Source organism: Lampris incognitus, chromosome 18, assembly GCF_029633865.1.
Source record: "Lampris incognitus isolate fLamInc1 chromosome 18, fLamInc1.hap2, whole genome shotgun sequence".
Classification (NCBI taxonomy): domain Eukaryota; kingdom Metazoa; phylum Chordata; class Actinopteri; order Lampriformes; family Lampridae; genus Lampris; species Lampris incognitus.
In genome coordinates, this window is record NC_079228.1 from 20,845,148 (window position 1) to 20,915,779 (window position 70,632).

The 70,632-nt window shown below is 43.7% G+C and overlaps 3 protein-coding genes across 4 annotated transcripts in view; 1 reads left to right on the forward strand and 2 right to left on the reverse strand.

Annotated features, from left to right (window-relative positions):
* Window positions 1–27,013, reverse strand: part of ppp1r9a (protein phosphatase 1, regulatory subunit 9A) — a 69,907-nt gene extending 42,894 nt beyond the window's left edge. The window contains exons 1-2 of the mRNA XM_056297988.1: window positions 25,616–27,013; window positions 55–187 (exon numbers count right to left, since the gene is read on the reverse strand). Of these exons, the coding sequence (XP_056153963.1) occupies window positions 55–187; window positions 25,616–27,013 (1,531 nt within the window). The remainder of the gene's footprint in view (window positions 1–54; window positions 188–25,615) is intronic.
* Window positions 27,014–31,980: 4,967 nt separating this feature from the next.
* sgce (sarcoglycan, epsilon) lies at window positions 31,981–47,912 on the forward strand. Its single transcript, XM_056297861.1, has 11 exons — window positions 31,981–32,139; window positions 36,938–37,060; window positions 37,288–37,445; window positions 38,328–38,400; window positions 40,210–40,408; window positions 42,384–42,546; window positions 43,222–43,436; window positions 45,613–45,639; window positions 46,207–46,395; window positions 46,847–46,890; window positions 47,393–47,912. Exons 1-11 carry the CDS (start codon window positions 32,103–32,105, stop codon window positions 47,407–47,409), a joined length of 1,245 nt encoding a protein of 414 aa, XP_056153836.1. The 5' UTR covers window positions 31,981–32,102; the 3' UTR covers window positions 47,410–47,912.
* Window positions 47,913–50,414: 2,502 nt separating this feature from the next.
* On the reverse strand, window positions 50,415–60,580 carry casd1 (CAS1 domain containing 1). 2 transcript variants are annotated; one of them, XM_056297860.1, is made up of 18 exons: window positions 60,427–60,580; window positions 59,209–59,305; window positions 58,805–58,925; window positions 58,527–58,571; window positions 58,246–58,308; window positions 58,050–58,094; window positions 57,827–57,950; window positions 56,928–57,142; window positions 55,449–55,865; window positions 54,861–54,950; window positions 54,394–54,513; window positions 53,392–53,548; window positions 53,153–53,232; window positions 52,940–53,041; window positions 52,604–52,744; window positions 52,062–52,139; window positions 51,368–51,460; window positions 50,415–51,049 (listed from the first exon to the last, which is right to left on the reverse strand). In XM_056297860.1, exons 1-18 carry the CDS (start codon window positions 60,557–60,559, stop codon window positions 50,780–50,782), a joined length of 2,391 nt encoding a protein of 796 aa, XP_056153835.1. In that variant the 5' UTR covers window positions 60,560–60,580; the 3' UTR covers window positions 50,415–50,779. The 2 variants fall into 2 exon arrangements, with proteins under 2 accessions (XP_056153835.1, XP_056153834.1); XM_056297859.1 differs by having other exon boundaries at window positions 52,604–52,740; window positions 52,936–53,041; window positions 53,386–53,548.
* Window positions 60,581–70,632: the final 10,052 nt, after the last annotated feature.

The window sequence follows — 70,632 nt, forward strand, 5'->3', positions numbered from 1 at the left end:
TCGAGTGCGATCCTGCTGTGAGGGTGGTTCAGTCTTTTCATGTCTTTCCCCCACCTTTCTCCAGCTCCACGGGGAACAGCTCCAGCTTTTCAACCCTCTTCTCCAGCTCGTACTCGGCCGAGGATGCCACAGGGTCCACCTCCTCGTTGCGACGGTCATAATCCTCATTGGAGTAGGTGTTGAACACCTGGACAGACGGGGACAACAGCCGGTTAAGCGATATGGAATGCACACACACACACAAGGTCAAACGCGTGGTGCCAAATGAGATGGAATCAAGTGTGGGTTTTATGATGCAGACGGGGATGCACTTAGCTTCTCATGGATACACAAGGTCAAAGAAACACAAGGTTTTCTGCTTGACACAAACATTCAGAAAGCGACGCAATAATTACAGCTCACAAGGAGAGGAGGAGGACTGCTTCAGTCTTATAGTGAAGCGCCAGTGAAACCAGGAATGGCAGTAACGAGGACTACTTGTGTAGCCTCTGCAACCAAGTGTTGGGACAGACTGCAATGACCGTTAAACACAACCCACACAATTAAGAAAAAGAACATCACGGACCTTTAATTAAAAAAAAAAAGAGAACGTACTGATTCAAACCACAGCTCTGTAATGAGTACAGCTCATCCACAGCGTAACTCACGGGAACATAAACCGAGATGGGGGAGAGGGCTTCCTGCGGTACAGCTGCGTGGGCCGGTCCCCTCGTAGGAAACCGCTCATCCACCGCAAGAGTCAGCCGTCACTTCCAATCACATCACAGCCATCCAGCTCTCACCGCTCACTGCACCTTGGTTGGAGAGGAGGGGGGGTTGGAGTAGCTGGAGAGTGGGGGGGGGGGCTGGTTTGTACGTGCATGCTCTGTGTCATGGTTCACCCGATGGCAGATGGGTGAGTGTCTAGCGCCGGATACGTGACCATCACACAGAGGTACGTGGAGATGCGTACATGGGCAGGTACACACGAGTGTGAGTGTAGAAATGGTAGCATGACGACAAGAACACCACCTCATCTGCTTGCGAGTCTGCTACTCACAAACACACACATCCTGGTGGGATCTGGCTCACTTCAGTTCAATATTATCGTTTATTGTCTCTCCGTGGTAGTGTTTCGGGTTAAAATTCAGATATTGGACTTTAATACACAATATTGTCGTTGAAACGAATGATAGCAAGACTCTATTCGGTTTCTCATGAAATGAGGTCTCAAATGTTTGGTGTGTTATTTGAAAACCAGTTTTGAGGGGGCGTCTGGGTAGCATAGCAGTCTATTCCGCTGCCTACCCACATTGGGATTGCCGGTTCGAATCCCCGTGTTACCTCTGGCTTGGTCGGGTGTCCCCTACAGACACAATTGGCTGTCTCTGCGGGTGGGAAGCCAGATGTGAGCATGTGTCCTTGTCACTGCACTAGCGCCTCCTCTGGTCACTCGGGGTGCCTGTTTGAGGGGGAGGGGGAACTGGGGGGAATAGCGTGATCCTCCCACGTGTCCACGTGAAACTCCTCATTGTCAGGTGAAAAGAAGTGGCTTGGCGACTCCACATGTATCAGAGGAGGCATGTGGTAGTCTGCAGCCCTGCCCGGATCGGCAGAGTGGGTGGAGCAGCGACCGGGACGGCTCGGAAGAGCGGGGTAATTGGCCGGATACAATTGGGGAGAAAAAGGGCGGGGGTGGGGGAATCCAAAAAGAGGAAAAAATTAGATATTGGACATTAATACACAATATTGTTGTCAAAATGAATGACAGCCAGACTCCATTCGTTAAAGCTTCTCATGAAACGAGCTCTCAAATGTTTGGAGTGCTATTTGAAAACCAGGTTTGGTTCAATATCATACTTGACATTTACATGAGGAACTTCATTTGGATTATTGGGTGTGGTGTTTTTGCATTTGCACACACAACGCAACACCTCCAACACACCCTTCTCCGCTTCTTACTGACTGCAGAGGTGGTTTGAAAGATCCATCATTTGTTTGTATCGGAGATGTCTACCGCACAGCGGCGACAGCGTTATGCTCCTCGAGATGAATCATTTCAAGAAAGAAAGACATCACACATTCGGCTGTAAGGTGACAATCACTATAGATCACGCTCCCCCCAATGTCATTCACAACCCTGCACACTACTCGTCTGTGGGAACACATCCGTCACAACTCAATAAGGTGCACAAATGGTCACTGCCAGGAGGAGACTGATGACATCTCGTTGCTATGGAGTCTCGTATCCCACGCCTGGCCGGCAACGTGTCAGTAGACTCTATGGCTCACAAAGATGTCTAACAGACTTGCTGTTTTGTTTTCACGTGATCTGTACATGGAAAGGCCAACTTGTGGACGACAACTGCAGGCGGCCTACTGAGTATGTGAGACCATGCAAGTTCTACCTTCTGTTATGAGTTTTATCAACACTATCAAGACCCAGAACGCAAGAAAATCAATAACTGATCTGATAATGGTGGTCTCTTTTAAAGTGAGAGTATTGGAGAGTATTGGTATTGGCAGTTGTGTATTCATCATGGGGACATATTAGTGTGGTGTGATACTAGGTGTGTTTTTTATACATTTCTCTGTTTGTGAACCGAGCGTAAACCTGTTAACAATCAGTCGGTATTATTAACAGTCCTACATTGTTACACCCACATGGACATTGGCATAAGCACGCACACACACACACACACACACACACACACACACACACACGCTAACACCAGCAATTTGGTAGTCCTAGATGTTTTGCAGACACCAGACAATCTAATGGCTTCTCAGTCAACCTGCAGTCTCAAAAAACACATTAGCATATGGCTAGTGTCTTGATGGATGGAGAGAGAGGGGAGGGGGACAGAGACAGACAGACAGACAGACAGACAGACAGACAGACAGACAGACAGACAGACAGACAGACAGACAGACAGGCAGAGACAGACAGACAGACAGACAGACAGACAGACAGACAGACAGACAGACAGGCAGACAGACAGACAGAGAGGCAGACAAACAGAGACAGACAGATGAGCAGGCAGGCAGACAGACTGACAGAGACAGACAGGAAGACAGACATGCAGACAGACAAAGACAGACAGACAGATAGACAAAAAAGAATGAAGTCAGAAAGAAACAGGAGTTGAGATGAGGGTGGTGAGGGAGGAACTGTGGGTGAGGGTTACAGAAGAGAAGAGAAGAGAAGAGAAGAGAAGAGAAGAGAAGAGAAGAGAAGAGAAGAGAAGAGAAGAGAAGAGAAGAGAAGAGAAGAGAAGAGAAGAGGGAAGCCAACCAATGGAGAGAGATAAGACTAAAAAAAGAGCAGGAGACAGGCTTTGCCAAGTTGGGAAAAGAAGATGGATGAAAAAGATAGTGAGAGAAAGGAACAGAAGAAGAGTGGAGGGTCACAGGGGAAAAAAAGAAGAGCACACTAAGAGAAACAACACAAATGGACACAGCATGTATATATGAAAAAATAAAATAAAAAAGAGACAGTGAAGGATGTAATGTAAGTGGAAGATAGCGTGTGTAGTGTGATGCGTGTGTGTGTGTGTGTGTGTGTGTGTGATGCGTGTGTGTGTGTGTGTGTGTGTGTGTGTGTGTGTGTGTGTGTGTGTGTGTTTAACCTTGACAGCGTGGAAGGATACTGCTGCCCCGGCTTGTTGCAGCAGCGGGCAGATGAAACATGCCCAGAGAGCTACAGCACTACAGCACACAACTCCAGACCTCTGCAGGCAACCATTACACTGACCCTGACCTCCGGGTCGACAGCTACGGCCAAAAACGAACATGGATAGGCAACACGCAATGGATAGGCTATGGGCAAAAATACGACACAGACAGCACTGGCAGACTGATAAAACATTTCAAACGGTATAGACACCATGTCTGTGTTTCCCATCAAGCAGTTAGTCACTCGTTGCTCAGAGCAAGCAATGAGATGAGCACTTCACAGGGTGGACAATTTGGAAAAGAAACATGGTGCAAATCCCGCAGCGGCGATGCAGCATTTTGTGCATTTAAAGACGGGGACATATTATTGGCGAACCCAAGAGAGGCCTGTAAAACTCATCAAGGTTACATGCTTAATACTCTGCACATCAACATGTTGACCCACATAACCAATTTAAACACATGCTACCAACAGAGCCACATAGCAACATCCGTCACATCATATCACAGAAACTCATCCCCATTTCTTCCTCTTCCAAGATGAACTAGCAAGGACCCACAAATTTCCCTTTTCAAATACGGTATATTGAGCCAAGTTTTGGTCAATTGTAATGCCATTTTTATTGAGGGGCCAACACACAAAGACAACCATTAAAAATGGAATTAAAATTGGGTTTAATTAAGAGATTCAGTGTTCCGGAGTTGAACAGGGAAAGTCTTTTTTTTGGGGGGGGGGTGTTATCACAATAATATGCTGCCTGGAGTTTTTGACATAACATTCCAGTGTAATGCTACTCTCAACTAAAAAACAAAATCAGCGCCACGCGACTAAAGAAAGCTGCCTTAATTCAAGACCGAAGGTCACACATTTGAAATGATAATGTAAACCTTTTTTTTCGGGGGGGGGATCCCCCCCCTTCTCCCCAATTGTACCTGGCCAATTACCCCACTCTTCCGTGCCATCCCGGTCGCTGCTCCACCCCCTCTGCCAATCCGGGGAGGGACTACCACATGCCTCCTCCAATACAAGTGGAGTCGCCAGCAGCTTCTTTTCACCTGAGAGTTAGGAGTTTCACCAGGGGGACGTAGCGCATGGGAGGATCACGCTATTCCCCCCAGTTCCCCCTCTCCCCTGAACAGATGCCCCAACCGACCAGAGGAGGCGCTAGTGCAGCGACCAGGACACATACCCATATCTGGCTTCCCACTCACAGACGCGGCCAATTGTGTCTGTAGGGATGCCCGACAAAGCCAGAGGTAACATGGGGATTCGAACCGGCGATCCTCGTGTTGGTAGGCAACGGAATAGACCGCTATGCTACCCGGATGCCGATAATGTAAACTTTGAACAAGATTCCTGGGCTCTGTGTGGTCCAGGAATTGTGCTCAGCATATATGATGTTTTAATTATAATGAAAAACAAAAAACACCAAAATTGATGTTTCTGTTACTGATGAAGTCTTGAGGGCACGATAAAGTTTCTAGACTATCAAGGATGTTTCGACTGTGGTGAGAGAGATGGTTCTATTAGGACATGAGAATTCAAGCGTAATTTACTGACAAGACGTCTGTCTGTCTTGTCAGTTGAATGCCCTCACTCTGTTTCACTGGATTTCCAGACAGTATCTGCCCAAAACTCACACACACACACACACACACACACACACACACACACACACACACACACACACACACACACACACACACACACACACACAAACGCTCTCAGCCATCTGATGTACAAGCTGGGGAACCAGCAGGGCTGATAATGACTTCCTCTCCCTTTTCTCTCTATCACTCTTTTTATCTTTTTATCACTACCGGCCAATCTACTGTTAGTGAACCTTCCTCTGCTGACATCCATCCCTCATCTAAGTAAGAAGTACTCTGATCAATACTACTAACACCACACACGCAGACATTTCAATGTTGTCTCAGACATCAAAACACAAAATGTCTTTTTGACAGCTACTAGCTGTTAGCTGTTGAGTAGATACAGCAGTCCTGTTCTGCTCGGGAGTCCACAGCTTGGCAGTCCTGGTACATACACCCAAGGCTGCCAGATGACGAGAGAGAATGGTCTGACATATTAAAGCCGTTTGCACCTGAAGACCACAGCTCTCATCTGTGGATGCTGCTGCTAACTGCAGATGCTTAAACTGGACTGGACCACTGACCTCAATATATCTCAGCCTTCCTTAACGGTGTAACACGCCATTTTTCTGCCTTTCTGTCTTTCTCTGTCCCTAGACGCTTCCACATCCCATCCCCCTTCTCTGTTCCTCTCTGTCTCTCTCTCGCTGTGTATAGACACGTTTCCACTTAATGAGCATTAGTAGTGTCAAAGTACACACAATACAGTGTCACATCCATGCACGCACTCACAACCTGCTCTAACACCCCATACACGAATGCATCTTCAAATGCATGCATGGCTGCTGTGTGTGTGTGTGTGTGTGTGTGCGTCTGTGTCTTGAATCAGTATTCATCTCCCTGGCTATGCTGCTGGCTGACAGCCCCTCAGCCAAATCAGGCCTTGCTGCCTGTCTGACTGACTGTCTGTCTGTCTGGTTCCTCTCTGGGACACAGGGCCATGGATTAGCCTAGGGCCTGCTAAGCCACAGGGGAGAGGAGGGGAACCGGGGAAGGGGCACAAGAACATGGGGAGGCTGGAGGGGAGGAAGGAAGTAAAAAGGTGAAGAGAAAGAACAATTGAAAATGAGAAAGAGGAGAAAGAGAGGAGGAAGGGAATATAGGGAGGTAGTCAAACGGTTGACCAGAGGTGGTGGAGAAACAAAAGAAAAGATGGGAGGATGGATAGTAGATAATGCCATGAGGATGAGGATTTGAGAAAGTGAGAAAAGAAGAAGTAAATGAGAGAGTTGGATGAGAATGGAGCAGGCAGTAAACAGAGTGACTCACACTGGTGACTCACGGGGTAGCGAGATGGTAGACTGTGGGGCGACTGAGCGGGGAAACAGGCACTGAGACTGCAAAGGAGACAAAAGCAGGGAAAAAAAAGAGAGAAAAAAAAAATCAAAGGCAGGGAGGGTAAGAGCTTGCTCCGGGGCTGCTTGAGTCCTTGCCCAAGACGGCACGGCATGGCGCCCATACCCGACCAACCGTCTCTGATGGTATTAAACAGGGCCTTCAGTGTGCCAGCGGCAGTGCCAGTGTGATCCCAGTGCCACGCAGACAGTGGCTGGTGCTCTGGGCAGTAAGAGACTGGAGTCCCTGGAGAAAAGGTGCCACAAGCCCAGTGACCCCCCCCCCCACACACACACACACACAGCGGAGCATCAACTCAGCACATTTACATTCCATTACTACATCTACCTTTGGCCACACTTACACGCATCAACACATTGGAGAGCTGACAGATGCTGAGGACAGTGTCTGAATGCAGAAGGGACGAGACAGTTGCTGCAGATGGAAATTAATTCATGTCTAGCAGAAAGAGATGAAGATTGACAGATATGGACTGAAGGAGATTTTGGGGAAAAGAGTGAGTGAGAAGGAGATTTATGTGTGTATGTATATAGAGAGAAAGAGACAGTCCAATAGAATTAGAAGTCAATGCAGGGGCCATGTGATAGTGTGGCGAACTATTCACATCTTACAGACTAAAGCTCCTGGTCCTAGGAAGGAATGCTGCCCTTTATCATGGCACCGACTTGCCACAATCTGATTAGTAAGCGGTCCTTTTTTTTCCCACTTCGAATGCAGCATGTATGCGCCGTCTGCATACAAAGTAGTAGAGAATCAGCTTTGTTTCAAAATAAATAGATGCAGAAATACAATGAATAAATAAATGCAGAGAACATGATTTGCATGTGTCAAATACATTTTATAGGGCATCCGGGTAGCATGGCGGTCTATTCCGTTGCCTATCAACACAGGGGATCGCCAGTTCGAATCCCCGTGTTACGTGGGTATGTGTCCTGGTCGCTACACTAGCGCCTCCTCTGGTTGGTCGGGGTGAATGATCGGGGGGGAGGGGGAACTGGGGGGAATAGTGTGATCCTCCCACATGCTATGTCACCCTGGTGAAGTTCTTCACTGTCAGGTGAAAAGAAGCGGCTGGTGACTCCACATGAGGAGGCATATGGTAGTCTGCAGCCCTCCCCGGATCAGCAGAGGGGTCGGAGCAGCGATCGGGATGACTCGGAAGAGTGGGCTAATTGGCCAGGTACAATTGGGGAGAAAGATGGGGTGGGATACGTTTTATAAACATGCATGTTAAACCATAAAACGTGTTTCCCTCAACACAATAGCCATCCATTTGAATCTGAGGAAAAAAAATTCCGCAAAAATATTTCAAAATGTAACTTATAAAATTTCACAAATAATACCTTTACATTGAATTTAAAGTGTTGAATCCACATTTGTGAGTAACAAACCATGCGTGGATTGACTCACATTTGTTTGCAGCTTTTTCAAGTCCTCTAGTGCACAAAAGCATCTTTTCAGACAATAGTCCCTTTAGCTAGTCTCTTCACTATTTGCTTTGCATCACCTGTCACTCGGTTCACCTGAGGGGCAGAGGAGGAAACACAAACGTACTATAGCTGACACAGTGTGTACGGAGCAAAGTCAGACTGGGAACAAAATTCAGCCCTGGGAATTTTTGTCTGTCCCCCTTTTTCCCCCGACATATGCACTTATGAGTTGCATAAAGCAATATCCAGCTATTTACAACATAGAGGCTAGGCAATAGATATCAAGTTGGCACCCTAACAACAGGTGCACTTAAATGGTTTCATAAAATAATGTAATAAATAAAGAAATAGCCAAGAAATAGCCTAGAGGAAGAGTCAGCACCCAAAGAGGCGCACTTTGGATTTTATTCAGTTGACAATAGCCAAACTCAATTTTCACACTGGACATGTAGGCCTAGCCTAATGATGATCTGGAAATTTGCATTAATTAACAGCACTCTATTAATAGTCAATCATCCGACATTGTGTTCACAGCTGATCTGATGCAATTCACACATCAGGATTTCATGTTACCGACACTATTTAAATGGGTTCATTCACTGCTATTGTCAGGCTGTGACAAGCAGCATGCCTGCACCCTATTGGGGTGGACCCGGAGTGACTATCAGCATAGCCATAATACCACTCTCGCCTTGCATAGCACAGTGAATAGAATAGAATAGAATAGAATGGAATAGTCAAGTCAAGTCACGTTTATTTATATAGCACATTTAAAACAACCACAGTTGAACCAAGATGCTGCACAAGTTTAATACAATATAAAATAAGTGACACATATAAATATAAAAATATATATTTATAGACTAGAATAGCATGTCCTCCCTATAGGCGGTGAGAAGACGTCTCATCAGTGGCATCATCTGGGTTTTGTTTTGTTTTAATAAAAGTGTTAACTTAAAACATTTTGCAGCATCAGCCTCAAGTTTTTTTTTTCTTCTGACCTTTTTCGCTCCACTTTTTCGAGACCTTTATCAATTTTGGTTTAGCTTTATTTTCAATTCAAACTTATAACTTTTAGTTTCCACTCGTTCTCTCTTGACTTGATTATTTCCAGCTTGACCTCTGACATGCCATGGATGGACACATCTACTTGAAGGGGTGGGGGAGGACGAGGGTAACGCTTCCTGCACCTGCCTTACAGTATAATTTGCGTTGACAATTGGGACCATGTAACCTCCGATCAGATGGGCTGTTCTAACATCAAGTGGGCTGCGACCGTCAGGTCGACTGTTTTTCCCCCTCAATTTTTTTCCCACATTGCTGGCCTGCCGGTGGGCTGGTATTCTGACGATTAATGCTGCCTTATCGAAAAATGCTACCTTAGCACGAATAGATAGCAGTCTAACCCCAACCTCGCCTAACCATGCGCAGAACCGCTAAGTAGCACATCTCGATAGGTAGCACATATCGATCGACAGGACACCGGCAAATCTGGCATTTGCCGGAGTTGCCAGATTGCCAGTCTAAGCCTGGTACGGAGGCATCATCATGTAAGTGGTTAACATTTATAAATAAAGAAATGAGTTGCTTATTGTCATTAGCTGCGTGAGAGAAGGTTTTTCCAAACATACAGTTTGCCTCATAAACAGACAACTTTGAGAGTTTATCAATCTTACAATGCACTGATGTTGTTAGGTGAAAGCAAAACGTACTAGGTGGGGACTACTGCATATCTAGACATCTTCCCAAATGTGTGAAATAAAAACGGTGCTGTCTCCTGAATACATTAAAAATGGTGAATTAATCTTGTACCTCTCTACAAGGTTATATCCACTGGTCTGAAGTATGCTGATAAATGCGGTCATTTAGTGCCACACTGCTGGCATCCATCCTGATTTTCATTGTTTATCGTGTGGTTAATACAAAGGGCCGATTCACCTAAGAGCTGTGACTTTTGACCATTCATTAGGATGATCCTGATTACAGTATGTGCAGTAATAAATAATAAACATCGGTGCGTGGCATTATCTTCATCTCGATCTCTCAGGACTTAAGCCAAAGGGTTTAGGGTAGGCGGGTAGATTCAACAGGCTAAGTGAAGGACTGAATTACAAGACTGTTTGGAAAAACCCTTTCATGCAACTATAGTAAGCAAATGTCTTCTCTTTTTTTTTTTTTGGTGAACGTTAGCTGCTTATGTGTTGCCTCCCATGTGGGTATTGTTTGCGTTTCCTTCTCCCCTCAGGTGCACAGGGTAGCAGCTGATGCTGCAAACAAACTACATCCTTAAACTAACATCCTTAAGAAAATAACTTCCAGGATATGTTTACATTGGATCAAGACCATTTTAGTACAAAGCTGTGTGACTAACAAATCAAAGTGTGATTAAACACTTTTTCTTAGCTTAAAACTTGGGTCATAAATGCTGCATTTAAAAGACATCATATCAGTGCATTTTATTACACGGCCATTTTGAAAGAAAAACTACCGTGTTGTCCTCACAGTGGGTTAAATTTGGGGCAACCATTTGAATCTTGTTCCCACCCAATTTAGTGATGCGATATGAGGACTGAGTAGCTTTTCAAATTTAGCAAAAAGAAATTTGACCCAACAAGAAAATGGACACCCTCGTCCCTAATTGCTGTGTGCAGCTGAATGGCTGACCCTGCATTGATTCTCAGTATTTCACTCTTACATAATATAACCCACTGGTGTAACTCTTGTTTGTTCATTTGTTGTGTTAAGAGGTCATAATTAATATACTCAAGTGGTATCTAGCCATAATCTCATTGCAACTGTTTGAAACTGCTGCAGACCTCTCTGGTGCTCTGGTTAGTGTCAGTTGGGGGAGACTGTGGTTGAAGAGAGTCCTCCACATCAAATAACCGCTAAGTGGCAAAAGTGTAGAGAATATCGCCGTCTCGCTCTCCTGAACAGAAGCTAAACAAGCTAGTGGACAAAGAATCTCTTAGTTTCCCATCACTGTGTCCCTCCCCTCCCTCTTGCACCCTACCCCACTTATTAGCATATCTCAAAATGTGAAACTGTCGGTTTCATTGCCCTTCAATTTCCCCACTTTGTTTATATTGCTGTCTCCAAAGGCCTTTTAGGAATGCATTTCAAGTCACTGCTTATGGCATAATACCACTGTGTGCCATGACTCCTGCCAAGTACAACCAGAGAGAGGGAGAGACAGACAGTGAGAGAGAGAAACAGAAAGAGAGAGAGAGAGAGAGAGAGAGAGAGAGAGAGAGAGAGAGAGAGAGAGAGAGAGAGAGAAAGAAAGAAAGAAAGAGAGAGAAGTATAGAACCGCCACTCACTGATTACAAACAACGATTTCCTTTACGTCATGTCTTAATTATATAAAAATGTGTGGGAAGACAGAGTCAGGGAACTGGGGGGAATGTGGTCATACTGACAACTGCTTCTTGTTTTTCTTAGAGCACTGGCCCATTTGATCCTATGCTATTGATTTACCAATACAAATGTTTTAAACGTAGCAATACAAGGAAAAGAAAGCATTTGTGTCAGACTAGTTATGCTTGTGGCTAACAATAAACAAGGACATGTTGAAAATGGTCATGCAGCAGCCTAAGGATTGGCTCAGCAAAACATACAATGCTGTGTCACAGCAGAGGACCCTGTGCTCTGTACAAATCTCACTGCAGTAACGTCAGGCAGCACACTGATGATGTCACTACCAGGGTACCAGACTGAGGGAGGTGGTGAAACAGTCCACTGTGTGGCAGCTAGCCAGCCTCTGAAACCAGGCATCTCGGCTTTCCAGAGCTGTTAAAAAATGCATCCCGCTGGGAAGATCAGGTGGCTCCGAAATACAAGCAAACAAAAACACCTCTGCATTAATAATGGAGGGACTGATATTCATTCATGCACAAACACGCACATACTCAACAGCAGGGTCTGGAGTAGGTCCACCTGTCCCTGTCGGAGGTTAGCAGGAAGGGAAAAATCCTTGGAGGTGTGGGGATATCCATTTTCCATTCACAGCATCACTTTCATGGTTGATCTTTCATGTATTTTGCCCACCCAGCACATAGTCATGTCAACAGATGATTTGTTAAGGTTTTTTGTTGTTCATTAGTCAAGATTTCCTCTCTAACCCTAAAGCTCTGTTCCATTATATAATTTAGCTGCCCCATGAGAAATTCTACCAAAATACTGTGGTGGTGTCAGGAGTTGCTTTTTTTTCTTAGTTTCAGCAGAACGTCTTCTGCAACATAGCCGCTGTCATAAACCTCTTCTCCACTACCCAGAATCGTGCTATGAAAGGCTGTGTGGGACGTAGCCCAGTAAAGACCAGTTAGGCTCTAATGCGTTTCCATTGTAAACTGAAGTAGCAAGGCTGGATGTTGTTGACATGGCACTGATGTGGTGACAAGACGGTCAGTTGTTCTGTGTTAGCTAGATTAGCTTGTTTTCAGTTGGAGTGGTCGTAATGGTTTTCTCCTTAATTTCACTCTTGATAACAAGGTACAGAACAGTACACAAAAAAACTCAAACAAGGGGCATCGAGGTGACATGGTGGTCTATTTCATTGCCTACCAACATGGGGATCACCAGTTCGAATCTCCGTTTTACCTCCGGCTTGGTCAGGCGTCCCTACAGACACAATTGGTCATGTCTGCAGGTGGGAAGCCGGATGTGGGTATGTGTCCTGGTCGCTGCACTAGCGCCTCCTCTGGTCGGTTGGGGCACCTGTTCAGGGGGAGGGGGAACTGGGGGGAATAGTGTGATCCTCCCACGTGCTACGTCCCCCTGGTGAAACTCCGCACTGTCAGGTGAAAAGAAGCGGCTGGCGACTCCACATGTATCGAAGGAGGCATGTGGCAGTCTGCAGCCCTCCCCGGATCGGCAGAGGGGGTGGAGTAACGACCGGACGGCTCGGAAGAGTGTGGTGATTGGCCAGATGCAATTAGGGAGAAAAAAAGGGGGGAGAAAAAACTCAAAACAATGCCACCAAATACACCTCCATGGCAAATAACCCAAACAGCTAACTTGTTGAAAAGTTGATTGCTGGTCATATATGCTGAACTTGTTGGAAATATGTCTCTTGTTTATGTTGATATTGGCACTGAGTGACAGTTAAAGGATAATATTCAGGCCTACCCCCATGGTCCCTTTCAAAAATGGCCAGCACCAGGTGACCAGTGGGGCTGAGAAGGGTGGAAATCTTTCACAGTTGGAATCTGTTTCCCCAAGTGCGCTAATGAAATGGAAAAGGATTCACGCTTGTGACTTCACGGCACAGCATGGCACGACCCCGTAGGGGAAAAAGGGTAACAGAGTGTTGGTTCAGCTTTGTGCATTGGCTTCATCACTGAACTCTCCCTCATCAAACCCTATTCTATCCCATTATGCCCAGTCACACATTGCATAACTAGGAGGCTGACAGCCTCGTGGCCAGCTTGACTGAGCACACAGAAGCAAAATACTGGAATAAAGGCTATCATGGAAAGGGAAAAGGCTTACAAGATGTTGGCGACAGATGGCGATGTTTATAAAGTTCTGCAAATGGTTAGGTTTCATGAAAACAATGCGGCATAGTATTGTGTAGCATTTGTTTTTTCAGTCTAGCTGCTTGTAAAGGATTGTGTAACAGATATTGACTCTTAAACTGCATATGTTTTTGATCAACAGGACAGTTTATGGGTTTAGGAAAGGACGTTTTTACCCGAAAAGACATCCAAAGCTGATGAAACAGCATATTAAAGTATATTAAGGGTGGTTAAGATGTAGCAATGCGGTAAAATGTAGACCTAAATACAGTTGCATGCACATGAGATTGCTAAAATCCATGTCAATATTGGGTCCAAGACTTGAGCAATGTTGTTGCACATACATTATGGACCAGAAAGACTAACTGCCTGAAAGTAGAGTAATCCTTTCCATCAAAAAACACAGCCCTGGCATGGGGCCATCTCATTTGAGCTAGAATAAAAATGTTAGATGGCACTCCAGATTATAATGTTTTTCGCATGGCACAGATGCTGAAGGCTGCTGCATGTTGATGAAAAACATAAGCAATGTTGGTGGATTTAAACTGTCACATAGGCGGCGGGTTATATTCTGGCAAAAAAGCTGTCGACCACCGTTGGTTATTTTTATCATGAGCACCAAAAGAGCACCAAATTCTCTGAAAAGAATGTTTATCTGTTTAAGCGTGAGGTCTGTTGGGTGTTATGTAGCTTTTTTTATTTTAAATGTCACTGAATTTCTCTTGATGAATTAGATGCATCTGTCAAGTTGGATGCACAGCAGCTAGAGGCCATACCACATGGGGTAAATGCACATAGAGCATGTGTTTTCATATTGTTTTTGCAACCAAAAGCCTGTGATGTGACCTAATCTGAAAGCATGGACATAGTATCAGTCCTTGCCAAGTAAGTCAGATAGGTGACCTCAAATGCTTTCAATACAGGGTACTAAACAAAGAAGCCTCAAATGTTTATCATTTTAGAAAACAGAGACTATAGAGTTATGCATTAAGAATTAAAACAAGAAAAAAAGCAACATCACAATTTTAAAGACACACACGACAGTCAAAAAGGCTATCAAACCATAAAACACTTGTAAAAAAAAAAAAACCCCCAAAAAAACCTGTACCTTCAAAACCATTGCAAACAATGTACGACATATTATCATAGGACATACCCATCCATCCTTACTACCCAGCATTCCATTGACGATGAAGCAACCAAATTTAACAGATAAAACCCAAGTCTCTTTGATTCACTAACAGACAACGTGGAGAGCGGTTTAATAACTATTTCTATGACTGCTCGGCTGACGCTCCATTCCACACGTCTAGAGGAGTGCACTCAGCAGAGTGCTGATCTCCACCAGGCCTGCGTATCTCCCCTTCTCAGGTGCTCCAACTTGACGACAAATCCCTATTTTCACCTACCGGGATAAGGAAAATGCACACACAGACAGAAAAACCAGTGTTTTTCCTGCCATTATACGACTTTTGCACAGCGCCCAAGTTGATTGAACGGGAAATATGGAAAAGAAAAAGTTCTTAATATGCAGCGCCCAAGCTAAAAATAAATAAATAAATCTACCTCATAAAAACGTTTTGCCTGTCAGCCTGTGGATGCGCAGCCTCCTTGGCGGACTCTCACATGAAAGCAACCAAGTGTGACGTGAAATGATAGAGATCAGGCTATCATAATTTCATAGCCCTTATTAAATGACTTCAAATGGGTTTAACCATCTGGGTTTTCATGATATGAATTGAATCAAGGCGAATTGTTGCTCTGCTGATTGACTGACTTTCATTCACAGGCAACAGTAAGAAAACATAGCTCAGCCATGGGGAATGTTTTATTGTAGCTACTGATGGTTTCTATCTGTGACTGTGATTAAGCTTACTCTTGAAATTGTATTTTTATAGTGGAGTTTTAATATTGGAGACCATGGCACTTCCGCATGGCGGTGAGGAGAATAAGGCAAATCCTTTTGGTTCATCAAGTGCTCCTCCATTTCTCCTGTGCTGACATCAGCAGTGAATGATTTGCTGGCTTGCCAAATACAACACACTTCTCGTTTACTTTCAAGACTCATTCCCGAATAATGTTTTGGTTTTGACACTATCACTGCCCGATCTGACGTAACCGTAGATGTGAGTGGCGGATGCGCACTGTTGACTTCGCTCGGACAGCATTGGTCGAGCGAGGTAGATAATGAATGGAGAGAGGGAGTGGCACTCGCGACAACGAACGTTGTTCGAAGGCTTTGAATAAGCGCAACCACGAGAGGTTCTTCACACACTCACAACTGTGCAAGTAAAATTTTAAAGAATATATTTATCAAATCATGAACCATTAATCAAATCATACAAAACATCCAAACAATGCCAAAATTAGAATCTTCAAAACAATTCTTCACAATTTCATCTTACATTTTCCCCTCTCTTCAGATGAAATGTCCTCATTTCAACATTTATGAAAAAAACAAAAACAAAAACAAAAACCTCAGGGCGTCCGGGTAGCATAGCGGTCTATTCCGTTGCCTACCAACACGGGAATCGCTGTGTTATCTTCGGCTTGGCCGGGCGTCCCTACAAGACACTGTGCATAAGTGCAGTCCACTGACTTCCGGTTTCTACTGCAGCGGTCGTATAAGTTTCCTGATTGTTGGCGTGTGCTATTGACAACGGCATATTTTTACAATGGATAAACGTCAACGACATGCACAGAATTGTCGACAAACTTTCACCTGCACATACCAGCAAACGGGTGAAAAGGTTCAAGTTGTACATATATCAATTTACGTCCACAGTCATTCTCATAATTGTTTATTTATTATAATAATAATTATTATTATTAAGGAGGATTACTTGGCAGCAAACTTCCTGTTACAGTGTACATGTTTATTAAGAGCCATGTTTTTGTCGTCTATAGACCTTCAGTCTACCAGAAAAAAAAAATTTAGTCCAGTGGCAGTAACTCCTCTTGTGGAAGAAATAGTGACTAAATCGAGATTACATCCCGGGATAATGAAACCATTGAGCAGCCGAAGCCCTTGGGATTTCTCAAGGAACTCGTATTCAGGCCTTCTTCGCTTGTGGGAATAATGAGTACTTGGCAGCAAACTTCCTGTTGTAGTGTACATCTTATTGGGAGCCACCTTTTGTGTTCTACAGGCCTTCAGTCTGGCAGACACAAATCAAAATTGGTCCAATGGCAGTTAACTCCCCTTGTGGAAGAAATATTAACTATAGAGATTACATCCCAGGATAAGGAAGCGATTGAGTGGCTGAAGCCCTTAACATTTCCTAAGGAACTCGTTATTCAGGCCTTCTTCACTTGTGAGAAGAGTAGATACTTGGCAGCAAACTTCCTGTTGCAGTGTACATCTCATTATGAGCCAGCTTTTTGCGATAGACCTTCAGTTTGACAGACAGAAATAAAAAATGAGTCTAATGGCAGGTAAATCCTCTTGTGGAAGAAATATAAACTATATTGAGATTACATCCCAGGACAGTGAAACCATTGAGCAGCTGCATTCCTTAGGATTTCCCGTGGAACTCGTATTCAGGCCTTCTTCGCTTGTGGGAAGAAGGTGTACTTGGCAGCAAACTTCCTGTTGCAGTGTACATCTCATTAAGAGCCATCTTTTTGTGGTCTATAGACCTTCAGCGGTTCAGCCTGACAGGCAAAAAAATTGGTCCAGTGGCAGTTAACTCCCCTTGTGGAAGAAATATTAACTATATCAAGATTACACCCCAGAATAATGATGTCTTTGAGCGGCTGAAGCCCTTCGGATTTCCTGAGGAACTCGTTATTCAGGTCTTCTTCGCAGTTGGAAAAAAACCCAGCTATACCAACATGTACCGTTTCTGCTAAATAACAGAAGCTAAGCAGGTGTGGGCTTGGCTAGTGTTTGAATGGGAGACCTCCCGGGAAAATGAGTTTCTGCTGGAAGTGGTGTTGGTGGGCCAGTAGTGGGCAGTCTTCCTCCTGGTTCTAAAAAATAAAAAAAAATCCCAGTGCAATGATGGGGACACTGCTATAAGAGATGCTGTCCGTCGGATGAGATGTTAAACTGAGGTCCTGACTCACTGTGATCATTAAAGATCTCATGGCAGTTATCGCAAAAAGTAGGGGGTCCCCAGTGTCCTGACAAAAATTCCCAACCTGGCTCTCTCCATCTGGCCACCTAATCACCCCTTCGTGTAATTCGTTCAATAATTCCCTCCCTCTCCGGCTCAAACTGATGCGTGGTGAGCATTCTGGTACAAAATGGCTGCCGTGCATCATCCAGGCGGGTGCTGCACTTTGGTGGTGGTTGAGGTGAGTTTATCCACTTCACCATGACGCACTTTGTGTGTCAAGGTAAAGTGTTATATAAGTTTAATCCATCATTATTATTATTATTAAGAATGAGTACTTGGCAGCAAACTTCTTGTTGCAGTGTACATGTTATTAAGAAACAAAATTTTGTGGTACATAGCTCTTCAGTCTGACTGGTCCCATGGCAGTTAACTCCCCTTGTGGAAGAAATATTAATAGAGAGTACATCCCAGGATAAGGAAGCCATTGAGCGGCTGAAGCCCTTAGGATTTCCTGAGGTACTCGTTGCTCAGGCCTTCTCCGCTTGTGGGAAGAATGAGTACTTGGCAGCAAACTTCCTGCTGCAGTGTACATGTTATGAAGGGCTATCTTTTTGTGGTCCATAGACCTTCAGCCTGACAGACAAAAATAAAAATTGGTCCATCAAAAAAAGTGTAACGCTGCTGTACTTTTAGCATTAACAATTAATTTATTAAATCTATCTCAGGTCATGGGTAAGTAACAGCACAGCGACAGCTTCGTCTTCTTCCATCTTCTGTTGTAGCTTTACTGGCGGTTGGCGGACAACGATTTCATGCATTACCTCCACCAACTGGAATGGTGAGTGGACCAGAATGTCTATTTACTAAAAAAAAAAAAACTCATGTCTTCTCAATTAAACCAGTTATTTCTTAGGTTTCTGAGAGGGCCTAAAAGTCTCTCTCAGCAGCTGCTGCACACCTTCTCCAGAAACTCCTACAACACCCAGAAATATCCTTGCTGTATCCACAATTATGTTAATTTCCTCTGATTTTCTTTCTACTCTACTCTAGTACAGTTAATTATCATTGCCAAAAATGCAGAAAACTTCATCTGGTCCTCAAAAAAGTAACCAAGCATGCTTCCTGACTGACTTGTCCTCCTTAGGTTCTTGTCTCACACCAGTCTCATTATTTCTCTCTATTCTTTTAGCAGCTTCAGCATACCATAACCCCTTTTCTGGTCTCATCTTATTCATTTTCTCTTCATTCTTTTTGGACAATGTGCTGAACCCGTATCATGATGTCCCTTGCAGTTCAGGCACTTTGTTTGCGATTTCTCAACTTTACAATCTTCCACATTACAGTTGTCCTTCCCACATCTCCCATATTTTCTTACTTCATTACATACTGCTGCAACATGTCCATATTCTTGACAGCAAAAAAATCTGACAGGAGGTCTCTCATATGGCCTCACCCTGTAACTCACATAATCAAGGGACACTCCTTCTGGCAATTCCCCTTCAAAAGTCAAACACAGACTTACTGTCGTCCTTCTTGGAATCTAATCATTCCTCTTGCCTCACACACACTTGCAACACCCCTACCTACTATCAAGCGAAACTACCGCCAAGGGCTGTGTGTACAGGCTTGGCAGAATCAGCGGGGAAAGAAGACCCAGTTGAGCTTGACTTTATAGTCTGCAACTCAGCCAGCGACACGCCACTTATCACTCCCTTCTTATTTGCTTTTAATCCGAGTGGGAAGTAAGTCATACAGCGGGACCTTAATCTTAAGGGCTTCTAGTTACCCTGATCGAGTGTACATCGTCAAGTTTTCCCATTACAAATTTTCTGATTTCATGTGGGTCCTTGAAAATCCTGTCTTATCTTTACATGGCCATCATTATCCAAAGGAATTGAATCAAGTGCAACTGGACTTGGTTATATATCCGTGAATACGTTTCACCTCTCATCCAAGAGGCTTCATCAGTTTGTGCCTTTCTGACTAGACCAAGCTAGTCTGACTGGCTGGTGATGAAACTCAGATATTTAGACATCGGAACATGACTGTCGTTGCTAAACATCGGAACACAAAAAAGTCATTGACATCAATAGCTCTGATAACGAATCCAAGAGGCTAAATATCTGAGTTTCATCACCTGCCAGTCAGACTAGCTTGGTCTAGTCAGAAAGGCATGAACTGATGAAGCCTCTTGGATGAGAGGCGAAACGTCTTCACAGATATATAACCAAGCCCAGTTGCACCTGATTCAATTCCTTTGGATAACTATGACCTGGATGAATGAGAACATTCACAGACATGGCCATCATTCTTACAAGATACGTCTCCTCTGTACCCAATGACTGAATAGCACCGCTTGAGCAATTCAAGATATTCCTCCTCCTTTTCTTGTTTTCAAACCCTCTCGTGTTCTCATTCTCATTTCTAATTTCGGTTTACAAACATCCTACTTACAAACTGACTGTCGTAAAGCCTATTATCTAAAAAAAAAAAAAATCGACCAGAGGAGGCTACAGTGCAGCGACCAGGACATATACCCACATCCGGCTTCCCACACGCAGAAACGGTCAATTGTGTCTGTAGGAACACCCGACCAAGCCAGAGGTAACTTGGGGATTCAAACCGGCGATCCCCGTGTGGGTAGACAAAGGAATAGACCGCCATGCTAACCGGATGCCCTGTACGTAACTATTCCGATTTACATACAAATTCGACATAAGAACAAACTCAAAAACAGAACTCGTTCGTAACCCGGGAACTACCTGTACTTAATATCTGAAGAAAAACCGAAGGACCCCAGAACACCGACAACAAACTTGATAGAACGTTTCACTGTGCAGCGTATCATTCCGCCCAATCTAAACTATCCTAAACACTACAGACAAGCTGCATAGTGTGATATAGTTCCTAATTTACATAAACATATAAAGAATATATTTATCAAATCATGAACCATTGATCAAATCATATAAAACAGCCAACCAATACCAAAATAAAATAATCGTCAAAAAATTCTTCTCAAAAATAAATCTAATCTCACATTCTTCCCTCTCTTCAGATGAAATGTCCTCATTTCAACATTTATGAAAAAATAAATCTCATTTTACAACAGCATAAATGTCATTCATGCAGGCTTGGACTAGCAATCTGGCACCTCTGGCAAATGCCAGATGGGCCGCAAGGCCAGCAATGTGGGAAAAAATTGTGGGGAAGAAAAAAAAAATCTACCTGTCGGCTGCGGCCCACTTGATGTTGGAACAGCCCATTTGATTGGGGGTTATACGGTCTCAGCTGTCAACAGGCTACCTATAGTGTAAGGCAGGTGCAGAAAGTCCTACCCTCGTCCTCCCCCAACCCTTCAAGTGGATGTGTCCATCCATGTACTGTCAGAGGTCAAGCCGGAAATAATCAAATCAAGACAGAATGCATGGAAACTACAAATTATCAGTTCGAATTGAAAATAAAGCTAGCCCTGAAATGGATAAGTCTCAGAAAGTGAAAAGGTAGAGCAGAAAAGGTCAGAGAGAGAAAAAAAACTCAAGACTGATGCTGAAAAATGTTTCAAGTTAACACATTTATTCAAAAATACCGAGGCCACTGATGAGACGTCTTCTCATTGCTTATAGGAAGGACATGCTATTCTATTCACTGTGCTATGCTGTTTTTTATGTCAAGGTGAGAGTGGTATTATGGCTCAGCTGATAAGTCACTCTGGGTCCGCTCCAATAGGGTGCAGGCATGATGCTTGTCACAGCCTGACAATAGCAGTGAATGAACCTGTTTAAATAGTGTCAGTAACATGAAATCCTGACTGTTAAACCTGATGTGTGAATTGTATCAGATAAGCTACAAACACGGCCCTGTGATGGACTGATGGCCTGTCCAGGGTGTCTCCCATTTGCTGCCCAATGACTGCTGGGATAGGCTCCAGCATCCCCATGACCCTGAGTAAGGATAAGCAGTTTGGATAATGGAAGGATGGAAGGAAGCTGCGAACAGTGTCGGATGATTGACTATAAATAGAGTGCTGTTAATTAATTTCCATTTTCAGACACATTTCCAGATCATCATTAGGCTGGGTCTACATGTCCAGTATGAAAAGTGAGTTTGACTATTTTGTCATAGACTACATTCATGACATATGATTATGTCATATTTGTTTTGTTTAAGTTACGGATTGTAGCATAAGTGTGTCAAGAGTTTGGTTTCCCATTGCCAAATGAATAAAATCCAAAGTGCGCCTCTTTGGGTGCTGACTTTTCCTTTAGGCTATTTCTTTATCACATTATTTTATGAAACCCTTTAAGTATACTTGTTGTTAGGGTGCCAACTTGATACCTATTGCTTAGCCTATATGTTGTAAATAGCCTGATATTGCTTTATGCAACTCATTAGTGTGTATGTTGAGGAAAAAGGATGCCAGACAAAAATTGCCAGGGCTGAATTTTGTTCCCAGTCCGACCCTGCATTCATGTACAGGAGGTGAGAGGAAAATGAGACAAGAGTGACATTTATTTTTTTTTATTTTGATATACTTTATTAATCCCCGTGAGGAAATTATGCCCTGCATTTAACCTATTCTACCTGTGTAGCTAAGAGCAGTGAACAGCCACCATGTAGCACCCGGGGACCAAATCCAGTTCGTCTTGCCATGCCTTGGTCAGGTGCAAAGACAGGAATACTAACCCTAACATGCATGTCTTTTTGATGGTGGGGGAAACCGGAGCAAACACACCGCAGACACGGGGAGAACATGTAAACTCCACACAGAGGACGACCTGGGATGACCCCCAATGTTGGACAACCCCAGGATTCGAACCCAGGACCTTCTTGCTGTGAGGCAACAGTGCTAACCATTGGGCCACCATGCCGCCTACTTAATGATTTAGCTTCATGGCAAGTGAGGGAACTTCCATTTTGCAGTACTGGAGTGATGTACCACAGAGTGCAAAACCCTCAGCCCTCAACAATAATCAGAATAAGAATCAGCTTTATTGGCCAAGCGTGCCTATACACACGAGGAATTTGACTCTGGTTCATAGCAGCTTCTAGCACTTGCAGAAATCACTCTCACAAAATAGAAAAGAAAGAGAAAAAAAAACAAACAGAAGAAATAAATGGAACAACAACAGGAAATTGGAGCGCACTGCTAACACCAGAGTGAGAGATGTTGAAATCCACTTGGGATCCATGTCTGATGAAGAGATGGGAATCGGCGGTATGAAAGACCTCAAAAAATCCGAGCGCTCAACATGGGAACAGAAATCCCACTGATAACTGTGCAATGCCTGCAGATCAAACATCTCGTCCTCAATTTCAAATCATTGACAGCATCGGGCTGAAGTGCCATAGCCTCACACCACTGAATTGAAAGTATCTACAAGAACTATGTCTGCTTAAATCCCACTACATCAAGCGGGACTGTGGACTTGCTAGTGAACAACCAAGCCAGAGGTTGCAATGCCAATGATTAAGACGCGTTACTTAAATGAACACAGAAACTGATTATCTTTTATAGGTCAGCGCCTGTAGGCATCAGAGGCTGCCTCTGCCTCTGCCTCAGTCTGGCCCACTAGCATCACTTCTGCCTGGGTCATGATCTCATGGCTGAGTAGATGAGTGTGGAGATGTCCACTGAATTAAATAAATAAGTTGTCTGGTATTTGAACACATTGTTTTATATTCTCTTGATGTGTGAAGTCAGTGTCATCGAGGGCAAGCATTGCCCCCCGGACCACCCAGCATCTCTTTTGGGGGCTTTAAGGAGAAAGACAGGTGACTGTGTGTTTACAATATGTTGTCAAAGCCAGGTGGTGTGCCATCTTTCCCTGCAACTGTTGTGATGATTTTCAAATTAACAAGGCTTTTCAAAGCTGGGATGTTGGAATGATTTATCTGCTTTAAGGGGCAGTAGTTAGAAATGTTACCCAAAAGGGGAGGGGGTTGTTAAGTATAAGATTATAAGACAGCCTTCAATGTCTTCTTCACAGTCTCCTCCCACAGGGGTCAAGCTGGTCTCGTGTGGGGTTAGCTTGGCAGAGGGGCGAGAAAATAGCTTTGTCTCTTTCAACAGAGAGGCGAACAAAAGACAGAACCCTGTTTGTTCCTTATGAGGCGAGAGGAGGGGCGTGTGTTGGAGAGGTGGGAGGGGTGCATATATTAGCATATGTTTATGGGTATATGCGTGCGTATGTTGTATACATGAATGTGTGTGTGTGTGTGTGTGTGTGTGTGTGCGTGTGCGTGTGTGTGCACGCGTGTATGTGTAGCCCCGTAATAGTTATGCTGAAATGACACAGGAAAAGACAAGCATATTCCCTGCTTGTTCAACTTATAATTGGACAACAAGCTTTGTGGTTTGTGCCCCATATTCACTGTATAATGAGAGTACTGGGGGGACACCTTCCACAACATTGCACACAGTGAAGCCCATTTTTCACACTGTCAAACCTTGTTCTAGATATCCTTCAATGGAATAAAGTAGTAGCAGACAGTATAATGTTACTTATCATGTAATGTGATTAAAACGAAGTCCCTGCTTTAGGAATCTGAGATGAGCGGTGAACATTGTGTGTGAATATGACAACATGATGATTTGATGTAACGCGAGTTTCCTCAAGAGGCTTGCAATTCTTAAGAGGAAGGGGAATGGAAATACGTGTTTGGGTGCATGTGTGCTTATATGTATTTGTTTGCTTCTGTGCAAAATCATGGCTTCAATTCTGAGAAGAGAGGGGAAGGGACACAGTCATGCACATGTTACAGCAGAGAGTTTATCTCCTCCAGCATAACTGGGCTAATTGTTCTGGTTCTTTACAGCATGCTAATAAGATTGATCCTCGACCTGTGGAATGTTTGTTTTAGCTCTAAATCCTTCATATGTACTCCTCGTGTTCCCCTCACATGTATGCACACACGCAAGCATCCATGCTTACGTGCGCGCACACACACACACCTTAGCACACTAGACTCACACATACATGCATTTATGAGATAAAATTAACTTCATTACACACGATATAGCCTTTTTCCCCCCACAGATCTCAACATCGCACAAAAGCTCAGTTGCCACTAAAAAAAACTTGAGCTTTTTTATTTATTGAATAGCGTTAAGATATTGCTTACCATAATCGTCCATGTCCAATCTTTCCAGTTCATAAGCAGCACTGACTATTATGTGCAACTCTCTACCAAAAGCTTTTTTTTTTTAAAAGTACACAGAAACCTTTTTTCAAGACAGATTATTCAATTAAATTGTGTCAACCACTGTAATCCCCAGACATGTCTGTGTACTGACTTCTAATTCAATTCTCATTGAGGAAGTGACCTATCACAAGAGAGATCATGCTCTGTGGGAACTGTGCTGGCATCCTGGTTGCATTATTGCTCAGTGCAGAAGCAATATTTCAGAAGCGAAAACCACATTGTGCAGTTAATTATCACCTCTCCATTCCTTGAGGAAACCTTAAGTGATGCACAGTATAAATGCTTTGGATCCACAGCCACTGCTGAGTCCATCCCTACCAATCTACACAGAAGGCTTAACGACATACAAAACACGCTTATAATGTCTAATGCTCCCCTTAATCCTCCTGACATCAGAGACGATAATAGTATATGATGGGTTACTATGATACCTACTGCAGAGTGATTCAGAAAGATCTTCCTAACAATTACATAGTAAGTCCACTACAGAGGGCTTCCATGGATACAGCAAGAGAGTGATTGCTTAAGTCACATCACGTTATGCAATTAATATATAACTTTATAATCATTAATGTCAAAACGCCGTAGCTAAGTCCAATTAGTAGTTTACCAGTACCTAAAAATAAAAAGTCAAGCAAGTCTTGGGGGGGGGGGGCACGCTTTGAATGCCGTTTTGTTGTTCTAACTTGTTCTCGTTCTCCAACTTGTTCTAATTGTTCTGACAATCACCGTACTTACTGTCATGGGGGCGGCGCTAAAGCGAATCTTTCGCTTTGGAGGGACATCGTCTTGGTTTTCTTCTGGAAGACCAGGAATCTCTGTGAGCTCTGAGCCGGGGTCGTAGGCAATGTCATCATCATCTCCATAAAGGTCATCCTCAGGATCTGTACAGCTCTCCCCCCAACCTTGATAACAGGCGTCCCCATCTGCGTTGAAAATAACTCGCTCATTTCCAGTGTAGTCCTCATCGGGTTCCTCTACCTGGTCTTCAAGGGACTTTGGGGACTTCTCTTCCCTGGGAGCATCTACTTCATCCTGGCTTTCTCTCACCAGTGTGGCTGTGGTGAGTAGAGGTTCAGGGGTGGTGTTCTCAAGAGCTTTATCACCAATCACAGCATTGCCAATTGGCTCTGTAGTTTCGGACACCCCTAGAGCCTCAGTGGAGTAATTTGTTTTTGAAAGTTTGACCTCCTCTTCACAAGATCCATTAACCTGGCTTCCATTTGTTGTGGCCCCATCCAAATAGGTCCCGTCACTCTCTGTGATCTCTCCAGCCTTTTCTGCTTTCTCCTGGTGTTCCTCCTCTTGGGGGACTGGTTTGAGATCCACAGTCTCTGCCTGAGGACTGGGGCTCAAAAGGTCTTCAGAGGATGAGGACACAGGGACCTTGCCCCCTATCCAGTTCCGATAGGTTCCACGCACCGGAGAGTGGCGAGAATCATCCTCGCTGAGATCACCTCCTTGGTGTTGGAAACTATCTGGTGAGTACAGGGCACGTTTGCTGACCCCTCTATGGGGCATCCCCTTTTCGTAGTGGTCTGCATTTTCAAAAACAGCGCTAAGCTGACTAACAGTTGGTGAGGATGCCTCTGTTCTGGAGCACAGGGAATCCAAGGAATCTGTGCTACCTCGGTTGGACCTCGCACCTCGCCACTCATCCAGGTGTTCGTGGGAACCCCTCTTGTCACGTCCATAGGGGTAGACTGGTGACTGGGACTGGTCACGTGACTGCTGTTCGAATAGCTTTCGTGTTTCTGAGAACTTTGCCCCTGCAACCCCAACCCTTTCCACTGAAGAAGAATGCTGGAGCTTCATCACTGATCCATCTGCCTTGTTGATGAAGTTGGTGGGCTTGATCATTTTTTGTGGAGAGGATTCGTCACGACCCCTGGTCTTAGCACCCGTGTTCTCTGAACCCATTTGCATGAACATGTCCTTGATGCGGCTGACATGAGCGCCATACTGACGTCCCCTTGGCTGCTTGACCCGTTCGGGGTCTTTGGGTTTGGAGTTGCCATCGATTTGAGGCTGGTCAAAGGCCCTCTTCAGAGCCTGGAACTCAGCCCTGTAGGCGTTACGGTGGGGGGAGGCACTCCGGAGAGTGGTCCTCTCTCCTGAGGCCTCCGTCTTCAGCATGTTGAAGTATTTGGAGTCCAAGGAGATGTCAGCATCGCCGTGGCCTCATTAGAATATGGGAGGGTATATTATCGTGTGACCTACTGCAGCACTGCCTAATCCGATCCCGTTGATTTTATACTTCCTTCTGGTCCATTCACACCTAGGACAGACAACGCGAGAGGTTAGCTAGATACTCACACACACAGACACATTACAAATGGCAGTACAAATAGAGAAGCTATCCAAAAACATTACTGGGTTCAAGAAAGATAAATGTTTCAGCATTCAAACAATATCATCATTCAAGACACTTTAAAGGCCAAAGATAACAATGGCTGAAAGTGGCACTTTCTAACCATTATGATTACATCTATTTGAAAAGAGGGCCACCATTTTTATATTTCATTCATAACACTTTAACAGAGATAAAAACCAAAGCAATCACAGAGGCTCATACATAGCATACTGTACATATTGGACTCTAAAAGAACAGTTTAGCAGGCAGTATAATCAATACCCAGACATCTATGCATCAGTGTACACAGTATCACTTTGTGCATGTTGTGTTTGAACTAGAAGATGAAAGATAAACACTGAGGAAAGAAAATATTAGTATTAATGATCCTCGAACCCCTTTAATGGCATCATAGCATTGTTAATGAATGCACATTGAGCAAGCAGCCTTCAACTATTTAACAAAACAAACCCCCAAGTAGTTATTGGAAAGACTTTTTCTAGCTTTCGTTTCCCTCTCTTTCTTCCTCTCTCGCTGTGTGTGTGTGTGTGTGTGTGTGTGTGTGTGTGTGTGTGTATCTATCGGTCTTGCTATATATGTCTGTTTTTGGGCTGTGACCCTGCACTATGATGGTGCAGACTTGCCCTGTGCACCATTGTGTGACAGTAGTGGAGCCCAAACATCTCACAAAGAAGGCAATGCATGGTAGTGTTTCTCACAGCAAACGTGTGCAGATGGCACCCAAGATACACATTTTTTAAATGTTACACACACACACACACACACACACACACACATATATATATATAGTATATATATATTTCAGTTTATTAACAACTTATTTGTCTATCGTACCACACCATAGTCCATAGGTACATTGCATTAACAGGCCAGGGTTAGACAGTCTATATAGCCCACTTATAACTAAAAAAGCATGTAGGCATCCTTATAGGCAACTGTTTAGAATAACATCCTAAATGGGGAAAAAGGTGAATCCGCACGTCTACGCTATGCTAAAGCCTTTTTGTCTCGGGGGTATTAACGCATCGACAGCGGCAATCAGTGGGTGAAATGTAGACGTCCCGGCCCGACGTACACTTGCACTCGGGCTGGACCCCGGTCACCGATGGGACCTACGTGAAATTATTATAATTATCATTACTATTGTTTTAAATGCCCCCACCTGCACCCAACGGTGACCGCGTCGTTTGGGGAGACGTGGGATGCGGCCGTTAAACTTGGGGGAGGACAGGACGATAGAAGATAAAAGTGAAGCAAACTAAACGGTGTCGGGTGATGCGGCGCCGGCGGACACACATCACCACCGGCCACAGCGCACACGCTAGCATGACAGCTCTGTTTATACCGCTCCGATGGTGGGAAACGTTTCAAAAGATGCACGTTTTGTTTCGTTGTTGTTGTTTTCTCCGTCTTTTACCGGAAATAGACGACTGAAGAGAGGGCTACGTATAAACAACGCTGAGCTTTGTTTTTTGTTTTTGTTTTTTTTAAACATGAGAAAGAAAGAGAAGTTCAGTTACCGTAATCCACAACGGCGTCGCTACTACAGTGTACAAAACAAAAGAGTGACTTACATTCATTGCTTTCAGCTTCGTTTGACGGATGGCATGGTCAAACTGTATCCCGGTGGATGTGCTCCACGAAATTGATGCATCCACCGCAAAATCCGCTCGAAATCACATCTCCACCCCACTCTTGTTCATGGTGCTCGACGGATTGAAGCCCTATTGAAGCATTTTGACACAGACCGCTAGACCGGGGTCTACACCGCTACAGCGCCATTGCAGGCAACGGGGTGAATGCTGCCAATCTTTGGCAGGGGGTGTCCCGTCAGCGTGCCACACCACCTCATTGAGGGCTGCGGTGTGTGTAACACGTTTTGCGGAAGGACACCGTTCAATTTGAAAAAGTCGCACGGTAAAGTGATCAGACCTGCGGCTCTTAGCGTCGCCCGGCGTTTTGCAAACGTTAGCCCCCACGTGACAGGTGTTGGACCTTACTGCGGCAATGGTTTGGTCCGATAATCTCCGCGGAGGGGGCTCCGTCGAGCTGCAGTCTGGCATAAATACCAGCACACAATACCCCCCCCCCTATTATTGTACAAAACACAGGAGTCACGCGGATTAAAAAAAAAAACAAAAAACCCCAATGACCAATTATTTATTGGATGCTTAATAGACTGTGGTTGATTCCATTATGATGAATGACACACATGAACGCACCCAAGTACGTACTATGTGCGCACACACACACCACAGGCACACACACACACACACAACACAGGCACACCCGTTCCCGTGGATGAAAACAGGGCACAATAATGAAAATCAATGAGCTGATGTCAGATCGCCAGAAAGAGTTGCACACCTATCTCGATGAGTGCTTATTTGCAAAAAGAAAGAAAGAAAGAAAAGGTCAGAGCGAACATAAAAATCATTTAACCAGGCTACACAAATCATTGGCCTACACCTCCTTCACTCCATGTAACTAACTCCACATGATAAAACACAAGAAAGGGAGGTTTGTCAACGTCCCAAAATGACTATTTTAAGAGGAGAGATGGATCATCTGATTGATCTACGTCATCATTTTAATTTACCATCATAGCTTATATAATTGCTTGGTTAACACGTTAGGTAAAGGTGAGTGGCGTTTGATAAAAACTACATGCAATGTCTGATATGAAGTTATTCACAAATTGATAGTTATTCAAATGCTTCTGTATGTAGACAATGTGAATCAGCAGATTGCAGCGCATGTGCCCGGGTTACATAAAACTGAAAGAGTTTATTGTCATGAGTTGCAATATTCCGTTTCTTTTATTGGCTTGACTAGTGAATGAATCAAATGAATCCTACATGTATAAATGCGGAGTTGTATAGTAATCAGCTATAATGTTGTATTTACAGTCTATGCTGGATTCTCACCTGAAGGGATTGAAACCCTGTCCTAAGCAGACCTGCAGCCTTTTCAGCCTTATTTAAAGTGGTAAATTCACTAATAAGAAACAGAAGAATATTCTAAGGTAGAAACGACTCAGCAACCCAGACAATGGCTTGAATCATGTTATGCCCGAGTTCCCAGCAGGTAACCCAGTAAAATACTGCAAGAGTTATAGTTTTCCCAGTGCACCAGTAGCCAGATTTTTCTCTCTACTCAGAAACTATAGAGTAAGATTTGATTTAATCTGGCCTTACAACCCAAAACAGATGAACACACAACAATGAAAATGTTAATTGAAACACCCACTTTTAATTTGCCAGTGCGATGACTGAACCCAAAAAGAATGTTTGCTGAGGTAATTTTTGCCATTACCCCAACCTCTTGCTGCTCCAAATAGGAAAAAAAATACTGAGTTATTTCAAGCTTTCTCGCTGTGCATTTTAGTCAATGCATAAGCCTGTGGTAGCTGCTGCAAAACACTGAACACTCTACACCAAGCCCCAAACACCAACCATCTGAAGATGTTGCTAAGCAACCTAAAAATAATCTTAAGGAATAAAAGGGAGGGTGAGGGACTAGTACAGTCATGCAGAGCACAGATGACGGTTGACACCATGTTTAACACAAAACAGGATGCCACAAACCCTGATTCATATATAAACTTGTCACATTAAAGCCACCATCCACTCTCAGGGAACTATCATCCAGGTTGCCGCATCAGCTGGGGCAGGAGCTGTTGGTTTTTGCGCTGCGTGCGTGCAGGTTCAAACTGCATCGTTTTGCATGACCAGGGTAAGTTATCTCCAACATTTAGTAGTACTTAACACCAAGGCACCGATCTGGGTTAATCGAGGACTTCTGGGGCCCCTTGTGTGGGCTGACTAGCTTTCAGGCCGCAATGGCCAGCACACGACCATCTGTCTGCTTGGAGGAGGGCTGGCCAGATTTGAGCAGACTCCTGCGACATCTTACTATCCCTTTAACAGCTGGACATACACACCAAGAAGCAGTGATGGTGTATTTGTATGTTTGAGTGGAGGGTTTCAGAACACCTGATTAAACTGTCTATGCACACAAAGGCAGTGCTTTATTTGTAAATCAGGAGGTCCCGGAACACAGAGAGGGTGCTGTTGCTGCGGGACAGGGGGATAGAAATAGTCACGGAACGTATCAGAAAATCCCACAGTGCCTGGAGCACAGCGGACAACGTGCTAGCTGTTAAAACTAAACAAAACTGTCATCACAAACAAAGCATTATTTATTTACATTTATTTATCAAAGCATTCACAGTAATTATTCAAAATTAGCAGGGGGCGTAGAAACAGCTGTTTACAGTTTGCAGCTCTCTCTCTCTCTCCTTCTCTCCCTCTCGTTGACTGTCCCCCTCACTTCCCCGTTATTTCCCTTGTCTGTGGATTGTTATGTTGGGGGGTGGGGGGTGGAGGTAGGGTCTAAAGTTCTATTTACAACCATGGAAATTCATTCATACATTACTTTGATAGAATAATAACACATATACACAGACAGGACACCGGGTTAATTTGACATGCTGGCAGACTACAAACCGGGCAAACTTGCAATGAGTTAAAAAAAAAACAAAAAAACGAGTTCAACTTTGGTATCATCACACTATGGTTGCCAAGGACACAAGCTACTTTTTTTCTCGTATTCACATCGCGTTTTCATAAATACTTTTCTTTGACCACCATCTTTTTCCCCTCTTGCCAGATGTTTCGAACGCCTCCAACCAATGAAGTCTCTCGCTGCTCCTCCCGACGCCGCACAGCCGAGGAAGGAGGCGGAGGAAGGAGTGCTGGAAGTGGGGGATGCTTGTTATGGCTGTCAAACCTGTGGCGGTCAAAATAAAACCTTTTATTCACGTCGGACTGACGGGAGTCGTTTTGCAACATGTACACTGCAGCTATTGCGGTGTGGCCGGTGATAGGTACGTATTGACCAGCCGTTTTAATATGTCGTCTGCCTTTGATGCGTTGTCTCCTTCATGCTAGCATGTTAGCTGGCTAGCCTGTTACTGCGCTAGTTGCTGCTCTGCTCTTTTTTTCCGCGAGTGAGTGAGGGAGAGAGAGAGACAGAGAGAGAGAGAGAGAGAGAGAGAGAGAGAGAGAGAGAGAGAGAGAGAGAGAGAGTCGTGGAAAAAATGGCTAACGCCAGGCAGCCGTACCGTTATTCCGGGTGGAGCAGCTAAACCATTCTGCCCTAAATGTATGCGTTGAGTATCCTCGCCTCACACACTTGGAATAACAGCTATTACTCCAATTCACCAGCTATTATATTTTCGTATTTGTCACCCAGCTTTGCAAATAGTCTTTCTCTCTGAAGGCCTAATGCACATATTCCAGGTGTGCTACGAATGCTTAATTACCCAAAGTCAACCCTGAGCTGAATGCATGACGCCAGATACATTACCATGCATTACATATTCGTCATCATACATCATGTAATACATTGCAATGAGGACGTAAAACATGACAAAATTGCAATACTCTCTCACCTGGGCAGGTATAATGTAAGGCGTATCATTGCAACATTTATCTGTTGTTTTGCCTTGTATTTGCCTATAATGATCAAAGCTCAATTTTGTGTATGCAGGCAGGCAAAAATATACACTGTTTCCAAGATTAAGAGTCTATTCGAGATTTTGTGGCTTCAATGGACTCTGTGTTAATTAGAAAGTCACAGCTGTTACAATGTTGTTTTCGTTTACTTGATCCAATAGTTTACGTTGTGCATGCCTATGATGTCGAACTCACCGATTTACATGAGACAAAAGGTCATATGGAGCCTTCCATGGGCTTGAAGCAGAGAACAACCTTGTACAGAGATGGTGAGTGGGCGTGTGCAGTAGCGCACATCATGTGTTGACCCCTTTGTCCCCCTCCTTGTCATAACACTGTGACACACTCAAGTGGTTCCCTATTAATGTTGGTATGACTTTTCTTCAGTGGCTTGCTATGCTGCAGAATTAGCCCACTCAGTTTTCCCATAAAATTAGCTTGTTGAATGAAAGACTAGTCTAATCTCTCTGCTGTTATCCGATGTAGTCTGGTCTAACCACTGTGTTGCTATTAGGGTCGATCCTAAATTGTTGATTGCGAAGCATTGACCCATTTCTTTTACTTCAACAATGATACAATGCCTACTCCCCGATGAACACCACTGAATCTAACATCATAGATATAACTGGACTTTAAAGCAAAAACAGGCAAATCAAAGCTTTCGCTTACCTCCAGATAGAATAAAAAGGTCAGAAAGCCAAGCAGATGAGCTGGGTGTTTGCTGTCCCCCTGTTGTTAGCCATTGCCTTCTGCTAGTCACTTCTCCAAGTACTTTCACTTCCAGGTCTGAGTTCAGAATGACTTGCCTCAAACTCATGGGTTGATATCCAAAGCGTCACTCCAAACAGTAGTGTTCGTTGTTGTCTATACTTGGCTACAGAAAACCAAAGAAGCACATGCATTCCTCCTGACCGAAACAACATGCACATAGCTGATTCAACAGAACTAGAGGACATTCCCCCCTTGTCTCTGCACAAGCTAAGTAGCCATTGAGGGACAAGTGCAGTTTTTTCCGTATGTAGCCAATGGCGTTATTAACTAAGGCATTGCTCTTGAGACTGCAGACGGTCCAAGGTCAGCCCATAAAAGCATAAAAGTTGGCCAGCCTGTTAGTGATCTACTGTCAGCAAATGCATCAAGGTGTGTGTGTGTGTGTGTGTGTGTGTGTGCATGTATATGTGTGTGTAAGCATGTGTATGAAGCATGAAAGATGTGGGTATGTGTTTCTGTGTATATGGAGGAAGGACCAATTGCTAGTGTGCAAGTGAATGTATGCACTTGTGTGTCGCTGTGCTAAGTGTGTGCCTGTATGTGTCTGTGTGTTTGTACTGCAGCTAGAGCCTACAGGTTACTCTGCAGTGAACAGTTTAGCATTAACCTCCAATGAGTGATGTATTAGATAGGAGCCCTGCGGTCCATCATCTCGAGAAGGCCTGGCAGTAATTCAGGCAGCCTCTAAGAAGAAGATGTAATGCTATTAGCACACCCTGGCTGTAGCTTAAGCTAATGATCTTTGCTTACCTTGGCTGGACTATCAGTGCAAGAGTAGGTGACATGTTGGTATTAAGATGAGGGTAAAACTCAGTCCACAAAGATCAATTAGACTAGAATATTGTCAAGTTTGCTAGCTGGCTGTGTTAGGCTTGAATGATCATTAGAGCCTTTTCTGAAAATGCTTTAGCCATATTAAGTATAGGTATGGGTAGATAATCCTCTGAAAGGTTGGGTGCAGGAGACATAGCTTGAAGCACATTTTAACTCCCATAGGTCATTATCTATCCCTCAGACCAGTGGGGGAGACCAGGCCATCTGGGCACTTGCCTTTTTTCCTGCTTCATATGCGGACGTGCCATAATTGTTAAGGCCACATAAATGGATCTCTGAGTAGAATGACCAAAACTTGACCTTGACTGGTCGTTTGTGACTGTGGTCCTTTGTGTGGTGAAGAATTGATGAGGCCCAACGTGTCTAGTAATAAAATCTGTGCATTAGTTTGGATATTCACAGTGGGATTTGGGGATCAACTGAATTTAGGTGCTGCCAGTGGGATGAACCTGGATGAGGTTTTATTCTTGGATTCAGAATAACCGTGATTTTAATGTCTCGTGTTTTTTTTTTTTGGTATCAGGAACAACTGCTGCTCCTTCAATTAGTCACACTCTTCCATCTATATTTTCCATCTGTGCTGATTTGCTGGCTGTAACCTCAGTGTTCAATAACACTGCACTAATTTGCATCAAGCATAAGCGGTATTGATTGTATCCAACTGTGACAAAACCCTTGTGGACAAACGACATATGGCCAAGATAATGTTTAGCTATGGCCACAGATGTTGCTCAGTTTAGCATACAGTTGAGACCATTCAGTGCATTTTGATTGCCTTTGGGAATTTAGTCAGTCACATTTGCCCTTGTGGGCGGCCCGGTGGCGCAGTGTTAGCACGGTCGCCTCACAGCAAGAAGGTCCTGGGTTCGAGCCCCGGAGTAGTCCAACCTTGGGGGTCATCCCGGGTCGTCCTCTGTGTGGAGTTTGCATGTTCTCCCCGTGTCTGCGTGGGTTTCCTCCGGGTTTCCTCCCACAGTCCAAAGACATGTCGGTCAGGTGAATCGGCCATACTAAATTGTCCCTAGGTGTGTGTGTGTGTGTGTGTGTGTGTGTGTGTGTGTGTGTGTGTGTGTGTGTGTGTGGGCCTTGTGATGGATTGTTGGCCTTTCCAGGGTGTCTCCCCGCCTGCTGCCCAATGACTGCTGGTGGGATAGGTTCCAGCATCCCCGTGAACCTGAGCAGGATAAGCGGTTTGGATAATGGATGGATGGACATTTGCCCTTGTATGACCAGAGTCTCTGGGATAGTTGCTTGCCTTCCAATAGCTTACCATGTCACCAAATCTTCCCCACTACAGTGATTTTAACTACTTGAGCACTTTGGCAATAGATAATACTTAACCAAAGATTACACTGTGTTTTCTCCACACTGATTAAAACATAAATCCTGGTCTAAGGCTTCCTTTTAGCGGAAAATCTCCATTGAGGGCAGTGTACTTTTTGTTCACAGAGAGAGTTTAACGCAGTAGAAACTAGCCTCAAGCGTTGTTATGACGTTGATGATGACAGTGATGGTGGTGAGATTTACGTTGATGAGGAGGAGGAGGAGGAGAAAGGGGAATTTCACCAGGAGGGAGGCATCCGTACACCCACAGCTTTCTCAACGCTTTCGCTTGCCAGCTTATGCAGCCAGCCTCGTCATGTGTTTGCAGGCTAGAACAGTCCAAGCTCTCTCTTTCTCACACGCTCCTTCTCTCTGACACCCCATACTGCCATGCTCCACCTTTCCTTCCCCCCTCCCTCCCTGAGGTCCCTCTCTCTACCCCCCACCACCTCCCTCTCATGATAATTAAACATTGACGTCCCACTCTCTGAAGGAGAGAGAAGGGGGAAAGCGAGACAAAAAAAAAAAGGCCGTGCAAGACCACAGGCATCCTGGAGGAACATGGCAAGAGATGGGAGGAGAGAGCAAACAAAAGAGACGAGAGGAGGAGTGGGGGTGGGGGATGAGGCAAATAAGGGAGACTTATGGCATACAACACCTCCGGCCCTCTGTTGAATAAACCTTCATTAACAGGCTGTCATTTGCTAAGTGGCACCATTTGTCAGTAAGGTGTGAGTTTTCATGTACAATGGAGTGGGACTAAAAAGAGGGTATGATGGAGGAAGGCAATAGCAGACAGAAGTGAAAAGGCCTCAGCAAGCTGATTGATAAGAAATTCGCTGCTCTTTATAGTACATCATATCCCACCTTTAGGTCAGTAAGGGGAATTGAGTTTTCGCCGTTCACGCCGGCTGTGCCTGTGCTCTGTCATGGGAAACTGTGCCATTACACTTACAACAAGGCGGTAGACTTGCCATCAGGCAAAGCAAGCGAATAGAGAAATATTACGTGAGCCCTGTTGATTCTTGAGATTTGAAGAAGTGGTCCCAGTAATTAGACCAGTAACTGGTCCCAGTAATTAGACCAGAAGCTTTATTTTTAATGGCCTCTGTATACGTTTTCTCTCCTCAAATCGTTGGTGCTGCTGGCAAGCCATTAATGGCACACACACACACACACATAGAAAGAAACACCGCGGCAAGGAGTTAATCACCCTTGCGTCTTTTTTCTGTGCTCCAGTGGTCACCATCCTCTCGAGGTCGCATGCGGACCGGAACGTCTACCCGTCTGCAGGTGTGCTGTTTGTTCATGTCCTGGAGAGGGAATATTTCAAAGGAGAGTTCCCTCCCTACCCAAAATCAGGTACTGCATCATTGCATCCCCAGTTTCAGCATTTTACAAAGCATTTGTTATTTCCCACAGAGTATTTCATTACCTATGATGTCATCGAAGAATTTGTTCAGGCAGTTTGTGTGTACAAACGATGAAAGATAGACTAAATATACTCTAACTTTATGCTGCACCAGTTCAGCATTTTCCACAGGTTAAAAGAAAAAGGCTTAGCTGATATTAAAATTCTCTCCCTGCAGGCGATGCTGGCAATGACCCCATCACTTTCAACACCAACTTGATGGGCTACCCTGACAGGCCGGGCTGGCTACGCTACATCCAGCGGACTCCTCACAGTGATGGGGTGCTCTATGGCTCCCCCACTGCTGAGCTGGTTGGCAAGCCCACCATCATAGAGGTGTGCATCTAGCCCAGTTTCAAAATAAAAATGTTGGCTCTTAAAAAATGGTCAAGAACCGTGGTTCAAGGTGTTTGCAATTGCTTTAATTTTGTCAAGTATGGGGACGGACACATTTTTTTTTTCCCCCAAAAAAGTATCAGACTCAGAATCATGTTTATTGGCCATGTAGGTTTGTACATACATGGAATTTGACTCTGGTTTCGTGGCTCTCTCAGTGTACTTAACATAGAATAACAACCCTACAACACAACAATCTTCAGATATATGTGCATGAGGATTGACTTATACTGGCGAAATAAGAGTTGATAAAGTGCTATGGTGCAGAGAATATATCAGAGATGCTGAAATAGATGTTAGCAGTTTACTTACATACATGCCTGAGGTAGATGTACATGACAGAGCGTACCAGTATATGTACAATGTACCCAAATAAAATGAAAACTTGAGATAAAAAAAGCTTGTCATTGTCAGACAAATGAAAGCCAATATCCTGAATTCTGTTTTAATGGCTAAGCTCATATAAAGATAATATTCAGTTTAGTTTTTATATCACATTTGACATTGATTTTGCAACACCAGTGGCTTGTTAGAAGAGAGAAACTATGCTTAGCTGATTTTCTTCTGTCACTCACAGAGATAAAAGTTTACAGCCTTTAAATCTCATATGTTTTCTGCCTTCTTTCCCCCCCTAAGCTACTGTAGCATTTTCTCTCAAAAGGCTTAATGTTCTCAGCAGCAGGCATGTGCCCCTATACGGTGTGGCCAATAGGGTACCAAGCCTGCAGTATGTTCCGTATCTAGCTCAGCCTTGTCCAGAGAGCTGCAGCCATATAAGCTGCACTGATCTGGGCTTAAACTTTTCATTGCTGTGTGTTTCAGATTACCGCCTATAACAGACGCACTTTTGAGACAGCGCGGCATAACTTGGTCATAAACATCATGTCTACAGAAGGTAAGAGGGGCCAGCAGGAGAGCTCAGGGCAGACACAAATCCAAATGTGCAATTTCTCTGATTAATTTTTGAAGATGCAGCCAATGTCAAACGGAGGTGTGGAGCTTCCAAAAGAAAAATGCATCATGTTCATGTACCACAAACTTGGCACGAAAGGACTTGGAATTTTTAATACAGTCAAAATCAGGTTGATCCAACACACTGGATTTCAGAGTCAGAATAGATCATATGTTATGATGTCAATATCTCTTTCTACAAAAATGCTTAATTGGTTGACATTGATGATGAAAAGATATTGAACATGTGACAGAACATGTGACATTTTGTAGTACCATCATTCTAACTACACTGTGTGGTGGCTGATGATGATGCAAATGGTTAAATTTTTTTCTTTAAAAAAACCAAATTGCAGTGTCAAAATAGACCAGCTACGAGCATCCGGGTGGCGTTGCAGTCTATTCCGTTGCCTACCAACACAGAGATCACCGGTTGAAATCCCCATGTTACCTCCGGCTTGGTTGGGTGTCCCTACAGACACAATTGGCCGTGTCTGTGGGTGGGAAACCGGATGTGGGTATGTGTCCTGATCGCTGAACTAGTGCCTCCTCTGGTCAGTCGGGGCACCTGTTCGGGGGGAGGGTAACTGGGGGGAATAGCATAATCCTCCCATGGCCACGTGCTATGGCCCCCTGGCAAAACTCCTCACTGTCAGGTGAAAAGAAGCGGCTGGCGACATGTATTGGAGGAGGTATGTGGTAGTCTGCAGCCCTCCCTGGATTGGCAGAGGGGGTGGAGCAGCGACCATGATGGCTTGGAAGAGTGGGGTAATTGGCCAAGTACAATTCCGGAGAAAAAAAAAGGGGAGGGGGATCCTAAAAAATTCAACAAAAAAAAAAGAAGAAAAGAATAGACCAGCTACTAATTGTCCTATCAGCAATTTCATACAAAATTAATTGAATTTTGTTGTGATCATACATCATTTAATATCCATGGTGCCAAGTGAGCCCTGGTCATAACTGTGACTTAATAGGAAAAGAAATCGCTGGTTTTTGTTTGAGTTAAGCTTTATTGTTTGCTCTTTTTCATTATTCTTCTAAATAATGTATATCCATGTCACTTTTTCATATGAGCAAGGTTTGCTGAAACTGACATACAATCAGACACTAAACAAAAAACGTATTAAAACTAGATAGGACAGGCCACAATAAAACAATGCTGTGCAGGATTGTTTCTGCAAACCACAGTCCTGCATAATAATACCTTTATAATTTATATGTAGGGGACAGCAAACAATATTCCCTTTTTAAACACTACCCAACATCTGCCTTCTTCCGTGCATCTGCATACTGGCTTGTTGACTAGTCATGGTACATGCAGCGCAATAAAGACAGTGTTGGGTGAAAGCTGAGCAGATGTTCCTGATGCTGGCGTGACATCACTCACCCAGTGCTGTGATGTCATCAGCCATCTGGCCCCACAGAGAGGAGGCCAAGTCATAGCAGAGTAAAAGGGAGCAGAGCAGACACCCAGGCGCCTGCTGGGCAGACTGCCATTGGGCAGCTGGCTGTGGTTACCTACTGGTGTCAACTGCGAATTGAATGTACAACAATAAAGGTTATCTAGTCAGAGGAACAGCACTGACTCATGCATCACCATCTTACGTTTATGGCTCCTAGAGGCCTGCCTCCTCAACCTTTCTATTCTCCAACATTCATGTCTTTCACACAACCCTCCCTCTCTCTTTCTCTCCTGTTGTGGACCCCCCCCCCCCACGCTGCGCCCTTCTCTCTTTTACTTCCCCACTATCAGAGTTCCCCCTCCAATACCAGGCAGAGTTCTATATCAAGAACATGAATGTGGAGGAGATGCTGGCCAGTGAGGTGTTGGGGGACTTTCTGGGGGCTGTGAAGAACGTATGGCAACCCGAGCGCCTAAATGCGATCAACATCACCTCAGCACTTGACCGCGGCGGGCGCGTGCCTCTGCCTATCGACGATCTCAAGGAGGGGTGAGGATCTTTGAAGTTGTGTCAGACCTGGATCCCATTAAAACAGCTGTTATACTTTGTGCGCTGCAGATCCTGCAGGAGAATAGAGCCAAGCTGAGACACTCCATTGCCCAATATTTTTCATGTACTTTTGGTGGGCTAGTTTTTGAACAACTTACATTCTCATATCCTCTCCCTTTTGTAACTACTACTACTACTTTCGGCTGCTCCCGTTAGGGGTCGCCACAGCGGATCATCTGTTTCCATTTCTTCCTGTCTTCTGCGTCTTCCTCTGTCGCACCAGCCACCTGCATGTCTTCCCTCACCACATCCATAAGCCTCCTCTTTGGCCTTCCTCTTTTCCTCTTTCTTGGCAGCTCCATATTCAGTATCCTTCTCCCAATATACCTAGCATCTCTCCTCCACACATGTCCAAGCCATCTCAATCTTGCCTCTCTTTCTTTGTCTCCAAACCGTCCAACCTGAGCGGTCCCTCTTAATATAATCGTTCCCTAATTCTATCCTTCTTCATTACTCCCAGTGAAAATCTTAGCATCTTCAACTCTACCACCTCCAGCTCTGCCTGCTGTCTTTTCGTCAGTGCCACTGTCTCCAAACCATATAACATAGCTGGTCTCACAACCATCTTGTAAACCTTCCCTTTAACTCTTGCGGGTACCCTTCTGTCGCAAATCACTCCTGACACTCTTCTCCACCCACTCCACCCTGCCTGCACTCTCTTCTTCACCTCTCTACTGCACTCCCCGTTACTTTGGACAGTTGACCCCAAGTATTTAAACTCAAGTATTTAAACCTCTCCCTTTTGTAACTGTTACTTCTTAATTGTCTGAATAAGCTATAAGTGTTTGCGTTGTCTTTTAGAAACATAAATTAGATGCAGAAACCATGGTAAGATGAACTGGCTAGGTAGGTGTAAAGATCAGTACTACAGCTGGGTGATTCCCAGTGACACGAATGCATCTATGTATTTTTGACCCCCCCTACCATTTTCTACCCAATTGTACTTGGCCAATTACCTCACTCTTCCGAGCCGTCCCGGTCGCTCCTCCACCCCCTCTGCCGAGCCGGGGAGGGCTGCAGACTACCACATGCCTCCTCCGATACATGTGAAGTCACCAGCCGCTTCTTTTCACCTGACAGTGAGGAGTTTCACCAGGGGGACGTAGCACGTGGGAAGATCACGCTATTCCCCCCCAACAGGCGTTCCAACCGACCAGAGGAGGCACTAGTGCAGCGACCAGGACACATACCCACATCCGGCTTCCCACCCGCAGACACGGCCAATTGTGTCTGTAGGGACACCCGACCAAGCCAGAGGTAACACAGGGATTTGAACCGGCGATCCCTGTGTTGGTAGGCAATGGATTAGACCACCACGCTACCCAGAAGCCCACAAATGCATATTTTCAATGCATAATTCTTGACTGGTTCATCAGCAAATGAAAGCGCACATCAAACAACAGGTTTAATGTAAACACATCGAAATATTTATTAACAAGGAACCAAACACTTGTCATGATGGAAAACTGTTCATACACCCAACCGATAACTTACCTTACACTGAAATAAGGTTTGACTGGGGCTTAGTGAACTGTCGGTTTTCTGTGCGTTATGTGAGGACACTTGGCTTTCCTCACTGAAGACACACTGGCAGTCTAGTTTTATCCAAGGGGCAATTGTCCACATGAGCTGCCATAAGATGTTCATAAAACATTCATGCTGATGTTTAGAAGATAAAAGGTTGCAGAGGAGCGCTCAGCAGGGGGACAAACGCACTGACTACCATGAGCCTTGGTGTAGATAGGAGGTCACTATAATATTCATATTCAAATAGGGATTTCGACAGGAGCGGTGTCTGATAATTTGTGTGTATGTTTCTGACAAGGAATCTTTTGTGTTTCCTATTTGGTATTTTTTTTTTTTTTATCAACATCTTGGCTTTGCCGCTGTCTAATGGCTTCTTGTGTGTCCTCAGGGTATATGTAATGGTGGGTGCTGATGTTCCCTTCTCGTCTTGCCTACGGGAGGTGGAAAGCCCCCACAACCAGCTGCGATGCAGCCAGGAGATGGAGCCCGTTATCAGCTGTGACAAGAAGTTCAGAGCGCAGTTCCACATTGACTGGTGTAAAATCTCCCTGGTAAGGGTTCATTTTCACACATTTCCTCCCTAGATTCAAAGTATTCGTCCAGAGGCGCATCTCTAACATAGCTTGTTGTTATTAATAGTTAAACCTGAAGGCATAGGACGTCCGGGTGGCGTGGCGAAGGCATAGGGCGTCCAGGTGGCGTGGCGGTCCTTTCCATTGCCTACTAACACGGGGATCGCGGGTTCGAATCCCCGTGTTACCTCCGGCTTGGTCAGATGTCCCTACAGACACAATTGGCTGTATTTGCGGGTGGGAAGCTGGATGTGGGTATGTGTCCTGGTCGCTGCACTAGCACTGTCTCAGTCAGGGCACCTATTCGGGGGGGAATAGTGTGAGCCTCCCATGCACTAATATAATGTAAGTCCCCCTGGCGAAACTCCTCACTGTCAGGTGAAAAGAAGCAGCTGGTGACTCCACATGTATCGGAGGAGGCACATGGTAGTCTGCAGCCCTCCCCGGATCAGCAGAGGGGGTGGAGCAGCGACCAGGACAGCTCGGGAGAGTGGGGTAATTGGCTGGATACAATTGGAAGAGAAAAAAAAAAGGGGGGGGTCCACAAAAAAAACAAATCAGAAGGCATTGTATTCAGCACTATATCTGTGGTGCAAGCACCTTTTACTGATGACTAATATGTTTTTTGTTTTTTTAACGTATTTACATCTTTAGGTTGATATTGCTAAGGTGGTGATGGTGCATAATAACCGCCCTGACCTGGGCACTGGAGTCCTGCCTGAAATTGGGGAGTACAAACCCCCGTCTGAGTCACTGAAGAGCCGGGACTACTTTTACGACTTCCTCGTCACGCTGGCAGTTCCCTCCGCCGTGGCGGTGGTTCTATTCTTCATCCTTGGTTATTCCATGTGCTGCAGAAGGGAAGGGGTGTAAGTGTGTGCCACTTTTTTTTTAAATTTTTTTTACTCAATTCAAACACAGACATGCAAATACTGGAGGGAATGGCATATAGCAGTGTCAGCGTATTCTCTTCAAATGGAGAAGAGGAACTGAAGTGTACAGTGCATCCGGAAAGTATTCACACCCCTTCACTTTCCCCACATTTTGTTATGTTACAGCCTTATTCCAAAATGGATTAAATTCCTTTTTTTTCATCAATCTACACACAATACCCCATAATGACAAAGTGAAAAAGGTTTTGTAGAAATTTTTGCAATTTTATCAAAAATAAAAAACTGAAATATTGCATGTGCATAAGTATTCACACCCTTTTCTATGACACTCAAAATTGAGCTCAGGTTCATCCTGTTTCCACTGATCATCCTTGAGATGTTTCTACATCTTGATTGGAGTCCACCCGTAGTAAATTCAATTGATCGGACATGATTTGGAAAGGCACACAACTGTCTATATAAGGTCCCACTGTTAACAGTGCATGTCAGAGCAGAAACCAAGCCCTGAAGTCAAAGGAATTGTCTGTGGACCTCCGAGACAGGATTTTATCGAGGCACAGATCTGGGGAAGGGTACAAAAAATTTCTACAGCTTTGAAGGTCCCGAAGAGCACAGTGGTCTCCATCATTCGTAAATGGAAGAAGTTTGGATCCACCAGGACTCTTCCTAGAGCTGGCCGCCCAGCCAAACTGAGCAATCAAGGGAGAAGGGCCTTGGTCAGGGAGGTGACCAAGAACCCGATGGTCACTCTGACAGAGCTCCAGCGTTCCTCTGTGGAGATGGGAGAACCTTCCAGAAGGACAACCATCTCTGCAGCACTCCACCAATCAGGCCTTTATGGTAGAGTGGCCAGACGGAAGCCTCTGCTCAGTAAAAGGCACATGACAGCCCGCTTGGAGTTTGCCAGAAAGCACCTAAAGGACTCTCAGACCATGAGAAACAAGATTCTCTGGTCTGATGAAACCAAGATTGAACTCTTTGGCCTGAATGCCAAACCACGTCTGGAGGAAACCAGGCACCTCTCATCACCTTGCTAATACCATCCCTACAGTGAAGCATGGTGGTGGCAGCATCATGCTGTGGGGATGTTCTTCAGCGGCAGGAACTGGGAGACTAGTCAGGATCGAGGGAAAGATGAATGGAGCAAAGTACAGAGAGATCCTTGATGTAAACCTGCTCCAGAGCTCTCAGGACCTCAGACTGGGGCGAAGGTTTACCTTTCAACACGACAACGACCCTAAGCACACAGCCAAGACAACGAAGGAGTGGCTTCGGGACAAGTCTGTGAATGTCCTTGAGTGGCCCAGCCAGAGCCCAGACTTGAACCCCATTGAACATCTCTGGAAAGACCTGAAAATAGCTGTGCAGCGACGCTCCCCATCTAACCTTACAGAGCTTGAGAGGATCTGCAGAGGAGAATGGGAGAAATACCCCAAATATAGGTGTGCCAAGCTTGTAGCTTCATACCCAAGAAGACTTGAGGCTGTAATCGCTGCCAAGGGTGCCTCAACCAAGTACTGAGTAAAGGGTGTGAATACTTATGTACATGCAATATTTCAGTTTTTTATTTTTAATAAATTTGCAAAAATTTCTACAAAACCTTTTTCTCTTTGTCATTATGGGGTATTGTATGTAGATTGATGAGAAAAAAAAAGAATTTAATCCATTTTGGGATAAGGCTGTAACATAACAAAATGTGGGGAAAGTGAAGGGGTGTGAATACTTTCCGGATGCACTGTATTTTGACAGGACAGTTGGATGTTTGACAGTGAGGCTGTTAAGTAGTGCAGGACCACAGTTACGCATTTTTTAACAAGAGAGGATCTCCTGGATTTGAAATGCAGCTTGTCATGACCATCCAATTTATGGTCCATATATATCACATTTTCCATACAGTTCTGTTGTACTTTTTTTTTTTAATGTATGTCTTGGTAATTCTATGCATAGCCATGACATTGTCATTCATCCATTATATCACAACCCAATCCTTCCATCCTTCTCCACCGTTTACAGGCTGGGAGAGACGTGCCCCTATCCACCGGCAACGCCTCCACCATCTCCACCCAATTCTTTACCCAGCATTCCATTTGCTTCTGTGTCTCTTTTACTATTAATATTAGTATTTAATTCATCCATTTTGTTTTGTTTCTAGGGAAAAAAGAAACATGCAAACACCAGCGTAAGTGTTTTACCTCTCCTGTGTTTTACTTTCCCCTTTTTTTGTTCCTTGGTTTCTAGTATTTTCTTTACCCCCTTCCATTTGGTTTGCCAATTAATCATCTATGTTGTCATTAATGACATCCTTCATATTCATTCATACGCTCGTCTGTGTTGACATCTCTCCATCCAGTGGGCTGCTCAAAATTTTGATGGAACGCTATAGGGACACAACGCTGCTTGCATCAGCTTATATTCCCGAAAAGGAATCTCCTAATTATTTTAAGACTAGCCACCTGATTGGAGATCCAATCTTGGATGATAAACTAGACAGTAAGAGATCCGAGTGCAGGATAGAGGCTGTTGCTGTTTGAATTGGTTTTTTTTTTATGCATGGTGTCACTGTGAATCTCTCCACAGTGGTTAGAAGAAAATTACATAATGAGATAAGGTGTGCTTTAATGAGATCCATGCAGGGCAAATAAATCAAGCTCCCCCAAGGGGTTTAAGTTTACAAAGCCAGCGGATTAGGTAGAAAGTGCACAACAAAATGTTACACGTCTAACATCACTCCCCCTGCCTCCCCCAGCATCCAGCTGGTTCACCATAGCTCCATCCAGAAGTCCTCCAAAGAGCTGAGGAGTATGTCTAAGAATCGGGAGATCTCCTGGCCCCTCTCCACCCTGCCCGTCTTCAACCCTGTAAGCGGCGAAGTGGTGCCACCCATCCACCCCGACAACTACGAGACCACCAGCATGCCTCTCATGCAGACACAGACGTGAGTTGGGAGGGGGGGGCTCATTGGGACTGATTTGAGGAACACACATATGCTGTAAATATAGGGCATTGGACAAACGAGCACTTCAAGCCACATTTGTGTGAGCATGTATTCTTAAGGGGCATGTTCTCTAAAACATGTGCACACACATGCATATTTGCAATTTATAAGTCATTACGGGAAACACAAGTAGGAACAATACCATTATTGTTTATTGCAGTTTTCAGTACCTTCCAGCTATTCCATGTTTACAGATAAAGCTGCCACAAAGAAGTCAAAGCATTTGCACGTAAGACCCAGGGCTTAGGGGTTTCAAGCTGTCCCATGATTTTTAATAATAGTCTTGAGACTCAGAAAATGTTAATGTGTCATTTACTTTCACATGATACCAGGGCCTTATATGTATGCTGTATCCTGCTGTTTTCTAATATCCTACCATTGACCTTTTCAGGAACCTGCAAAACCAGATTACAATACCCCAACAACGGCCACAAGGTTAGTAGCAATTTGAGAACCTGTTTTACTGTGTCCATACGCATGCACACGTATATCTATATGTGTGTACACTATATATGCTTAGTGTACATATGTGTGGATATATATATATTATACGGGGATATGTGTATGACGGGACGACACTTATAGTGCGACTATGTTCAATTAGACAAGCATGCTTGGTAGATTCTGGTGCATCAGAGCGCCCTCCTGTGTGCATGGTGTTGAGGTACATGAGGCTTTTAACAGGCTGCTCTCTTTGTCCATTCACTGCTAACAAAGGAGATAATTATGTCATGTCAACATTTCGAAGATTGGAGGTGGGTATTGTGCTTGGTTTTTGTTTAAATTAAGGTTATCGGACTGTAGTCGTTACTATGGAAAAATGTTCTACATCTCAATTTTTACATCAATTTTGAAGATGATTAAACTCTTAAAAACACAACTTAGAAATGGAACTGTAACTCTAAATTTTTTTATTATTATTATTATTTCATGTTAGGTAAATGGTATTCCTGAGGAGAGAAAGGTGGCCGAAGCTATCAACTTGTGACCTGAAACCAGCTTTGGAGCTGATTTCACCTGCCCACTTAAAATTTTTTTATCTTACATTTGTGCCAATCTGCATGCCTCAAAGGTGTCCAAATATATTAATAGTGTCCATGTGCACTTTTTGTATTTAGCATCTAGGACAAATCAGTGTGTGCGTGTGTGTGTGTGTGTGTGTGTGTGGGTGAGAGAGAGGCTGAAGTAGAGAACAGAAGAGCCCTAAAGTAACAATAAAATATTTTGAACTATTTTGTGTAAATGATCCGATATTATTAACGTTTGTACTTATACTTGCCTTGGATTGCACAACAGTCCTCTAAGAAAAGGGATCACGACAGGGAGGTGCTTTAGTTGTCATGTGTGATTAAGGATGTGTAACAATGTCACATGATAACAGTAAATCATTTTTCAAGTAATTTTTATAAGTACTTGTGTCCTACAAAAAACAAAAACGAGTTAATAAATATCTTACAAAAGTCACTTGGAAATGTTTTTGACCAGAAAATTAAAACAGCATTTTTTTATGAAGGTATGTATTTACAATGTACAACAGAGTAAAGGCATTTATAAATAAAACTGGTACATTTCACATTTTAAGACATCACAAAAAAAAAAAAAAAACCAATGAGGCCTTGTGTGGGGTTATAGTTTGACAAAAAAAATCTAATAAGGCCTGAAATAACTCAAATTTATACAGCCTCTGATCTTTGATCAGTATCAGTCTTTCATATAAGCAACTGTTTAACATGTAAGACATGGCGGCGTGTTGCTACCAATCTCACACCTACGGTTAGGCTTGGTAATAAAAGTTAATATATTAACTTGGCTTTTTATTGGTGTGGAAGTATAGCCGCAACTGTGAAACATCAGAAAGATGACATCAAAAGCACTGAAGTCTGTAGAAATTGTTCCTCAAAAACCATAAAAATTGTTTTGTGGACCAACTTTTGTTATTTTATAGTCAGTATAGCTACCCAGATGTAGAAAAAGAAAAGCACCCCGATCCACTGCTATCCCAGTAGACAGAGAAAATGACTTGTATGCCATAATCTTTGATTAGATTTTTCCGTTGTCTGAATATTTTTACATCTAGAGTGACCTTGATATCTACCTTTGTTACACAATGAAAATGTGCAGGAATACAGTTAATATGTTAACTGGTGCCTTCTAAAATCCTTTTAGTTTCCCACCATTGTACTTCACATAAGAGACGAGAGTATAACAAATTACGCGGATATATAAAAAAAGAAGTGCTACCCTTGCTGTGGTAATAATGGTCTAAAATTTAAGATTGTTTAGATTTGACTTTTTGCACTATTTTCAACTGACAAAACTGAATAATACTGATATCTTTTTTCCCCTTAAACAATGGTTAAAATTCCCCCTCACTGCTATCAGTGTCTCAGTGGTCAATTACAAACAGCCGAGCCGAGAATTCAGCTGTCATGTAGTACAGATGCAGAATTCCCAATGAGGGGATGTTGTGACCCCCTGCTACAACATGGGTGGCGCGTCCAAACGCATCAGTTGACACAACATGAACACTACTGAGACCAACAGTTGTATGATCCAAGACGTCTGTGAATGTTCTCATTCATCCAGGTCATGGTTATCCAAAGGAGTTGAATCAAGTGCAACTGGACTTGGTATATATCCGTGAAGACGTTTCACCTCTCATCCAAGAGGCTTCCTCAGTTCTTGTCTTTCTGACTAGACCAAGCTAGTCTGACTGGCTGGTGAGACTCAGAATTTATCCTCTAGGAGTCGTCAGAGCTATTGATATGCGTGGCTCATTGTGATCCGATGTTTACCAATGCCCGTCGCTAACAGAGCCATAGATATCCAGTTGCACTTGATTCAACTCCTTTGGATATGATCCAAGATATTGGGTGAGCTCGACAAAAGAGCTTGTTCATTCATTCGCCAGTCTCACTCGCTTATTTTACAAACAGTGGAAGGACTGAGGGGAGATGTACTAGTTAGCTGTGAATCTCTGTTGTACAATGTGTATAACTCGAGCCCTGTCCTTAAAAAAAAAAAAAAAAAAACACAATAACAAAGAATAAAAAGAACACCGCTGGTTAGTATTAAAATAAAACCCGTCACTCAATCTCTCATACATATATACTGATGATTCGCACGTAGCAAGTTAGCTTACCCCTGATGGGATAAGTGAATGTGTAAAGCACTGCCTCTGAAAAGTATCTCTGATGCATTGTCCGATGGGAAATAAATCATTTATGAGGTGGTGGGGTGAGCACAAATATTGCTCCAGAATACTCTCACAAACAGCAGTCAAGGGGGCAATGGTACAAAATGCAAAGGACAAAGTGAACAAAAGAAACTTAAAAACTTGTATAAAATATATGCTTAATTTAAATCATTAAATACTGTACATATCACATAGAATTTCAGAGCTACAGTAGGTGACCCAACACCTTTAAGCACAAAAAAAAAACGTTATTTCTAAAAGCACACAAAAAACTGTTAGTTAAAAAAAAACTTCTGAGGGTATTTTCCAATAATTTAACAATTGCACTCCAAATTCTGCATAAGTATTGGCTGTATTCTTTTAACCCTGGCTAGATGCTGGTCCTTATTTTGCACATCTAGATATTTTTAACCATTTTCTATACTTAGCAGAAATCCTGTAAAGAGTCATGTTGGACTGGTACTCAAATGCAGCACAACTGGACATAATAAATGGACTAAATATGTTAAATCAGGGCAAAAAGAAAAATAAAATAGACAAAAAATAAAATAAACCCCACCTACGTAAGAAATGGTGGAGTACACCTTTAACTGCCACAACAAAGTGGACGGAGTATGTTCTGAGAAATCACTTCCAGAATGACATAACAGTAATAATGCGACAATAGGAACTTCTTGATAGCAGGGTTTCACTAAAGCAGAAGCAATGCTGCATAGGTTCACACAGCAAGCATGAGGGTACCCTTGTTAAAAAGAGAAGACCTCTTTTTTCTTTTTCTTTTTTTTTCCTTTAAAAATCCACACATCCAATGCTACCTTCCCACCTTCCATCACATCTGCCGTCTGTAAACATTTGAAATGTTCGCTCCTATAGGAACGATCACACGTTTTGGGCAGGTACTGGCTCTTCAGTGTATTGACTTTTCATCACAGTAGTCAAGAGTCTACAGACTCGACGCAAACATGGCCGACAGTATGGTCATCAAACAATAAATGAGACCACCTGCTGTGGCTTCCTATAGTCCCAAAGAGAAAAGGATGGGACTGCTCTTGGCTTGGACTTGCCCCTCCATTTTATTCTCAACAGGGGCTTGGCCAGTCTGCTCTACCCCAGTCCAGGGGACCCCTTTCAGGCACCAGGTGTGGGCTGGCTGTGCCTGGTCAGCAGTAGTACCAGCAAACTGAACAGCCCCATGGCCCCAAGTCTCTTCAGCAGGGCTGTGCTGTCTTTGGGGATGACAACGTGGGCCAGGTCATTGGTGATGAGGGAGATCTCGTGCGCCACACAGACAAAGATGAAAGTGCTGACCAGGATGTTGAGTGACGGGATCCCAGGGATCAGTACCAAGATACCCTTAGTGTCAGCCGCCAGCCAGATGTGATACTGGCAGATGAACAGCTGGAAGAGACATGAATGAAAGAGATACTGTGTGGTTGTGTGTTGTTACTGGAATATGATGGACTGAATGTCAGGGCAGTGGGGGGGGGGGTGCAAGACGTGGACTGGGTTCTGATGAAAACAGAAGAATTTAGAGTACGTTTACTGTAAACAGTAATAAAGGTATGTGTGTTTTGGGGTTTATGTGCATTTACATTTTGCATGATTGCATCATCTGACACAGAATGCCTGACAAAGAGCCTGCAAATACCCTTAGTCAACAGTGTATTACTTTGTAGAGAAACATTAATTTACTCCATGTCGCCAGACATGTCTTACCTCTAAGGAGATCTTTCCAAACCATGCAAAAAATGAACTGTACAAAGATCGGGCATAGCCGGGAATGTTCCTGATTAGAATGAAGGCCAATATCTGTGAAGAAGGCAGGACATTTCAAACAATGAGAGTATTCAGAGAAACATTCAAGTCATTGTGAGAGCCTTAACATTTACAATTCAAATTTAGTTGAGTAGTACGATCTAGTTGTTACTCAGCTGGCAAGAAGGTGAGTTTATGGGTGATAACGTACAAGTTGAGGGAAAAGCACTTATCCTGTTTTTATAGTATGCATGTTACTGCAAATCTCCAAACATACTTCAAACAAAAATGTCCCTATGGTGTCTTTAATCTAGAAAATATTATCTTCTGGTATGGAAGATTGCAACTCGCTTGTTATACACAAATCCCTGTCTTTTATAATTAAGGACAATGATAGCCAAAGACAAATCCCAGGGAATTATATACACCAGTGGGCATTTCACTACATAATGGGTTTCACAAACTGATATAGAGCAAAGCCCCCAAAATTTCAACATGCAAAGTAGTAGGATTAATAGCGCCAACAGCTGTCCCAAGCTGACTCAGATGCTAAATCTTTGAAATAAAATTTGATAACAATAGCTAGCGATAGAGAGGGGATAAGAGATGAAAATGGTGCTAGAGTAAGGAGAGACAGTGAGGGGTAGGAACGTACCTGGACCACAGAGATGTAGGGATGCATCTCGTTGCATTCCGTTTTGTTTTTGCAGCTGCTGGCCCATAAGGAGTAGGCCTACAATAAAAAAAAATTTTAAAAAAAAGAAAAAAAAGGGGGTAGGTTCAGGGTACACATTTCTTACGAAGTAATGAGAGAAACGTTTGCTTATACTTTAACTAAACCCTTAAATAAATGCTTAATCCAAAATTGTATCAGTGGAGCCACTGAGTAACCAATAATACGTGTGGTTGTACTTGAGTACAGGTGAGTGTGTGCATTTCTATAACCATTCCTTTCTGTATAACATACCCTCTAAGGCTGCTGCCATAAATGTGTTCTTAGTCAATATGGGTTAAAAATGCTGGTAGTACAATGGAAACACCACGTTCATTGGCAAATTTATCAATACTTTCCTCCTACTATTATAACAAAGTGAAATACAATAGCACAGAAATAAGAAATAGCTGATGGAGACCACTTTTTACTATCAATGTAGACAACAAACGTGTGAGAAGATAGCGGAGTGTGGATGGCATTACCATGAAGGAGATGGCAGATAGGAAGAGCAGCAGATTTGAAATCTTTGTGGAGAAGAGAGTTTCTCCTTTGCCCTCTGACAATACCTGGCACTTCTGAAGCACCAGGTAGATGAGAGCAAACAGCATCCCGTGGATCACTGCCTGTAACAAAATCAGTTATAGTTGGGTTCATATATGAATTTTTGTCATACTTGAATAATTTTTTTTTGTTCACCCCCTGTTCAATGGACCTTCTTAGCTTTGCTTACTGACTTTTGTAGAAAGTACATTTTGTCAAATAAAAAAAACCCAAGGGAGTGCTGGTGTGATTGCTGGCTGCTTAGGTATTTGACTTACAAATCTGTCCAGCCTCCATCTGAACCACCACTCATGGATGCTTCCATTCAGTTCAAAGAGCTTGGAGATGGGCCACACAGAGAAAATGTTCTCAAAGAAACCCTAGAAACAAAACAAACAAACAAAAATTTTTAAACAGAAATATCATGTAGGTTGTTTTACCCAAGGACAATATTATAATCAAGGACATGCAATCCTGATAGTGTAGCTAACCTGGGAATGGGCAAAGAAGCAGATACACAGGAGCAGCCCCAGTAACTTGGCTAGGATGCCCAGATGCCACATGCCAGTACCTGTTCAGAATAAGGTGTACATATATATTTATGTGTGTTAGGGATGATGAAGTTTCTACAAATGCAACACTGCTGATATTAAGGACAAATATATGAATTTATTGTCCAACATTAACCATGGTTAACTCTGATTAACCAGGATAAAAACATGACACCCACTGTTGGCCTTCTTCTGGAGGATCTGCGGCCACATGGCTAGCGTGGCATAGATAATGACAAACCAGAAGGTGACCAAGGGGACAAAGTAGTAGAACTGGTAGGGTCTGTCCATTACCATACACAATACAAAGACGAGGAAATTCAGACGGAACAGCACCTAGGGAGATACCATACAAACAGAAAAAGTGAGTGAGAGAAAAGTTCATCCAAGCGCAAGAGAGAACATTGTCAATGTAGCATTAACTGCTTTTTAGAGGAGAAATTAAAATCATATGTGGACTCGCCTCACTGCTCTGTGGCACCCTCTGGTCCCGGACACTCCAAAAGCATTAACATAGAAATGACCTTTCGCTCCATGTCTCTGTGCTACAACCCGTTCTTCATGGCCAGTTTGCAAGCTAAATTTCACGTAGCTGGTGATCACTTTGTCATCATTAGTTAGCTAGGAATACACATGTGGCTACAAAATAAGCTACCGTTACAGTAGTTTAAAAAAAAAAAAAAGGATCACCGAGAAAGGGTACGTGACCAGCTGTGCAAAAAAATTGGATTAGTTTTCCTGTACAGGAGAAAGACAGTCAAATCCAATGCTGTGCTGTCAAAAATTCCGGACAGGTCTGTTCTGGCTGAGGAAGTGGGTGGGCTAGTATGTGCGTGATATGAGCAAAAACGCAATATTTTCAGAGTCCGAGTCCCACTCCACCTGCAAGTCTACCTACCTCTCCCAATGCTTCCCTCTCACTGAAAATAAATGAGGATCAGTCAGTTGCCGTGAAAAAAGTCCTTTAGACTGATAGTGAAATAAACTTGAATTAGGAATTTCCCATTATGCTTATCAATCATTATTTGTTTGACAAGGGCACATACAGATGCACTGTGGCCACACACTGCTCCTGGGTAACAATCAGATTGCACTCTACATGAGGCTTCTCCTTAGGTGTGGCTACTTGGATAATGAGTAACTGAAAAACTGCAGTCAAAATACCACCGACTTAAACTCACCTGACAAACACGATACAGTCCAAAGTCGCCTTTGAGCCAGAAAAATGAGAAGTGTCCATAGCCGGTCTGGAATAGATATGCTGCCACCAGCACACGCACATGCATGTACACTGGAATGAACTGGACAGAGGAAAAAAAAATCCCTTTCAGAATGCATTCCTATACTTTCGACTGTAATAACTGAATTCTATTCATTGCTCCTAACCTAGTCTCTTATAAACACAGTCACAACAAGAAATTGACACCACTGTTGAAATATTAAAATGAGGTTGGGGCCCCTGTTTGCCATTAAGCTTTTCACTGGTATATACCAACAAAAAAAAATGTGATTGCCTCTGAGAACACACACATTAAGAACAAAAATCAACATAAAATAGAGAGTGAAAACAAATTTGAATACTCTTCATTCCCTGCATTTCCAATGTGACCCATGCTTATTGTGATAAATGGGAGGACAGAGGACTCACTGCACTGGCTCCAGATATGTGATAGATGAGGATGACCAGCTGCATCCAGCCTTTCCACTCATCTGTCTGTTCTCGATTAAGTAACTTGGTCTATGTGGAAGAATTTAACAGAGGAATTATAAAAGGACTTGATTTAAACAGAAATTACATTTCAGAGATAATATCTGAAATAACTTCAATGTTAGAATAAATAATAACAGAATATAGTCAACGTAGATACATTTTTATTAGGGTGCCTTATTTGGACATAATTAAATGAGGTCCAGAAAGTAATCTGAGATAGTGTTAGGGTATGTAATTCCATCCATCCATTATCCAAACCACTTATCCTACTCAGGGTTGCAGGGATGCTGGAGCTTATCTCAGCAGTCATTGGGTGGCAGGCAGGGAGACACCCTGGACAGGCCGCCAGGCCATCACAGGGGTGACACATTCACACCTAGGGACAATTTAGTGTGGCCGATTCACCTGACCTACATGTCTTTGGACTGTGGGAGGAAACTGGAGCACCTGGAGGAAACCTATGCAGACACGGGGAGAACACCGGGTATGTAATTATTATCTCTCAAATGAACAATGCTTTCTCACCTCTTTGCTGTTCTCACTGTAGAACACACCCAGTACAAATATGTAGATGAGTGGGATGAAAAAGGTGGAGTGTGTGTAGAACTTCTGCTCCTTCATAAACACGTCAGCTCTGTCACATAGATAAAAATAGGCCATGATGACCCCCATGCGGCACAGCGCCTGGAAGGGTGCCTTGGGTCCCAGGGGGGAGGCTGCTGTTGCTGGCTTCTTCTCCTCAAGGCTTTCCACGTCAGGGGGCATGGGGCGGCGGTGGTTCCAGCCAAGAATGTGGAGGACCAGAAAGACCAAAGCAGAGCCCAGGAAGATGCATGCAGACAGTTTCTGGAGGAGATTTGGTAGCGGCACCTTCTGGCAGCAGGAACCATCTATGGGCCTCAGATACTTGTTACAAACAGAGTTCATGAGGACCATGGCTCCCTGGTTGAAGAATCCAAGAGGATGGTAAAGAAGATGAAGCAGGTCACAAATAAAGTTAGATAAAAATGATGTTAACAATGTGACATTCTAGAAATTATGAACTAAATAATGGCCCCTTAAAAGGACAAGGCTGGTGTATTTTCGTCTTTTGTATAGTTGACATGGTCTATGAGAAGATGGAAAGCAACAATGATTTTCTCCTACTCACCAGCGGTCACGTTGTAGCCAACAACAGAGACGGTGGCATTTTGCAAGCCATTGAACTCCATTGTGTTCCAAAAACCCGTTTAACCAGGTCACAGAGCTGTTTCTTGTTTTGGTGAACACAACTCATCATTACAAACAACTCGGGCATTGTGGTTTTCTCTGAATGTGTTCACAAACAGCCACAGCAACAAGTTTCTTTTCTGCCTGTGTTACTCTTTGCTCTCGTATCAGCGAGCCGGGAAGTTCCTGAGTATGTGTCTTGTTTACATAGAAAATACAGTTGTTGCTGTGAACACATCCATCTGTGAACAAATTCGGAGAAAACCACAATGCCCAACTTGTTCGTAATGATGAAGGTTGAGTTGTGTTTACCAAAAGAAAGAAACAGCTCTGTGACCTGGTTAAGCGGGTTTTTGTAACACAATGGAGTTCAATGGCTTGCAAAATGTTGCTGTCTTGGAGGCTGGCTACAACGCAGATGCTGGTGAGAAAATCATTGTTAGTTTCAATCTTCTCATAGACCATTTTGACAAACAAACAAATAAATAAATACCACCATTATCCTTTGATAATTAATTCCTGATCAGAATGATAGTTGGTAGTGGTAGTAGTCCAGTAATTATTATCTACATAAGATTTTGACAAAAAAACAAAGGCGCAAAATAACTACCAGTCTCACCGTACACTGGCTTGGCGATAAGGCCTTGGTTTTCCCTCATCTACGTCGATGCAAAAACTATGCTACCACATATGCTACTCTACACTGCCAGATCAAAACGATCAACAAGAGAAATTATATAAAACAAAAGCAACGAAATCCCTATTAAAGGATGTTAAAGACCCAATCCATCCTACCACATTCCTGGTGCTCTCAGGCAGGTGCAAGCCATCGGGTGATTTGGCGATAGTTTCCATGGCAGCCTGGCGCGAGGCGGCCAACAGTTTCACACGGGCCCTGGCATGCCGCTTGCTGCTGTTGAGTGCATCCACCGCTGCCTCATTGTACATTTCCAGCTGCTGGTTGGTGATCCTCTTTCTATTTTCACTCAGCAGCTCTTCATTTACAGGGTCTGGAGGAAAGAGAGAGGAACTGGTAAAGGGGTTAAATGGAGAGAGAAAAGCTGACCCATTAAAAGGCACCTCCCCCCTTTTCTCCCCAATTGTAACTGGCCAATCACCCCAGTCTTCCAAGCCATCCCGGTCGCTGCTACACCCCCTCTGCCGATCCGGGAAGAATTGCAGACTACCACATGCCTCTTCCGATACATGTGGAGTCACCAGCTGCTTCTTTTCACCTGACAGTGAGGAGTTTCGCCAGGGAGACGTAACGCATGGGAGGATTACGCTATTCCCCCCAGTTCCCCCTCCCCCCCAAACAGGCTCCCCGACTGACCAGAGGCACTAGTGCAGCAACCAGGACACACCCACATCTGGCTTCCCACCCGCAGACACGGCCAATTGTGTCTGTAGGGACGGTCAACCAAGCTGGAGGTAACACGAGGATTCGAATCGGCGATCCCCGTGTTGGTAGGCAATGGAATAGACTGCTACGCTACCCGGACATCCATCCCATTAAGGCGTTCAGACAAAGGTAATTAAACGGACAGATGATGATTTGGAGAAAGCTCGGAGGGCTACAAAAATGAGAAAACGTCAATGATTGATGAGGTAAAAAGGGCTATGAAAATCTGCCACGACAGAAAAAAATGCTAACTGCCACCTGAGCTGGGTATGCTATTAGAAACTGAGTTCACCTTGTAGAACCCAGTAGACCTCTCCGTCCTCTGCTAGCATCTCAAGAGGGGTTGACATGGCTGTCAGGTTGACTTTGTACTGCTGAAGTGTCTCGCTGCTACCACTGTGCAACTTGATGGACCACTGTAAGAGAGATGGAATTAATCAACAATACTTAAGGAACCACCTCATATTTGTCTCTTATGTGTTGTGTGATGGCAAAGCACTTCTTAAAAAGCTTACTGTAGCAGCTCCCAGGACAACAATGTCCGGTTTTGCTGACAACTCCTGCAACACATTAGATAAGTCGCAATGAGAAAAACAAAACCATATTTAAACCATCTTAACAATTTCTACCAAATTTTATGAGACCGCCACGATCCACAGATACTGCCTGCTCGGTATCTAAAGTAAAAATTCAATAAATATCTCTGCTAACCTTTGTCCATGATATCAGGCGTTCCTTCATGGAGTTATTTGCCTCTGGATACCACAGAAAGTTCTGCACCAAAACAGGGAGTAATTTGTTTCAACTTTTATCATAAGAGTTTTTGTTGCAAACCAACATTCCAAAACCCACCTCAAAACAAACAAAATACACAAAGGAACAGGTTTATAAATCAGATCTCAGCAGAATACGTTTCTATTTATTTATTTCATTTGGTGGACTTGAAAATTATGAATGACAGGAGCTGAAAAAGACATCCAGCAATAGCTCACCACAGTAACCTGGGAGCTCTCATCTTCAAAAGGAATGTCCTCATGCTGCAGATATCACATGGGAACACAAAAAGCCAGTCAGTCAATGAGACAGGGGACCCCCCCCCCCACCAAACACTCAAGATCCGACCAACATAGTCATGACTGTTAGCATAATTCACATGCACTCTGCATTTTTTTTTGTGTTCTGGAGTTGGCACGGCCTTTATACATATAGCTAACTTAACAGTTCATGGTTCAATTATTGGTTTAAAAAGGTGTTTTCCCCTTTACCATACCTTGTTTCCATCCTCCCTTCGTTCTGGCTCGATAATCTTGATAAAGGAATAGAATAGCTGCCTGATTCTGGAGTCCCCGACAAAGGCCACCCTCTTTTCAGCAAGGCAGGTCTTCGCTTCACTGTGGGAATAAGGAACTTGACTAAAAACTCACCCCAACAACTGCAGATGGCAAACACATACTTAGGTGGTTTACAATTCTATGATCGAACTTGGATTTTTTTTGTACATTGTCCATCTGTGATATTCATCTTCTCAGTGGGCTGTTTGGCTCACAAATGCCCACCCCCTCCAAACACGTGTATGGTGAGGGTATACACACACACACACACACACAAAGCTTCTCTGTCTCACACATTCATATGCTCATATTTCACATTCCCCTGCTGGTATGTGTGACTCACGTGCTTTTGTATTTGTGCATCATGCAGCCATACGGCTGCCATACGTTCTCCCCCAAGTAACGTCCACTGGACAGCAGCCAATCACATGTGTCTCCGCCTGGAGGCAAGACACAGAGAACCTACCAGTCAGGCCAAACAAACCCCGTTGCTCTTGCTTTATCTCCGTCAATGGCTTGAAACCTGCTGCCTCAATAGTACCCTGGCTTTCCATTCAGTGCTGTCAAAGGACATGTATACAATGCAGGGCTCAGCCAAACAGCATAGTACAAATGAAGCCATGCAGATTTCAGCTCAAGCATGAACTTCTCTGGCTTTCCATTTGTGTGCAAAATGAATGGAACCATCTGCAAATGAATCAGAGCATGCAAACAAGAGGAGATGAAGGGTCGTCTGGCTGGCGAGATGAGGGCGTATCTGGTGTCAAGGCAAGCCAGACAAGTATACCTGCTCTCAGTGCGCATCTCGCTTCCATAAAAGAAAACACTGTATGCTAACTACAAGGGAATCACGTTTGTTAGATCCCAATTAAAATTCTTTATAACCTGTTTTGCAAGTGGGCTTTGTGCCACATCTTTCGAGACTTCTCCGAACCTGCGAGTGTGCAACTTTAAAAGAGCAGGAAACACCGACAGTCCCTTTTTTAGTGACGTCTGATAATACTTGAGTAGGGGGTCGCGCAAGTTTCTCTCGGAGCTAATGTTAAACCTGGCGAGGGGAGGAAGTAAGGTGCCGTCATTGGGCTGCCACGTAAAATATCTAAAGAAATGAAAGAAGGCACACCATTTAGTGCGGCCAGTGGCAGTTCTCTGGGAAATTAGCCGAACATCCAAATACACGTTACGAGCCATCCGTGCATTAGCTAGCGCTTGCTACCGAGCACTGGTGGGAAAACGTAAACACGAATACGCGGTGTTGGCGCAAGTCCGCTAGCTAGCTGCTCAAATAAACCCGCCCGGCTAACGTTAGATAAGCATGTTTATCCGGCGGACGTGTGCGCGCCGACTCAGCTCATTCGCCGCCCTTGTGTGAAAGTCTGGCAAACAAACACGTATCTCCTCCACGTTGTATTGTTAAGGGAGAGCAGCCTGCAGAGCAAGGCATACCCGTACGAATTAAGCTAATCTTTGCTAGCTAACGGTCGCTACGTCCGTACGTCAAGTGTTTTCACCCACTCCCTGCTCTTTACCAGTGACAAAACACCAACGGACGACCACTTACCTCCATAATACCGCAAAGCTGTGTGGAACACAAGGAGCAAGACGACGATGGCTAGTGATATGAATTTAGCGTTTTTTATCGTAAAATACTGATTTATTTCACGTTTGCCTAGGCTATAGGCCAAGCCCGCCATCTTTGCTCCTCCATGACAACAGGCAGATGGAAGGGATGCGGCGGGGCTCTACGGTGCCGTTCACTCTCGGAGCTCGTCCACGCTCCTCCTTCTCCTCCCTCCCTTTCTCGCAGCAGCTGAAGGCGTTTTGTTGAATACGGAATTAAATGTACAATAAAGTGCTTAGCGTCACTGACACTGTCCTTGTTGAGTGTCAAACAAAACTTGGGTATCAGAAAGATGACTAGATAAAAATTTTTAAAAAGAGACGGAAGAAATGGTCTCAAGAGCAAACCTAATAATTCAGTTTTCAAATAAACAGCAAAAGTAAACCAGTGTGAACTGTCTCTTAACTGGTTGAAAAGATTCCTCTTTGTTCAAAAGATAATATGCACTCGTTTACTTTTGATGTTTATTTGAAAACCAAGTCTTAAGATTTGCTCATGAGATTTTTTTTCGGATCAAGTTACCCCCCCCCCCAGTTTAATTTTCCGATGCTTAAAACGTTTTGTTTGGAAGTTTTGAAACAAATCTATTCTACCCCGAATTTTCTGCTTGTGTTTCCAACTGCAAATTATCTAAGGTGGCAAAAAGGGGGTTCGACTGAGTCTGTATTAGAATTGGGCCACTGTATACAGCTGTTTTCTTTTTATCAACAGCTCTCATCTCACAGACCCGCAGGGCTGTGTACTAAGCCCAATCCTGAACTCCCAGTTCAACCATCACTGTCATCATCATCATGTGGTCACTCGGGGTCGAGTATGACTAGTGTAATAAACAAGCCCGATATGGGCTTTGTCAGAGACCTAAAAGACACAACACCAGTCGAGGAATATGGAAAAGTAGATAAACCTTTATTTCATCACCAATTATATTAAAAGGCATACAGAGTTGAACAGATAGGCCTGAGGACCGGCGACTACTCACAGGCAAGTAAAGTCTGTTAACTGTAGTACAAACCACGCACAAGGAATAGGGCACACTTTAAGATCAGGCACGGCACGCATGAATGCAAACACCACACCCTTTACGCTCCGCACGCTGGGAAATGAAACACTAGGCTACACCTCCACTCAAGGAGCAAACGGGGGCTATAACGCCTGCTCAGACACTGCAAATAAGACAGTAAACGTCCCCACCACCCGGGTAACTTGAGCCGCCCACTAGCCCTCTGCTTCTCTATAAAAAGCCGGCACAATAAAACTCACCAATGAATACGTATATAAAACATAGCACAAAAGGAATAGGGAAATAGCATGAGTTAAGACTTAGCTCGCTCGGCTGGCGAGACCCTCCCCCAGGGTCTGAGTTTTATTGGCACCGTCCGACAGCCGGGGAAACAATCGCGTTCAGTCGGCGGTACAGGCAGCGGGCAGCGGCGTGCCGACCACTGGAACCAGGGCTGGAGAGCGGAGGTCCGCGAAAACACTCCTAAGCGTTCCCGGCCCTCTCTAACTAAAGGAGGCAACTAGCCTCCCCTCCTAATCTGGAACAGCTCCCCTACCTTTCTGTCTTCAGCGCCGGCAATACTATAAACTGCGAACGCCGCCTCCCCCCAATGAGTGTATTCGCAAACCAAACAAGTCAGCTCTCTCCAGCAACCCTGAGGGACTGCCTAGCCCTCTCTTTTAACTTGCGTCTCCTCCATTCTAGCTGCGCGGCTGCAAGCAATCAGTTCATTAAGGAGCCACGTCTCATGTCAATCACCTCTCGCCGCAGGTTTACTACACTATCCTCCTTCTGGGTCCTTCTGGGTCTTCAGATGGATGTAGAGACCAGTCCTGGAGCTGCATATTTTGGGGCAATGTGGGCAAGGGTGTGAAGGAGTGGTTGAGGATGTGGTTTGGGCTTTTCAGGTAATTTGCTCCATTCTGAGTCTGTGCTTGTTTTCAGCAGCACAGTGGAGGTCATGGTTGTAGCGCACAGCACCTTCATGGACAGCCAGCCTCCAGGCCTCCCTGTTTTTTGTTTGCTTTTTTTTTACTGCTTGTTTCCAGGTGTTAAGGTCGATGCCAAACCTTTTTATGTGGGCCTTGATGTTATCTTTATATAATTTCTTCTGTCCTCCTGGGGCACGGCGTCCTGTCACGAGCTGAGAGTAAAGGACTTGTTTTGGGAGGCGAGAGTCAGATATGTGGAGGACATGGCCAGTCCACCTCAGCTGATGTTGTGTGATGGTGGCAGTTATAGTAGGCATGTTGGCCTCCTCGAGGATGCTGAAGTTTGTGTGCTTATACTCCCAGCTGATCTTGAGGATCTTCCTGAAACATCACTGTTGGTACGCCTCGGGTGCCTTCAGGTACTTCTATAAGTGGTCCGTGTTTCTGACCCATACAGTAGAATGGGCAGCATTACCACTTTGTACACTAGAATTTTTGTTCTGACCTGAAGGTCGCAGTTTTCAAAAACCCCTTTTCTCAGTCTTGAGAAGGCCCGGCTGGCACAACTGAGATGATGGTGTATGTTGATGTCAATGTTGGCTTTGGAAGAGAGAAGGCTGCCAAGATATGGGAACTGTTTCAATTTTCGAGTCTGGTGCTTTCTACAGAGATGGATGGGGGCAGAGTAGGCGTATTTCTGTTGGGTGGGGATTGATAGAGGATATGGGTCTTTATGTTAATGACCAGGCCAAGCTGCTTGTATGGCTTTGCAAAGGCGTCCAGTATGCTCTGTAGTTCCTCTTCTACAAGGGACACTAAGGCGTTATCATCGGTGCACTGCAGCTCAATGATGGATGTGATGGTGGTTTTACTTTTAGCCCTGAATCCGTTAATGTTCAAAAGATTCCCATTGTCAAAGAAAGTTGAATCAGTTCATCGGAACATGTTTATTTAGAGAAATATTTCATCACTCTTCTAAGTGACGTCTTCAGTCAGACTCATCGCTTCAGAGCATTGACCCAGGATGTTTATAGGTTGACTGCCTTGGTGGAGGATGTGTGCGTGGGACAGCTTTTTATGTGGAGAAGCTGATGCACCTGCAGCCACCACACGGTCCTTGGCAGGGGGTGGTCAGAGTCTAATGGTGACCACCCTCTGTTGCAGCCTACATCCGCCTTCACTGGCAATATGACCTGGAGACATCCTCCACCATTTCCACTGTTGAGAATTTTGTTGGATCATAATTTATCTGGAACCTCCCCCTTGACCTATCTGCCTTGGGTGACCCTACCAGGAGCCAAGCTCTGGACGGCGTAGCTCTTAGGCTTATTAGTACAAGCCCGCTTCCCCAGTTCAACCACAACTATGTTGGCCCATCACAGCTCCAGTTCCATTGTCAAGTTTGCTGATGAAATCAACTTCCTTGGCTTCATCACAGGCAGTGACGAGACGGCCTACAGAGAAGAGGTGAAAGCCCTGGAGAGGTGGTGCCAGGACAACAACCTCTCCCTCGATATCAGCAAAACCAAAGAGATGATTATGGACTTCAGGAGACAACAGGAGGGTGTGCATACTCCTATCCATATCAATGGATCGCCTCTGGAAAGGGTCAGCAGCTTCCAGCTTCTCAGTGTCCGCATCACCAAGGAACTTGTCTTGTACCACACGCCCTCGACTATTCTACCTACACATCAAGTATGAGCAAGCGTCAAGACATATTCTTCCTACACACACCCTCAATGCAGAATTATCACATTGCACATTGTTAGTCCAAGAAGCATTTCAAAAATGTTCTAACCAATGTTGAAACCAAACCTGTCCCCTTTATTTCAAACTATTATTTCAAATGAAACGGCAGTCATTGGGAGTGTCTCTACTCAAATAGTCAATATTCATATTGTGCATGTATCATATCAAGTACACTGTCAACTGTAACAATTTCTGGCAGATCACAACACATGTTTTCTAAATGCAAGCAGTCATCTTAAATTTACGGTTGATTACGATTACTCGCAAATCAATTTTCAGGCATTTTGATCATTAAAAAACAAGACAAATTGGCAACAGCTCTTTACAGGAAATCCATCCCATCTCTCCCAAAAAATGTTTTCCCATTCACTCAGTATCTGTAGCTCAGATGAGTCTTACAATAAACATATGGTGACATAGGCAGTATGAGGAAAATGCTGTAGAGGGATTTAACTCAACTCAACACTTTATTGCAGACTTGGGTCCATAACAGACAGATGAAGGATGAGAACCATTGGTAAAAGATAAACCCTAGACAATACATAGAGTAAACACAATAAAATAACATAAAAGGAACAAATCAGTGTCTTACAAGGAGGCAGCTACACCAATGGCCCACTGCTGGGGTGGTAGCGCGTGGCACCGAATCTTATGTTTGTTAAATTCATGATGATTACATTATCAGAGTCAGTGAGATGAATACGTAGTGAGACGGCAAATAAATTTATACATGAGATTTCTTCGAACAGCCTGAAAAGTATTGACTCCTGCAGCCACAAACATTTCACTTGCACTACAACACTAGTTCTTTTTAGCAGTATTCTCATAGCATCATTATAAGCTACTTGAAGTCTCTGTAAGCTTGCTGTTTTGTAGTTTGACCACAGGTGTGCAGTATGGAGTGGTGTACAATATGCTCTGAACAGAGACATCTTCACACTAACTGAACACATACCAAACTTGTGTGAGAGAGTGTTTGCTTGTGCATAAATCAGCGTAGCGTGTGGGAGGATCACGCTGTTCCCCCCCTCCCCCCATGAACAGGCGCCCTGACCGACCAGAGGAGGCGCTAGTGCAGCGAACAAGACACATACCCACATCCAGCTTCCCACCCGCAGACACGGCTAATTGTGTCTGTAGGGACGCCCGACCAAGCCGGAGGTAACATGGGGATTCGAACCGCCGATCCCCGTGGTAGTAGTACCTCGTGGTAGGCAATGGAATAGACCGCTACGCTACACGGATGCCCTAGGCACCCCTCTTTGAGTCAATATAACGAACAACTTTCTATGATTAACATGATCAAAAGCTTTGGAAGCATCACTAAATCACATAAGAACCGATGAGTTTTGGCCTCTATATTTGTTAACAATTTCGTTTAAGGCATATACACATAAGTCGGTGCCACGTTTAGCTTTAAAACCAAACTGGTTATCTGTGGAGTTGATAAACTCATGCAGGATTCTTTCTAGGACTTTAGACAGTATGCTAGCTGTAGGCCTGTAGTTATCTAGGCTGCATTCTTTACCAGCTTTGTCCTTAATGACTGGCACTAACAGAGCAGACAACTTTGAGTCTGGTAACAAGTCATGGATCATAAAGCCAGTAAAACAAATAGCTAGGAGAGGAGCTATCCCCGGACTGGCAAATCTAAGGTGTTCAGCAGTAACATGACCTAAACCACTTGCTTTGTTAACAGACAGCTTGTTTATAGCTTGGTACACGTCATGTGACATGATTACCATTGAATCATCACTCTCAATATTGCCCACCTTATAAGAATGTCAGCCACAGCGAATGTCTCAACAAGAGAAGGGTTGATTCAGGTAACGGAAGCCCCCTCTTCATTATACAATGCTCTCCTTTAGGAAAAAGAATTTCAAGGGATTGTGTAGAAACATTGGCATATTTTGAAATCTGATCTTAATCTTAAATCAGTCTTTAAAGATCCCCTACGCATTGTTTACAGATGTTCACTGGTGATCTCATAGTCAGAGCCGACCTTACATCAGAATGACCTGCTCACTTCTTATCAGCCATTCTAGATGGTATAATTACAAGTGTGCACAGTGCGCACAATATATTTTTACTTTGAAATGTCATTCATTTACTTATCCGCATTCCAGTAAAAAAAAAAATCAGTATGAAGAGTATCATTACTTTGTAACACACACAAAAAAAGTCATCTACATGGTGGCTTGGCTTACATAGGAAAAACAACATGCTGTCTCAAGGCCCGTCTTTCAGAGCACAGAAGTAGCATGCATACAAACTATCAAAAGAACCCTGTGGCTGTGCATTTCACCTCATTCAAACACAACCAATCCACAATGAGACACACTGGGATTGAATACGTGAAAACCCTCAGAAGGGGAGGCGACATCAACATGTTCCTTTTGAAAAGAGGCATTCTATAATTTTACCCTTAATACTCTTATCACCTAGTCTGGGTGGCGTGGTGGTCTATTCCATTGCCCACTAACTCTGGGATCGCTGGTTCGAATCCCCGTGTTATCTCCGGCTTGGTCGGGAGTCCCTACAGACACAATTGGCCGTGTCTGCGGGTGGGAAGCCGGATGTGGGTATGTGTCCTGGTCATTGCACTAGCGACTCCTCTGGTCAGTCAGGGCGCCTGTTCTGAGGGGGGTTACAGGGGGAATAGTGTGATCCTCCCACGCACTATGTCCCCCTGGTGAAACTCCTCACTGTCAGGTGAAAAGAAGTGGCTGGCGACTCCACATGTATCGGAGGAGGCATGTGGTAGTCTGCAGCTCTCCTCAGATCGGCAGAGGGGGTGGAGCAGCGACCGGGACGGTTCGGAACAGTGGGGTAATTACACTGTTCCCCCATTTTCTCCCCAATTGTACTTGGGGAGAAAATGGGGGAGCATCCCCGCAACCCTGAGTAAGGATAAATGGTTTGGATAATGAATGAATGAAAAATACTCTATTGCCTAAGGGCTTAAATTTATATTTTGAACTTAAACCTTTTTTGTAAGTGGTTATAGTTGAAAAAACAAAAAATGTTTAAGCATGATTAACAGACCATACTTTAGTTTTACAGTTATCTTAAGGAATATGATTGTCTCACCCAAAGGTTTATAGCTCTTGATGCAGCCTCTGTTTTCATTCTCTTCCTTTTTGTTTGTGTTGTTTTTCCTGTTGTAAGTATCAGTACAAATTCTGGCCAGCTGCTAGGCTGGACTTGCCTGTATTGTAAAAAATATTTTTTTGGGCAAGTAATTACCGTGTACTGTTTTTCAAATTTTCTACCTTTCCTATGATCCGCATATTCCATTGGATCATAAAAACTACTATATAGAAAATACATAGGATACATAGATAGATAGGGCACATAGATGCTAAGATTTTCATTGGGAGTGACGAAAAAGGACAGGATTAGGAATGATTATATTTGAGGGATCGCTCAGGTTGGACGGTTTGGAGACAAAGCAAGTGAGGCAAGATTGAGATGGTTTGGACATGTGTGGAGGAGAGATGCTGGTTATATTGGGAGAAGGATGCTGAATATGGAGCTAACAGGGAAGAGGAAAAGAGGAAGGCCAAAGAGGAGGTTTATGGATGTGGTGAGGGAGGACATGCAGGTGGCTGGTGTGACAGAGGAAGATGCAGAGGACAAGAAGAGATGGAAACGGATGATCTGCTGTGGTGACCCCTAACGGGTCAACGTAACGTAACGTAACGGGTAAACGTAACGGGAAAGGAGGAGTAGTAGCTTTTATGACAATTACTTCTGTGATTTATGATATATATTTGACTCAAATTCTGATGTACTGGATTTAATATGTGCCTGTATAACATTGATGTTGATGTTTCCATTTATATTTATTCATTTATTTTTTGCCCTTTTCATGGAGGCATGCTCTATCCCCCGTATGGGAGTATTAGACAGTGTTGTCCAGCTCTGCTCTGATTGGTCCAGCTTGACAGTAGATTGACTCTCAGTCATGCAGATCACAAACACCTGAGTGATTGTGTTAGTGCACAGGCGTAACAAGACAGCGCCGGGCCCTAATGCAAGATGGTGAAAGCGGGCCCCAGCCTGCCCATCACAATCAGACGTAACATAACATCATGTCAGTAACGAATGAAAGAAGTGAAAGCACGCAGCTTTAAAAAGACCACCAACAGTGAAATGCACTGCACAGCTGACACCTAAATGAAATGATTACTAGGAAAACAGACCGCCATGCTATAGAGGAGGAGTCATAATGGCAAGGCCAAGACAGTGATAGACTAGCCTACTTAACAAAATCTGGTGTCGGAGCATTACAACAGATGAAAACATATTGGTGATGCCGCACCAGCACATTGACACCATTATTCACATCTGCGCTTATAATAATAATAAACTATTTATATAGCAACTTTCAAAACACATTTGCAAAGTGTTTTACAATAAAAACAGAATACATTAAAACACAAAAAGATTAAACCAAACTAAAAACATTAAAATAACACATTATAAAACACAAAGAGTAAAATGAACTAAAATGCCATAAATTATAAATGCCCGAAAAGGCAATTTTAGCAAAGTGGGTTTTTAAAAGACGAGAGAAAGTTTGCAGCCCTGATCTCCTCAGACAGGTCATTCCAAAGTGTAGGAGCCCTAACTGCAAAGCTCTATCACCTCTGTGTCTCAATCTGGACCTTGGAACAACAAAGAACGACGCATCCGAGAATCTTGGGGAGCGGGAAGGAGCATAGGGTGACAAGAGATATGATAAATAACTTCAGGCAGGGCCTTTCTGGGCTTTGTAAGTAATCAATAATATCTTAAAATCAACTCTAAAAGCAACAGTTAACAAGTGTAGGAAAGCCAGAATCAATGAAACATGATTACATTTCCTATTCCGAACCTAAATCCTGGTGGCAGAGTTTTGGGTGAGCTGGAGGTGGAAGAGAGATTTTTTTTTACTGATGCCAGAGAGCAAGGAATTACAGAAGTCCAATTAACTGGTTATGAAGGCATGGATAACAGTTTCCAGGTTCTTGGTAGAAATTGAACCAATGATTTAACATGTTTGTCTAAGCTGAGGTTTTGATTACAAATGACACCAAGATTCTGCAATGCTGCATTACTGAATGAGACAATAAATCAAGATTGTTGGGCATTTGTACCACCCTGACCTATGATCAATATCTCTATCTTATCCGCATTTAGGTGCAGGAAATTTGGGATATCCAGTTGTGGATGTCATGAAGGTAGTTTAGCAGGTTGACATAGGCCTTATAAGGCCTTATAATGCATAGGCCTTATAAACACAAAACACAAGTGTGTAGGTTGATTATTAGTCAAACAAATGATAAATAAACTTTACTTACATCATAGGTGCGGTGCACTCTCCGGTCTTTTTACTGTGTGAAGACTTGACACTTTACCATCTAGCTAACTCTTCTGTGTGGATTTTGCTATGCAGTAGTACGCATGTCCATAATTCTGCATGGGTACACTTAGAATTTTTTTTAACATACTGTATACTGTAGACTCAGTGCTCAAGTCTAGATCTTTGATGTGATAATGGCGAGATAAAGAGGGGTCCATGCGTACGGGCCCTAAACATTGTGGGTCCCAATGCAGTTGCATTACCTGCATATATGGTAGTTTCGCCTGTGTTTGTGTCCATATATTGCTTGTTCTGCTTTGTGATGGTGATTTGACAGATCTCTTAGATCTCTTTCAGATCAAAACATTGTTCAGTTAAAATTGCTGAGAGCCATTAGCACAGTGTGGGGATCTTTTGTCTGATTCTTGCCTTTAAGATCACAACAATTTAACAGTCACAGGTTTTAGAGCAGGGCACATCACTGTTACAGCAACTCTGCTGGTATTAAATGACATTGTCAATGCCCTGGACAAAAAGATGCACTGTGCTGTTTTATTTGTTGATCTGTCTAAAGCATTTGCCTCTGCAGACCATGAGCTATTGCTAAACTAGATTGAATGATGTTGGATTAGGGTAAACAGCTTTAAAATGGTTCAGGAATGATTTTACAGAGCACACACAGTGCAATCAGACATTTTAGCGATTTCCAAGGGTGTCCCTCAAGGTTCGATTTTAGCTCCTATTTATTTTTTATATTTATAAATAACATTGGGAGGGACTTGCAAACTGCTAAATTGCACCTAACGAGGACAACACAGTGGTGTACTCAGTTGCCCCTTCTATGAGCAAGGCCATTAATGAGCTTCAGATAGCATTTCAACAACTTCAAGTCTCACTACAGGGGCTCAAATTATTTCTTAATGCTAAGTAAACCAAATTCATGACCTTTTCAACAGCTCATCTCCAACCCCCAGGTAAGACAAATCTCTACACTCTAAACAGGGAGTTAACTGAAAAAGTGTCATCATGTAAGTATTTAGGTATTTGGTTGGATGAAAGTACACATCGAAAATAAACTAAGGATAGGGTTTTTATTTTTGAAATAAGGCTTGTTTTAA

Coding starts and splice junctions, on each gene's coding strand:
- casd1 (XM_056297859.1), bottom strand. CDS start 60,559: ATGGCGGGCTTGGCCTATAGCCTAGGCAAACGTGAAATAAATCAGTAT. Junction 58,309..58,526: donor AGAGCTCCCAGGTTACTGTG/GTGAGCTATTGC, acceptor GTTTTGGTGCAG/AACTTTCTGTGGTATCCAGA. Junction 54,951..55,448: donor ACAGTGAGAACAGCAAAGAG/GTGAGAAAGCAT, acceptor TCTTCCACATAG/ACCAAGTTACTTAATCGAGA.
- sgce (XM_056297861.1), top strand. CDS start 32,103: ATGTACACTGCAGCTATTGCGGTGTGGCCGGTGATAG. Junction 32,140..36,937: donor TGCGGTGTGGCCGGTGATAG/GTACGTATTGAC, acceptor TCTGTGCTCCAG/TGGTCACCATCCTCTCGAGG. Junction 38,401..40,209: donor AAACATCATGTCTACAGAAG/GTAAGAGGGGCC, acceptor CCCCACTATCAG/AGTTCCCCCTCCAATACCAG.